Source organism: Micromys minutus, assembly GCF_963924665.1.
Source record: "Micromys minutus genome assembly, chromosome: 11".
NCBI lineage: Eukaryota > Metazoa > Chordata > Mammalia > Rodentia > Muridae > Micromys > Micromys minutus.
Window position 1 is genome coordinate 45,271,371 of NC_137980.1, and position 70,061 is coordinate 45,341,431.

Here is a 70,061-nt window from a genome sequence, read left to right on the forward strand (position 1 = left end):
GGACTAGGAAATCCTCAGCCTGGTCTGGGACGGCTGCATCATTCAGGCCAGGTGTGGCCGCGGAATGTGCTGTGTCGCCAGCCCAAGCAGCTGGAGCGGAAAAGCCCAGGCGTCAGCGCCCCCTGCCTGGTCACCCAGCCGCACATTCCTGCAAGGTCCTCAGCCACCGCCCAGCTGGACCCTAATAATTCATCAGGGCGGCGTGTGAGGGGAGGTGGGGGGCAGAAGCCGTGGGACCCTCCTGGCACAGCTGAGCCACAGACCATCTGTTAAATGGGGCGATTACACTGCGTTCTCTATCTTGCCAGTGCCTCTAAAACATCCCCCAAAGACCACCATTATTTCGGAGGTGACCATTTATTGTACCCCTGCTAGATGCTTGGCACTGAACAAAGTAAGATTTCACATACTTATCCAAGTGACACAGTAGACAAGATGATTCTGGCGTTTCAGCAAGGAAATAGAGTAACCTGTCAGAGGTAGGACAGGTGATGTACGTAAGCTAGACTTGAACTCCCAGTCTGTGTTCTGACCCGGTTCAACGTATGATGTCCACACACTGTGAGCTGTCACTTTGGTAAACTTTGCATGTGGGACATACAGGTCTTACTTTGAATCCCAGCTCTGCTAGCTGGCTGTGTGACTTTGACTATGTTTCTTAGCCTGTCTGTGCCTCCATGTTTGCCTTTGTAAAAAAGAACATAACAGTACCTACCCGGGAGAAGGGGCATCCTTATGGGAAAGAGAACAATCTAGAACGGCTTAACACCAAGCATTGCATTCTACCTAGAGATTCTTATGTCGTTATGGTCGGTTATTGATTGCTTATGCATGTGTTTTAACGGAGACTGGTGAAACACAATAGTATATAAGACTTCTGAGGTATCAGCGTGGAGTTTACTGTAGCTGTCTTCAGATGAGGGCGTCAGATCCCATTACAGATGGTTGTGAGCCACCATGTGGTTGCCGGGATTTGAACTCAGGACCTCTGGAAGAGCAGTCAGTGCTCTTAACCACTGAGCCATCTCTCCAGCTTGAGTAATTTTTCAAATACATCTATGTGACACCTCCACTCCAACCCACTCCAGGTGAAGAAACAATGTCTAAACCTCCAACCCTTCTGTAACCCCGATGCCTCCTCTTCTCATTCCTGGCTCGGTGCCCATCTTTTCCTCATCTTAACAACCTCTTCCAGGTCAGGCCAGCTCCTTCCTCCTAGGCCCTGGCCCTTGTCTGACTGAATGACTGTCCGAGGTCTGTAGGAGACATCTCCATAGGAGGAAGCTATGGGTTTGGGAAGTAGTCCACAAAGCTGCTTGGGGGTAGTGAGGTCCCAGGCGATACTCCCCCACTTCTCCCTGCAGCCTGCTGATGAGCCAGCCCTGTTGCCCCTCTGCCTAAGTTTGTGTGTGTTGGAGGCGCAGACAGAAAGTGAGGCGTTCCAGCTAGGAAGGCAGGAGATGTGCCCTCTGGCAGACACCAGCTTTTCTCAGCTGCTGCGCTCGCTCCAGGCAGCGGCTGGCTGTTCCCTGTGTCAGAGAGAGCCGTGGCCAGAGGTGACTAATTGGGGAGATTTTGCAGAAGTTCAGAAGACAGGAATTGGTGCTAGGAGTGAGTGCTCAGGTAGCCAGGAGCTGTGAACAAAGAGAGCCCCCTACTGGGAGAGTATACTTGGCTGTCTCTGTCTCTCTGTCTCTCTGTCTCGGTCTTTCTCTGTCTCTGTCTTCTTCTATCTCTCCCTCCTTTCCTTCCTCCCCCACCTCCCCCAATCTGAATGAAGTATTTCATAGGCACCAGCCAACAAAAGGGCACACACAGCTGGGAATGACTGTCTCCCACTATTCCTCTGGCTGACCGCTGGCCATGCCCTTCCCTCTCTTCCAGGGCCTAAGGTGACTTCGCCAAACCCAACGTTTCATCTCAGCATCTTCCACACTCTAGGGACCACAGAGCAGCTTCCACAGCCATTCCTAATGGTGGGAACTCCTCGGGACGAAAGACATAATTATTCCATAGCTGTTATTTGGGGTTATTTATTTTCTATCCATAAAGAATCTATTTAAGGTTCAAAAATAATTACCCATTGCTCATTGCATTAGTAATGATTCTTTATGAAGATCTATCGATCTATCTATTGCGGTATTTTGTCTGAATGTATCCCTTTATACCATTTGTGTGTGTGGTGCCCATAAAGACAGAAGAGGGCATTGGATCCCCCTGGGCTGTAGTTACAGAAAGTTCTATCTGCCATGTAGCTGTAGAGAATTGATCACAGGATCAATTCCTCTGAAGGAGCAGCCGGTTCTCCAAACTGCTGAGCAAGTCTTTCTAGCTCTAGTAATGGTTCTATACGTTGGATACAGCTCAGGGAAGAGTATTTACTTAGCATGAACAGACCCCATACCAACAGTAATAATTCATTGATTGTAACATGGTTTTTTGACTGCTTTGTAAACTCCAGGTACCATTATAGACACTGGGTTACATCAGTGAATGTAACAGAGTACTCTCTGGATCTAGCATCTAAGTAGAGGCGACAGAAATAAGTATAGGAGTAATTAAATTATAAATTATAGCTTAAGAGCCAAGTATTGTCCTACTGACCTATAATCCCAGTACCCAGGAAGCAGAGACAGGGGAACTGGAGTTCAAACTTATTCTCAGATATATGAATGAGTTCAAAACATTTAAAGCTACATGAGATCTTGTCTAAGAAAAAAAAAGTAAAGTTTAAATTATCATTTAGACAAGTAACGTAGGCTGATTTACTTTAAGACAGATCAAGGGGTTGGGATGGTGTGAGCAGAAGGAGGTTTATTTGCTTGAACCAGGTTTAAAGATTGCTTTTATTTGGTTAGTTGGGTTTGAGACAAGGTCTCACTTAATGGAGCTCTCTGGTTTGGAAATGTATGTAACCCAGGATGGCCGTGAACTTTGGGCAATCCTCCCGCTTCTGCTCTGAGGTCTGGGATTATAGTTATTTGCGGCAAGCTCTGTTCAAGGCACGTGTGCCTTGAATCAGCAATGTCCCTAGGTGGCCTCCTTGCTGAAGGCACGGGTTCCAGAAGCTGGCTTTTGGGAAATGTGTGTAAACTGAAAGCTGTGACCTCAATGGGGTAATCCAGAATATATCATCATTCATAAACCGTGTTGTCAAGGGGAAGGCCGGATTGGAGGGTGTAGGTCTGGGCTCCTCTATTCTCCACCCCTTCTCCTCTCCCTCACCTTGGTGAGGTGAACAGTTAGATCTGACCTTTCCTTCAAGGCTCCTTCTGCCTCCTCACAGGCCTGAAGGCTATAGATGATCTCCACCTGTGAACCAAACCTCTGAAACTGGGAACCTAAACAAGAGTTTGCTCCTTTATTCCCTCCTTAGTTTATATAGCATTTTATCAATTGATTTGGTGGTCTTGAGACAGGGTCTCACATAGTCTAGGGTGGTCAGGTGACCTTGAACTCCTAATCCATCTGTCTCCACCCCCTCCCAATGCTGGCTTTACAAGTATGCACCACCATGCCAAGCTTCCCTGTGATTCTTTAATAACAGAACTCACAGAGATCCGCCTGCCTTTGCCTCCAAGTGCTGGGAGTAAAGGTGTGTGCCACCACACCCACCTCTTGGTACAGTTTTTGATGAATAACCAGTACCATACCCGTGAATTCACTCCTGGGCTTTATTTTCCCTTTTCAAAATAATGACATTTTAATTAATTCTTTCATACAATGTATTTTTAACCTCTTTACCCTTTATTTCCCTGACTCCTTCCTGGTGTATCGTCCACCTCCCCTCTTCCCAGTCTCATATCCCCATTTTAAACTAAATAACCTGTCAGGTTAATTTTGTTCTTCTCACAGGCTCAGGAGGGTAGGACCAGAGTGTGGTTGACCACCAGGAGCCACACCTTAAAGAAAGGACTCCTCCTCCTCTAGAAACCATCAATTGTCAATAGCTTCAGTTAGGAGTGGGGGCTTGTGAACTCCTCTCTACTCATTGCTAAAGTGTTATCTGACTTGTTTTTTTAAGTTAATGGTCTTTCTATTGGGGAAAAAAAGACTAGCATTTACAACTTGGAATGGACGTAAATGATAGTTTCCTGAACAGCATGTGAGCTCAAGTCCACAGACACAGCCTACTCTGCTGGCTCCGAGTCATGGTTCACAAGGTTTTAAAACAGAGAGTCCAAAGATGCTCCCTTAGTAAATGTTTATTACTAAAACGTGTGTGATTTGGTGACAGCCTTTGTTCACTTCACTCCAATGTGCGCAGCAGTGAACCATCACACTTCAGCTCACCACCAGGGTGTCACTGTCACCACGGGATTGAGACACTTGAAGAGGACTGTCCTACTTCTAGGGCTGTGTGTCAAAGTTTAGCCCTCACCCATTTCCTGCACATCATCCCGAGGTAAACCAAATTTAAATGTCTGTTCGAAGTAAACTGGCTGCTGACAATTTATGTGTCAACAGATTGAACTAGAAGCCATCCGAGATTTTGAGTTTGGTTTTTCCATTTTCCATTTTTCATACAAATGCCTGACTTCTCAATCACCAAGCTGCTTGCATGAGAAGCTGGGCAGCCCAAACAGTGTATTAATCAGTAGCAAATGGAACTTTAAGGAGTCTACTAAATGCTTCTTTATGAGGTAGTTCGAGTATTTACTGTAAAACTGATGTAGGGCCTTGATTTTTAGGGGGCAGGACCACCAACCAATACACGAAGATTTGTGTGTAGACAGAGGTACTTTTGACATTCAGTTTTGCCAGATACAAACTGGATGAAGAAATGAACATTTTTTCTTTCCTTTCCTTTTTTTTTTTTTTTTTTTTTTTTTTTTTTGGTAAGAGGTAAGTAAAAGATTTCAATTTGGTTTTTCTAGAGGGGGAAAAGTACTTGAAAGTAGGTCTTCATTTTGCAGTAATCATCTATATGAATTCTTCATAGTTGACCTGTCTGTCTCCATCAATATCTGCTTCTCTGGTCATTTCATCTACTTCTTCATCTGTTAGCTTTTCTCCTAAGTGTGTCATGACGTGACGTGGTGCAGTTCGGCTGCACTGATGTCTGAGGCCTGCTCGGATAACCAACAGGTTCCCCCAGAGCTGGAGCAAGGATTGAAAGAAAAAAGGAGACATGGTTAGTTAAAGCTGCAACATGACTTCGGCCTGACTTGAGGCCTAAGCCTCATGTCGAGCTTCGGCCTTGTTTATTAGTCCTCTTATATACCACTTTAATTACATGCAGAAAGATAACATCAGTTCTGAGATAAGGAACTAGCAAGCTAACAATCAAAGATCCTGTAACTGTCTTTTTGGAGACCAGATGCAAACGTGCTTAATTCTGGCCCTTACAGGGCGCAGCACAGAAGCCACTTTCCTGCTTATGATCAGCTTCAAGTGTCCTGAAAAATTAATATTTCTCTGCCACCAACTGACCAGAGGTGCCAAAAATGCTCTCCACACACTGATGTAACCATTTCCATCCTTGTCAAAGACTCTGAATGCCGCACGGATTTCTTCTTCTCTATCTGTGTCTTTCATTTTTCTAGCCCTCATAGTCAAGAACTCTGGGAAGCCAATGGTGCCATTCCCATCGGCATCTACTTCGTTGATCATAACCACTGAAGCTTCTGTTGGGTTCTGACCCAGTGACTGCATGACGGTCCCTAGCTCCTTTGTTGTGATGGTGCTGTCACCATCTTTATCAAATAGGGAGAAGGCTTCCTTGAATTCAGCAATCTGTTCTTCAGTCAGCTGATTAGTCATGGTGCGAGCAGAGGAAAGAAGAGTGGAGCGGGTAAGGGTGACTACACCAGCTCAGGGGTTGTGATCACCGAGGTGTGTTGCTGCTGCTGCTAACAGATACCTGCATTGTGGGGTTCTCAGCCACCGCCCGACTGCACCATAGACAGGAGACTCCCAGCACCATCAAGGTCCTAGCTTGTCTTTTGTTTGTTTGGTCTTTAGTTTTCAAACCAGGGGTTTCTCTGTGTAGCTCCGATTGTCCTGAAACTCTGTAGACCAGGATAGCCTTGAACTCTGGGATCCTCTTTTGTCAGTTTTTTTCTTTGTCAGAAGCCATTAGGAAAGGCTATGGCAAGCAAGTGAGTTTTCTGGAGATGACCCACCATTTTGAATGGCTGTGGTGGTGGGGTTCTGAGATGCAGGGTCTTTAAAAACTTCATCCCAAGATTGCTTCTTGCTGTTGATATCCCCTTTCTTTCAATATTATGTAGCTTAATGGTCCCCAGGCATTAGCCCACCCTATTGGGAAAATTTCCTGCAGAATCAATATGAAGATGTACTTTCCTGTAGTAATGCTGGGTAGACAAATAGATGATTTCGTAATTCCTGATAATGATTTTATAAAACTCCTAAACTGATACAAGTAATCTCAAGCTGTCTATAGAATAAAAGTTGCAAACAGAGCTCTGTAAACCTTCATGTGTCACAGGCTAATTGCACTAGGAAAAGAAAGCAGGCTTGAGACAAATTTATAATCAAGGAAAACACTCCTAGGTAGGGAGCAAGGCTACTATCTGGTAACTAAAGGTCATAAACTGGGAATGGGCAATTTATTATGGGTGGAAAGACAGAATAAATGATGGACTAGTGTATCTATACAAGACTTCAAAATAAAGAGGCCCAAGGCATATGATTTGTCTCCTGACAAAACCGTGCTAACTTATGACATGAAAATTACTGCTTTAAACTTATAATGAACTTACGAAGCCAGTAACAGATAATGAATGTTTACTCAGGAACCAGTCTTAATGGAAAGGCATATAAACAATTCTGCTGTAATTCCTTAAGTCTTACCGATATATGACATGAACTATTTATTGCTTTAAACTTACTATAAAAATGCTTAGAAACCATGTGTTCAGTCATTGTGAGAAAGTATAAAAACTAAGAACCACAATAAATTGACAGTGCAGCCTTCTTCAGCTTCATCCAGTATGTCAGTCTGTCTGTCTTCCTTCCTTCCTTCCTTCCTTCCATCCTTCCTTCCTTCTATTTTTCTTTTCTCTCTGGTTTACAAAAAGGTAGCCTCTTGAGCCAGAGAGAAAAGAGCCACAGTAATTAAGCTTTTTCTTAACCCCTTTCTGCTATCAGCAGGAGTTAACCACCAGAAATCAGCAGCTTTGGGCCACAGAATAGCCAAGAGTTCAAGAGAGAGTTAACATCCAAAAGTCATCAGCTTTTGGCCGCAGTTGCTACCCTTTGCTGCCTTCCCTGGGTACCTGAATTGGTTGCTAGGCTGCATCCTGGCCTGCCTGTCTGCCTTCTTCCCTCCTTCCTTCCCTCATTTCTGTTTTGAAGGTCAAGGTATATATATATTTTATGGCAGTGCCATGCTTTTTTAATTACTACTGCTTTAGAATGTAGTTTGAAATCGGGTGATCTAATAAACTTCCCTCTATTGCCTCATGCCTGCCTTGGTTGTTTTTTTGTTGTTATTATTCCATAAAAATTTTAGGATTCAGGGGATAGAGCAATGGCTTGGCCACTAGGAGCACTTATTTGTCTTCCAGAGGCCATGGGTTTGATCCCCAGCACCCACATACCATGTGTAACTCCAAGGGATGTGATGACCTCTTCTGGCGACTGGTGGTACCAGGCATACCCGGGACGTGCAGATGTTCACAGTGGCAACGCATACACTGGAAATTTTAGGACTATGCTTTATACTTCTCAGAAATAGGACGTTAAAGTTCCGATAGGAATGTTTCGCATCCGTTGGTTGCTTTAAATAGTGGGCACATTTCAACAGCGTCAATTCTTCCCATATGTGAAGAGGGGGGTCTCCCCCCACTTATTTGTACACACACAATGCTTCTAAACGAGTATTTATATAAAAGACAAACAGAGGTTGAAAATCAACTGTAGGATGGTACTACTGAGGTCCCTGGTGGAACTTGGTACTCATTCTCTCTCCTCCCCCCCCTTCCCCCCCTCCTTCCCTCCTCCTTCCCCCCTCCTTCCCCCCTCCTCCTCTCCCCTCCTCCTCTCCCCTCCTCCTCCCCCCTCCTCCTCCTCCTCTCCCTCTTTCTCTCCCCTTCCCCTTATGTGTACATGTGAGTCCATGCAGAGGTCAGTGAGCTAATGTTAGAGGTCTTCCTCAGCTGCTCTCTGCCTTACTTTTTGAGGCAGGGTGTCTTGCTGATCCTGGACTTCACTGATTCTGCTAGGATCGCTGCTAACAAACCCCAGGGATCCTGGGGCCAGAATTCCATAGGCACACCACTGTACCTGACTGTTTCTGTGGGTGCTGGAGGTCTACTCGTGAGCACTTTACCTCCTGAGCCTTCTCTCCATCACCTGCTTGTAGTCTTCTATCCCCCTCTGGTGGGAAAGCTGAGGGCACTGCATGTCAATGTCTTAACATTTCAAATTCATTGCTTCTCATATACTATTGCAAAATAAACAGTAAGTCACGAGAAGCTTTTGTTTACTTGTTTGTTTGTGGGAGGTTTTTTTTGTACTAGTTAATGAACATAGGACCTTGTAGCCCTGGAATTCTTTATATAGACCAGACTGCCCTCGAATTTGCAAGGTTCCCCATGTTGTATTTTATAAAAATATAAAGATAGAAGAAATATGTTTGGTGGATGTGAGGTAAGGTGTAGAGGAAGGGAGTTCCTCTGCAGGCCCAAGCTGAGTCCAATATAGTATAGAATAGAGTTTATTCAGGGTATGGGGAGGGGAGTTGAGGAAGTAGAGACAGAGAAAGGCAGAGAGAGAGAGAGAGAGAGAGAGAGAGAGAGAGAGAGAGAGAGAGAGAGAGAAGAGAAGAGGCCGGTCATGAGCATGTGGGGGCGGGAAGAGCAGGAGTAAGGAGACAGAGCAAGAGCCAGAGAGCAAGAGAGGGCAAGCAGCCCCCCTTGTACAAAAAGATTTATTTATTTATTACATATAGGTGCATTGTACCTGTCATCAGACACACCAGAAGAGGGCATCAGATCTCATTACAGATGGTTGTGAGCCACCATGTGGTTGCTGGGGTTTGAACTCAGGACCTCTGGAGATGTTTCAGTGGCTAAGAGGAGACATCTCTCCAGCCCAAGCAGCCCCTTTTATAGTGAATCAGCCATACCTGGCTGTTGCCAGCTAACTGTGTGACAGAGCCTAGATTAAATGTCAACACCCCCTACCTCCTTCTAAGTACTGAGATTATAGGTGAGGCACTCCAGGATGTTTTAAAAATTAAATTGAGTTGTCTGATTGAATATAAAAAAAAAATCATAGCCTCTCACACATGGTAGAAGCATGTTCCCTCATGAACTGTCATAAAGTTGTACCTAAAACTATACATTAGCATAAAAGCTGCATGTGTTTCTGTGTGTCCTACATATGTTTGTAAACAATGGTTTGCTGATAAACATTTAATATAATGAGCTCTCCTGAAGAAAAAAATACAAGTATATACATATATAGATTTATTGTGAACTTTCTAAAAATAAAAACCACTCAGTATAAAAAGTGGTGTACATGACTTACAGACAATGAAATACATAATACCTTTTTTTTTTTTAAAGAAGAGTGGTCTCATGTATCTCAGGCTTGCCCTGAACTCACTATGTGGCTGAGCCTTTTATGTCTGATGTGCTGAGATAACAGTCATGTACAACTACCCACAGTTTATGCAGTGCTAGCATTGAACCCAGGACTTAATGCATGCTAGTCGAGCATTCCACTAACTGAGCTACAGCCTCAGTTCCCACTGTGATCTTCACTGTAAACAGAACTCGCCGATGCTTAAGGTGTTATTGATTTTACTGGACATTTGTTTCCACAGCCCACCTATGATCTCAGTTCTACCACACATTGACATACCACACATTGACAAATGGAGTCACGGCCCAGTGAGGACAGACAACGACAGCATGCAGACCTGAGTTGTAGCACTCGCCAATATTCTTAGTGTAATTACTTCTGTTGTGGCTGGTTGCAAGCTTCCTGTGTAAGATCACAGGAGGGGGAAGAGAGCACAGAGGTGCACCAGGGAGAGACAACAGATGCCGGTAGGCTCAAGAGCATACATAAGCCAGCCAGACAGCACTTGCCTGTAATCCCAGGAGGCAGAGAGAGGAAGACAGCCACACGTTCAAAACCAGCCCTCTCTGTATAGTTCCAGGCCAGCTAGGGCCATATGAAGAGACCCTGTTTCAAAATAAACAAACAAGAACATTAATAATAAAACATAGTAAAATAATTAGAAAGAGATGGGTTTGGTTTTTTTTTTTTAACCTTGATTTTATGGAAGAACTCATGGTTGGGAAGCCCTGATTTTGACACTTAGCTTCATTGAGCTTAGCTAAGGGACAAAACACCAGCCCTTCATATGAGCTCTCCTGACCCCGGGCATCCAAGACTTTTAATCAACAACATAGTTGCTTTAGTTCTTACATTTATTTATTTATTTATTTATTTAGTGTGTGAACAACTTGTCAGAGTTGGTTCTTGCCTTCCACTGTGTGGTTCCCAAGGATTGAACCCAGGTTATTTGGCTTGGCAACAAGTCCCCCTACCTGTCTCAAAAACCGAAGTAGTGCTGAGCATGGTGGCACATGACTTTAATCTCAGTACTCAGGAGGCAAAGCGTAGGGGATCTCTGAGTTGGGGTCACCCTGGTTATACAGAGTGAGTTTTCCAAGTCAGCCAGGTCTAAGAGAAACCCTGTCTCAAAACAAGTAAATAAGATTTAAATTTAGTAATTACTTTCCAATGACATTTCATCTAAAAACCCTGTACCTGAACGAATATAAGGAACTCCCAAACTAGCTCTTAAGAAAGGTGGGTCTCTTGTTTGTATTTTGCTGATAAAGAAAGCAAGAATTCCACAAACCGGAGGGAGCAGGTTGCCCTGGCAACGTGCAGCCTGCAGTGCTGTCAGCAAGTAGCTTGGGGGCGATGAGGGGAAGAGGCGCAGGTAAGATGCAGACCTGCACTTTGCAGAGACCCTTCTTGGCCACTAGATGGAGACGTGTCCCCTTAAGGGGCGGAGCTTGCGGGAAGCGCGCATGCGCCTAGAGGGATGGAGAGGTACCAGCTCGGGCCGAAGGGCAAGACGGTGGCCGAGAAGGCTCTGGGCGGCGGACGGTGGCCGAGAAGGACCGGCATGGAGCACCTGGAGCGCTGTGCGTGGTTTCTCCGCGGGACGCTGGTGAGGGCAGCGGTGCGGCGCCACCTGCCCTGGGCGCTGGTGGCCGTCATGCTGGTGGGCTCGGTACTCAAGGAGCTGTCTCCATTACCCGAGAGCTACCTCAGCAACAAGCGCAACGTCCTCAACGTGTGAGTTCATCAGGCTCTGGGCCCCCGCGCCCCAAGAAGCCAGTTGGATGGATGTTGGGATGGTCGAGTCATCCTGAGGTAGCCCTGTCTTGACAGCCGCGTCCGCGCGCGTGTCTTGACGCTGGGACCCTGGAAAAGCGAGTGACACTCGCGCCTGGTATTTGAGCATTCTGATAGGAGGATGGAGTTGCCGGGCGAGTCGGTGATGGGTGGGTTATAAATGACAGTGGGTACATTGGAGCGGCCATTCCCCCACCCCCAGAGTTAGGCACTCGCCCCTGTCCTATTCGGGGAGATGTCACCTTTCTCCTGTCAGACACCCCTCTCCTAGCCACTGTGGCAAAAATCCCACCATTGTTTTAAAGACCACCTCTAGACCCACCCACTACCCTGAGAACTTTTGCCCTCCTGGCCCTATGTTGGTAGAAGCGTGAAACCTTTCACGCTGGTGACCTTTCTCCTGGATCTCCTTGGACTTTCTCAGTACTCAAAAGTGCATGGCAGCTACCCAGGAAAACAACCCCAAACGACCTCTTTGGGAAGTCTCTCTAACTTCACTTACTTCTTTCCTGGTCTTAAAAAAACAAAACAAAACAAAACTTATATCAAAAGTGTATTGTACAACACTCCATTGAAGCAATACAGGGAGTTTTGGAAGATGAAATTGCTCCTTCCATGTGAGCTTAATGCTTCAGACTAGTGTCTCCAGCATAGGGAGAATTTGCCTCTTGTTAATCTGCTTCAAACCAGGTTTATTTCTTTTGGGCAGCTGGGGCAGGTTCCTGGCAGACCTTAGCTTTAACAAGGCTTTCCTTGTCAATCCTGTGAAGGTTTTAGTGATGGGCTCTTTGGTGGTGTCTGAGAAACTACTGGAACCTAGGGAAGAAGCATTCTGTTCTTGGCCACCTTCATCCTGGTCTAAGAATAGAGAGGGTGGTAGTTGTTCCAGATCTCCAGATCAGCCACCTTCCATGAGCACAGAGGAGGCAGACATGGCAGATGTTGCTTTATCTGGCCTAATGAACCAGGAGCCCAGCAGCCTGGCACGTCAATCTCTGTTGTTTAGAGGTAGCCATGGATTCTGTTTTGTTCCAAGACATGGTGCTGATTAATAGGAGGGAACTGGCAGTGGCTCATTAAATCTGGAAGATTTTTTTTTAAGAACGGCTTGGTGCCTTCAGCTTTCCTAGCTGAGGGAACTGGGGCCTGAAGATACTGTAATAAATAAGAGTCAGAGTCGGGATTCAAACCCTGGTCTTGTAGCTTGAAGGAGAGCTCTTTCTTATAAGACTTACCAGCTTTGTGGAAAGAACACTGGTGTGGTAGAAAAGACATGGACTTTGAGGCCCTGTAAAGTGTGGCTCAATCTGTCTGCCGTCGTGGGTGTGGCCTTGGGAAAAAGTTCAGTTTTCTGAGCACCCAGAGCTATCTACAGCATCAGTCAAATGAAGGCCGGCCATACAACTTAGTTGATAGAGTGCTTGCCTAGCATGCATAAGGTTTGAACCCCAACACCACATAGAACCTATAAAGGCCCCACTTGAGAGGTGGAGGTAGGAGGGTCCAGAGTTCAAGACTGTCCTCAGCTACTTTGGCAGGCAGTTTGAGGCAGCCTGGGTTATGCTTAGAAAAAAAAAAAAAAAAAAAAAAAAAAAAAAAAGACCCCTTCCTCCTCAGCTAACCGTGAATGTGTGTGAATGCATCTGACATTTGGTAGATGTTCAGTTATTACTTTCCTAAGAAACTAGCCCAACAGGAAAATTTCTGGCCCTGGATTTGAACCCCAGTTTACCACTGTGACCTCTACTTTGGCATGACACATCTATATGGCTCTGTGTCACCTGACAGAGTTATGGCTTAACTAGTTTCAGTACTCAGGGAATAAAGCATGGGTAAGCAGGTATTAAGGAATAAACGAGGGTATAACTGCTTGGATGGATAGCTTTGATGCGTTTTAAATAACTTCCCCTGGGAGCTTAGATACCAAAGCATGAGGTCACCGTTTCCTTTCTGCCAAGTCTGTTCTTCACCGGTGCTTTTCTCCTCTGTCAGGTATTTTGTTAAACTGGCCTGGGCCTGGACAGTCTGTCTCCTCCTGCCTTTCATTGCCCTCACCAACTACCACCTGACAGGCAAGACCAGCCTGGTCCTGCGGCGATTGAGCACCCTCCTTGTGGGCACAGCCATCTGGTATATCTGCACAGCCCTGTTCTCCAACATTGAGCACTACACAGGCAACTGCTACCAGTCTCCAGCCCTGGAGGGCATCAGACAGGAGCATCGTAGCAAGCAGCAGTGCCACCGGGAAGGGGGCTTCTGGCATGGCTTTGACATCTCAGGCCACTCCTTCCTACTGACCTTCTGTGCACTCATGATCGTGGAGGAGATGGCCGTGCTGCACGAGGTGAAGACAGATCGCAGCCACCACCTCCACGCTGCCATCACCACCCTGGTTGTGGCCCTGGGCTTCCTGACCTTCATCTGGGTGTGGATGTTTCTGTGCACGGCCGTTTATTTCCACGACTTGACCCAGAAAGTGTTCGGCACCATGTTTGGTTTGCTGGGCTGGTATGGAACATATGGGTGTTGGTATCTGAAGCCTTTCTCTCCAGGACTTCCTCCCCAGAGCTCTTGCTTGACTTTGAAGCAAGATACTTACAAGAAATGAAAGAGAAGGAGATGGGGCAGGAGGACAATGGCTAATAGAATCCCCACCTACTTTGTCCAGTGACTGGCCGAATTATCTGTCCCATTTCAGAGGGATCCCTTACTAGGTACCTTTGGAGTGGGGGACGTCTGGGGAACAAATTTAGTCCTCAGACTCTGCTGGCGGTGCCACCATGCTGCCAGCAGCGCTATTCCTGTCAGATTCTTCTCATCTCTGGCAAGATGTGACCTTAATCTGTCCCCAGAGGGAGAGCTGAGGCTCAGCAGAAGGATAGCAGACAGCCTCATTGTGTGGGTCAAGGGAAAACCAGGGCTTCAAGACCCTCTCTGCTATGACCTCCCTGGCTCTGCTTCTATTTAGAGTTTAGTGGCCACAGTGATGCTGTTCATTTAACAGCATTTCCCCATGGCCAACTCTGAGATAAGCATTTGCCTCTGGCAAGTTCTTTATTAGATACCCCAATGCCTAAAGGATGCTCTAGCTATACCTTCTGTGTCCTCTGCGGAATGTTGACCTTGATCCTGGCCGTGATTCCCAGCAGGGGCCCACGATCCTGCAGTGCCTGGATGATTGGTTGTGGTGGTTCTGTTTCTCTGTGTAACCCTGCGTGTCCTGGAACTCACTCTGTAGATCAGGCTGGCCTCAAACTCAGAGATCTGCCTGCCTCTGCCTCCTGAGTGCTGGAGTAAAGGCGCGCTCCAGCACGGCCCAACACGTGTATGTTTGTTTCTGTCCACACCGTATCGTTATATATTGGGGAGCAGTACCAGAAACCCCATTTTCTCTCTTCTCTCCTGAGTGACTGCTCTCTGGGTTTGTTGTTGTTGTTTAGATTATTTGAAATACAACTTTATTCAGATTCTAAAGGAAAAGAACGGGAATGACAGTAACAAACAAGGTTTCACCACTGAGTATTGTGCTGGGACTGCAGCAGCCTTATCTTTGAGATCCAGGAAGGAAACAACCGTTCCAAACAGCCAAATATACAAGTCCAAAAAAAAAAAAAAAAAAAAAAAAAAATGAAGGTATGTTTAACTGCCACATTCACTCAAAGCCCATTCATCTCTCCCTCAGCATCCCAATGAAGCGCACGATCTGCTTAGCACAGGCAATTCTCGTAAGTAACTCCTGATGTTACGTCAAACATTCTAATGGCACACTGGGCTTGGATGTAGCAGCCATTGCGCAGGCCCCTGAACTTCTCCTGGCCGGCCGTGTCCCACACGTTGAACTTGATGGTCCTCTGTTGGTATAGAAGATGAGCAGGTGCACCGCCACGCCCGGGTGGCTACATACTTCTTCTCAAACTCGCCCGTCAAGTGGCGCTTTGTGAACGTCGTCGTCTTCCCGCTGCCGCCAGCGCCCACCAAGACAAGCTTGAACTGGACCTGCGGCTCTCGGCACTCTGGTTTTAGCCATTACTATAGCATTTGTTCTTTGTTGGCGAAGTTCCAGCACCACACCTCAGTGCGTGAAAATTGGAGGGGTTTTTGGGGTTTTTTTTAGAATACTAACGTTTTATAAAGCAAATTCTTGGCTCGTTGTATTAAATTTCACCTCGTAGGATTGTTGTCTCTCTTAGGAATATAACCAGAGCCGGGAGCATGGTGTTGCATGCCTTTATCTCAGCACCAGGAAGGCAGAGGCAGGCAGATCTCTGAGAGTTTGAGGTTACCCTGCCAGGGCTGCGTTGTGTGATCCTGACTCAAACAAACAAACGAAAGAAGACTGAAAAGCAGACTTTTATTATTTGATCCACTTTAAGCTGAGGGAGTAATTCAAAGGCTCATTTGTACTAAGACTTTCCCATCCACTGACTCGTGATAGAGACAGAATAGGGTTTGGGGACCTCAGAGGACCATAGGACAAGTGCCACAGCCTAAAGGATTTTTACCTTTGGAGACTATGATAATTTAAAAGTGAGATAAAATGTTTCCCTGAGGCAGGAAGCCAGCAGGCACACAAAGCCCCCATCTTACACATCGCCCTGACTTTGGTCCTGCCTCTTCTTCCTCATCTCACCAACAGAACAGCCCTAGGAGGCAGTGTTAAATGGCTCTGGGAGTCTTTCTTTGTAGCACTTCCTGGCTTCCAGCCATGCCATGACTGTTAGGGTAAGAAGTCTTGTCACCCACGTCCCACATGGCAGGCTTCCAGTCTGATGAGAAAGACCTTCTCTCCCCGGTGATCGTCTTCAGCCTGTCACAGCTGAGCCCCTGGCTTCTGGATGATCCTCAGGGCTGCTTTGATGTGTCCTCCCTGGCAGAGCTGGCTAATGACATTAACTGACCAGCTTCCGCCTGGCTGTCCTGACTGAAGCCCGGTTGCTAGGTGCTTGGTAAATTAGGAGACATCTCTCTCTCTCTTTTTAATTTTAGCAATTTAAAAAAAAAGTTTAATTATTTAAGTTTTTGAGGCAGGGTCTTACTATGCAGCCTTGGCTGGTCTGGCACTCACTATATAGACGAGGCTGATCCCAGACTCACAGAGATCTACTGTGGGCCTCTCTTTCCTGTGTGCTGGGATTAAAGGTATACTAAGATTAAAGCCACTACATCTGGCTACTAAGTAATTTTTAAAAATCCAATAATCTATTTAAGCTATGTATTTTATATCCTGTTGAGCTACGGGTCAACTTGACCGATTACTATTTAAGATGTGAGATGTTGTCACCAAAGGGGAAGAAAGGCAGACAGTAAGGAGTCACTTTGATGCTTTGCTGAGTTGATGGTGGTCTGAAAGGATGTTTGACCTTCTGGGAGTTTCCCTCATCTCTGCAGGGTAGGAATGGGCCTGGGGATGATGGTAGGGCTGGTCCACAGGTAAAGTCTCTCAAGCTTCATGTTTACAACAGAGGGAGCAGACACAGGATGCGGCATGAGATCATTGTCAATCTGAGGCTCCAGGCAGTTTTCTCATGCGGTCTGACCAGGTTTAACAGCAAATTCACAACACATGGGAACTCTCAGTTCTGCGTTTTCTCTCTCTATGCTTATACCTGATACCCCCCCCCCCCCCCGTTTCTGTTCTTGGTGCTGGAGTGGGGTGGAGCCAAGGGTTCTATGCATGCTGGATACCCCTCTATCCCTGAGCTACACCAGAGTTCCTCAGAGCCCTTGCCTTCTCAGGAGCATGCCTTCCCTCCTGTGTGAGGAAGCATGGCATGGGTGAGTGTTTGGGCTTGGGCAGCCATGAGCTGTAGGTGTGAATGTTAGCATCCGGCTGGAGTCAAGCCATGCATCTTGCTTCCCTGTGTGAAGGCTTGTTCCCTAGCTTCCATGTGCATCCGTTACCGTCTGGGTACCAGCTTGTATTTAGGGAATGGCTCATGCCACTGTTACCTATGCACAGTCCAAGTGTGAACAAGCAAATTAAAGGGCACTTGAGATAATGGAGTCCACATTCCGGAGTTTGGCGTGTTCCTTTCTGTGTGTTCTTAATTTAAATTTTTAACTCAGTTTTTAAATGAATGTATGTGTGTGTGTGTGTGTGTGTGTGTGTTAGTGAGTGGCATACATGTGAAGATCAGAGGACAGCTTGCACAAGTCAGTTCTCTTCTACCATATAGGACTTCAGGTCAAACTCAGGTAGTCTGGCTTGGCAGCAAGGGCCTTTGCCATGGAGCTATCTTGTTGGCCTTCGTTTAAAATTTTCATTTATTGTGATTGTGTCTATAATGCATGTGTTTATGTGTTTATACACATGTGCCATAATCTACATGTGGAAGTCAGGACAACTTTGTAGACTTGGTTCCCTCTTATCATGTGATCTTGGGGATCAAGCCTGTCCTTTAGGCTTGCTAGCTCGTGCTTTTAACCACTGAGCCATCTGACCGGCCCTGTCATAGCCCAGTGTCTCATCCTTTCCTAAGTTGCTCTCTCAGAAAGAACTTCAAAGCTGGAGTTTCTCATGATGATTCACCTAAGTCCTTTGTCCTAAGTACAGATATAATTCAGCCTGCTTTACTCTGCCATTGGATCCTGAGGTCTGGGTCAGCCAGGCCTGGGAATTGTCCCCTTGGCAAAAGGAGAGGTAGGTCTCATAGGCAGGCTGCTGAAGAGCAGCGACAGCCTACTGGGATAAGGTCACTTTGTAGCCCTAGAGCTCTCTGTGCACTAAATAGCCCACTCACTGTCAGTCTGACCTGCTTGGCATCTCTAGGCTGTGTGTGTTGAAAGCCTATTGGATCTGAGATTAGAATCTTCTCACGCTGTTTGGCCCTGCAGCAGCAGCCAACTCTAAATTCTGCTGCAAGCTAGGTACAGGCTGGACGTCTTCCACCTAGGAGTTTGGATTCAGAGCACTCCCTTTGCTCAAAGCTTTGTGCTGCGTTATAAAGATGAATGTGAAGCAGGCCTGGATTTCAGGGGAAAGAGCCTGTGCCACCATCAAGTGTCCCAAGTATTGGGACAAGGTTAGGACCCAAGAATACTCAACAGAAAACCTGCTACCCTGGGGATCCAGAAACATTCATAGAAGGTAATGTTCCTTTTGGATGGCCTGGCTTCCCTCGTTTGCAAAAGTCCTGGAGACTGGAGAAAGACTTAGGAGGCGTTTGTTGGTGTCTGTAGGCATACCTTGGTTTGCTGCAAATGGCTCTGGGCTGCTGTTAGAAAGTCTAGCCTGGGCACGTCCCACCACTGCTTTTCTCCGCTGTTCTGTGACGCCTCTGGGCCTCAGTCTCCTCATCTGATAAGCCATAAGTCGACTGGATGGGTAGAAGTTACCCAGGTAACTCCCAAAACCCTGGGATTCCCTCTACTCTCCATTTTTCTGTTTTGCTTGGTGAAAAGTTCCTCCCAAGCTTCTTCTGACTTATTTTAGGAAAGGACATGAAAAAATCTTTGCGCTTAGGTCCAGTGGCAGCTGGCTTTCCAGTGAGTGACAGGGAGCAAACTCTGGGCTGTAGCCGATCACCGCCCACCCTCTTTTTCTCTGTGGACATCCGGATGAGTTCTGACCTGTGCACTTGTGCCCGAGTGGGCTTTCTCAGCACAGGGAAGCAAACCTAATTCCCAGCTTAGGCACCACTGGGAAGTGTCCTAGTAACCACTAGGGAATGTCTGGGGAGTCTTCCAGCTGAACACACAGTGTGGAGCACAGACACTGTCCTGCCTTAGGGAAAGGGTGGCAAATTGGTGTCACCTGTACAGATGATGACCTGGTAGTAGTCACACTGAATGCAGATCTCAGGTAGGGGTTATGCTGTGAAATACAGGAAGACAACTGCTTGCAAAAATGCCAAGAACTGAGATGCTGATGAGTCACATAAATGATTGTCGTTCCTCACTAATAATTGAACACAGTCACTATAAAGAATGAATGATGTATGTAGTGTCAACTGTGAAGGCAGAAAACTGGGCTGTGCCCTTGGCCAGGTTAACCTCTAAGCCTGATTCTGAAGTTCAAGCTGCGCAAACAGAGCTGGGTTTCACTCAGCAGGCACAGGCTGGGAGGGGAGGAGCCCAGGAGTGATGAAATCTGCTGGGCACAGGGGGCACAGCATTAAATCAAGAACATGCACTTGCTTTCTGTGAGTGCCACCAGCCAGGCAGACTGTAGAATGACTGGCCCCTCAAAGGGGCATGGACTGTCCTGAGTGTTTCTCAAGTCAGAGACAAGTAACCGAGAAGAACCGTTTATATGGGGGGGAAAGATGCTTAGTTTTGTTTATTTATGTATGTGAGTACACTGTAGCCGTCTTCAGACACACCAGAAGAAGGCATCAGAACCCATTACAGATGGTTGTGAGCCACCACATGGTTGCTGGGAATTGAACTCAGGACCTCTGGAAGGGAAGTCAGTGCTCTTAACCGCTGAGCCATTTCTCCATCCCTAGTTTTTGTTTTTTGAGGCAGGCTCTCACGTTGTATCCATTCATGGCTGGCCTGGAACTCATGGAGGTCTGTCTGCATCTGCCTCCTGAGTGCTGGGATTAAAGGTGTGCACCACCACAGCCTGAATCAAAAGGTCTATTTTAGCTCACAGTTTCAAAAGATTTCTGTTCATGGCACGGCTGGCTCCATTAGCAGAGCACCACAGCGGAAGGAGCATGCAGGAAAGACTGCTCACCTCCGGCAGCCAGTACCACCCACAGCTCGTGCGCTTGGACGCACACTTATAACCCAAGCACTTAGTAGTCAGGAAGATCAGGAGTTCAAAATCATCCTCAGATACATGACAAGTATGTGGCCAGCCTGAGCTTCATAAAACCCTGTTTCAAAACACAGGCTTATCCTCCGGGACCCAGTTGGAGGGTCCTCCCTGCCTCACCTTCTACAGTTCCACTATCTCCCTTTGGTCTGTTTAGATTTGGAGTCTATCAACAGATTGAACCATGGTAGGTGTGATGGTTTGCATAAGCTTGGCCCAGGGAGTGGCACTATTAGAAGGTGTGGCCTTGTTGGAGGAAGTGTGTCACTCTGGGGTTAGGCTTGGAGACCCTCCTCCTAGCTGCCTGAGGATGCCCAGTCTGTTCCTGGCTTCCTTCAGATGAAGATGTAGAACTCTCAGCTCCTCCTGCACCATGCCTGCCTGGATGCTGCCATGTTCCTGCCTTGATGATAATGGACCGAATCTCTGAACCTGTAAGCCAGCCCCAGTTAAATGTTGTCCTTTATAAAACTTGCATTGGTCATGGTGTCTGTTCACAGCAGTAAAACCCTAACTAAGACAGTAGGTCAGAGTGTAACTTCTCTGCTGTCTTTCTGATACGCCCAGGGACACTGCTTCCGTAATCTTCCAGGCATCTCCTGGTCTGACAGGTTGACAGTCAGGGTTAACCATCACACTGTCTGATGCTGTCATGGCTCAGGTAGATACAATCTGCCTGAAGCATTTACACAGTAGGAGTAAGGAGTTTAGCCATAGTGCCTAGGTTCTTACCCCAGCTCCACACACATGCTGGTGAGCAAGTTTCTTAACCTCTCTGTGGCCTAGTTTCCATAGTGTTATGGGGATGAATTAACACTGGAGAAATCCTTAGCCCTAAGTATGGCACAGCACTTGGGAGGCACTATATGAGTGGCTTCCTGATGCATGCAGAGGCCTAAGCTTGCCTTAGCTGTCACTTCTTCTCCACAGGGATGGCTTCAATTCTGATGGACTTTCTGGAAGGTTAGCTGTGCTGATTCGATGTGGAAGGTCATGTCCCCAAGGTCGAGCTCTAGTCTGGAGTCTCGGTTAACTAAGGGTCACAGAAAGCTGGGGAACTGACTTCTGTGACAGCTAACAGGGGAGGACATTAGATCTCTGGTGCCCACCTAGCTGTGGTGAAGTAGGGCCATGTTGAAGGTTCTGACCTTCAGGGAAGCTACAGGGAACTGAGGGCTACCTGATGCCAACTCCCAGCAGCTTGCTTTGGGCATGGGATCAGGATTCTTTTCTCTGAATGCTGCCCCTCTTTGCCAGGTTTGACCACCCAGTGTACATACTCCCAAGAGTCTGAATAACTAGGACGTGGGGGGTGGGGCACCAGGGAACTGCCTGGGTTCGACCTTAGTGTCTAAGAGCAAAGATATTCAGGTCCTGTCCCAACAGGCTGCAGTAACCAGTATCTCCATCCATGCCCATCTCTGACTTCTGCCTGCACTCTCAGGGAACACCTCAACCATCGAGTACCCCAGTGCACCCCTCAGTTACCCCTGTGCTACAGGAGCAAGGTGGGGGAAGCAGGTGGGTCAGACACTGATTTTCAGCTTGATTGGAAAGCGCTGGGCCTGAAGACAAGCAGACAGCATTCAGATCCTATCAGCCCCTCAACTGTGTGATCCTGGGCAGAACACTGAGATGAGAGTAATGCTTTCTGTTGCATTAGTCTTTGCCTGGTTTAATTAAACCATAGATGGGTAAACATAAGCTTGAAAATGTTGGGTGCAGGGGCCGGAGAGATGGCTTTGCAGTTAAGATCACTGGCTGCTCTTCCAAAGGTCCTGAGTTGAAATTCCAGCAACCACATGGTGGCTCACAACCATGGAATCTGATGCCCTGGTCTGGTGTGTCTGAAGACAGCTACAGTGTACTTATATATAATAAATAAATACATATTTTAAAATATTGGGTACAAATGTGAACCGCTATTTTTAGTTGGTGGTTGTTGGGTTTGTTTGTTTGTTTTTGTTTGTTTTGGCTTTGGTTTTGTTGTTTTGGTTTTTGAGACAGGGTTTCTCTGTGTAGACCAGGCTGGCTTTGAACTCAGAGATTTGCCTGCTTCTGCATCCCAGGTGCTGGATTTAAAGATGTTCACCACCCCCACCTGACTGAGAACCACTTTTTATTAAAGAAAATTATCTTTGCTTAATGAATATATCTCTTGGAAGTTAAGGGACTGTAATACCCAAATGCCCTAATAGCCCTGAAATCACTTAGTGTCATCCATATAATAATACATCACACTGAATAAGGCAAGTGACTGGTATTTGTCATGTGCCTATGAGTTCAAGGCCAGCCTCATCTACAAGAGTTCCAGGCCACCCACCTTTGGGATTAAAGGTGTACATCATAACACCTGGCTGTTCTTGACTGTTTAGTCCAGTGCCCAGCAATTCTTTTTCTTTACCTGACATTTAAATATATTTTAGTTTTAATTATGTATATGTGTGTGTTTAAATGCATGTGGGTGCCATGTCTGCAGAAACCAGGACTGGGCATCAGATTCCCTGGAGCTAGAGTTTCATAGGTTTGGGTCCTATGAACTGAACTTGGGTCTTCTGTAGGAGTAATGCACTCACTTAGCTGCAAGCCATCTCCAGTCCCAGTACCTAACATTTATTATCATCTCACCTCTGGTTTCTGGACTAAGAGAAAAGTAACAAGGCTTTATCTCCTAACACACACACTCACACACACACACACACACACACACACACACACACAGAGAGAGAGAGAGAGAGAGAGAGAGAGAGAGAGAGAGAGAGAGAGAGAGAGAGAGAGCTTCATAGCTCAGCACTGCCTCTGTATATAAGTCAGCTATTGCTGCACCGATGCTTGGTAACAACTATCCCCACCCCCAACAAACTCCTTGACTGACAGCAAATTCAGCCAACTGTAGTTCTGCTGCTGGACTGTCACCACCTGCTGAGTCCTACCACTGAAGCTCAGTAAGTTATGCTTCTCTTCCAGTTTAAGGATTAAAAGGCAAGAAAACTCTCGAGCAGGGCAGGTATTTGAACAGCAAGCAGAGCAAACAGAATCAGCTGTTGAAGAATGGCATCTAATTGGGAGTAAGGAAACACTCAAGCCCCCAGACACACAGAAAAATACCTTCTTCAAAGCAGGGACTCTGGAAGCCAAATATCCAGTCTCTTCTTGAGGGCTGGGTTTTTTTTTTTTTTTTTTTTTTTTTGTAAGTTTCTGAAGCGTCTCCATCTCCTAATTTAGATGTATGAAGAAAGGGTGACTGATTGGCCCACTACTGCTGTGTCCCATGTCCTGATCTAGCCTTGAACTTGTGGAGCCACCCATCAACAGGGCCCTGCTGGCAGGAACAAAGGGCCACAGCTATGTCTTTGGTTGTCAGGCTTTTGTTCCCAAGGGGGATAAGGAAAAAGCAAGCCACCTTGGACATTCTTTATTATCTAGCCTTGACCCCTTTCTCTATCAGTCTGACTGGTGGAGAATCTAACTCTGGCTCCTCATCATGACTGAGTTTGGGGGGTTGCAGGGTGGTGCTGAGGGCCACGCCTGGCTAAGCCTCCAGCCACTGAGGTTGTTTTGGCCATTCAGTTGAAGGTTGTGCAAAGATGGCAGAGCAACAGCCTGCACTGAATGAGGAGGTGGAGGAGGGACCTCACAAGTGTCCCCCACTCTTCTTGCTAGTGGGGAGTCTTTAACTTGCCTGGTGTGTCTTTCCTATTAAGACACCTCAGAATTTGCCCCCCTCGGCTCAATGTTCTCCACCTCCTCTACCCCACTCCTCCCAGCACCCACATGGTGCCTTACAGTCTGTGATCCCAGTTCCAGACAATGTGATGTCCTCTTCTGGCCTCGACCAGCACCAGGCATGTACGTTGTACTCAGGTACACATGCAGGCAAAACACCTGTACACAGAAGAATAAAAAAAAAAAAAAAAAGACAGTCCCCCACAGACATGTCACAACCTGACAGCCCTTCATTGAGACTCTCTTCCCCCATGATTCTAGGTTGTGTCAAGTTGATAATTAGAACTAATACCCAGTTCCTCCCACCCCTGCCAATGAGTCAGCAACTTCCCCAATCCCCAGCAAGCAAAATCTTCACCTAGCATTGGCCACAGCGGCTCCTGCTACTGCCCCAGAGTCCTACATAGTGTGTTCTGCTGCTCCCATGCTGGAGGCTCCCCAGGGTGAGGACTGGGTCTTATTTGTAGAGCCTGGCCTGGGGTGTGCCCTGGGCATGTTTGTAACAATTCCTCTCTCCTCCTGCCAGAGGTCCTGAGCCCACAGCCACGCTGTGCTTCTGCCCATCTTCCTGCAGGCTTACCCACACTGTCTCCCCACCCCCCAGTTTAAGTCCTCGGACTCCCCAAGCAGTCACCTTTGCCTTCTCTCTGGAAGTGAAATGGTTAAGAGTGTCCTTTTCAGAGCCCCTCCAAGGGAAAGGCCAGTTCCCACTCCTGCTGCTAAGAATAAGAGAGTGTTGTGCCTGGCTCTTGACCTGAGAGGCCGCACACACCCGTTTATGTGCACTGCCAATGCTTACTGAGTAGCCCCAGCACTGCCAGTCTTGGGCCCCAAAGCAGATTCAGGTTGCAGTTCAAGATGCTCTGCCATCGAAGCCTCACCCCATGACCCTGCAGATCCAATGGTGCACACATTCTTAGAGGTACGCATGTGCTACGTACGGCTTTCCCAGAAGACCTGAGTAGGAAAATGGCCTGTGTCCTACTATCATTTGGCACAAGTCACATTTGCCTCTGCAGATGAGAACTATGCCTTTGAGGAGCAGCTTCTGGCAGTCCACTGGGCCCTGGAAGGAATGCCACACCTGACCACACCACGGAACTATACAACCTAAGCTCTCCTTCATGAACTGGCATCAGCCACCCTCAGTCTGCCCTTCCAGAACGAGGACAGCAGCATGTTTTCCTCAAGAGAAGGTGAGATAAAATGGTGAATACCATCTGTTCTGCAGCCTTGTCCCCTTTCTTACTGTGATGGTTTGCATATGCTTTGCCCAGGGAGTGGCACTATTAGAAGGTGTGACCTTGTTGGAAGAAGTGTGTCACTCTGGGGCTGTGCTTGGAGACCCTTCTCCTAGCTGCCTGAGGATGCCCAGTCTGTTCCTGGCTTCCTTCAGATGAAGATGTAGAACTCTCAGCTCCTCCTGCACCATGTCTACCTGGATGCTGCCATGTTCCTGCCTTGATGATAATGGACTGAGCCTGTAAGCCAGCCTCAATTAAATGTTGTCATTTATAAGACTTTGCATTGGTCATGGTGTCTGTTCACAGTTCTCACTGTGGACTGGTTCCTGGTGGTCACTTGGTAGAGGCAGAAGGAACTCTGGCCTGATGCCAAGTAGAAGTAGATGGTTGAAGCCCAGCAGGGCAGGCATTACAGGAGATAGATACTTCTAGAAAAAGGAATTCTAAGCAATACCTCTCAGAAGGTGGTCACGTTCAACAAGAGGGCCATAGAGGTCCAGAAACATGGCCACATACCCACACAAGCATACCATGCTTGGTGTTTCGACTGGCTGTCCAGGAGAACGGTAAGAGCTGGAATATTGGAAGCAAGTAGACACCTGTGGGAACCATTGGATAAGATGCTCTGTTTTGGGGATGACAGACATTCTCTCTGCCTAACCATTCTTGTGCTCAATCAATCGCTCACATACAGACTGGCCATGGTACTGAACTCCAGTAAATGGACATAGCCTTCCTTTTACCTAAAGCTGACTTAGAGTTACTAACATGGCCCCATTCACCACAGAAACCTGCCAACTAGATGGCAGACAGGCTAAATTGGATGTCGACATTGTGGAGGGAACAGTGCTTTTAGTACTTATTCTAGAAGTGGGGGTTGCCTTCCCTGATCCACAATGCCATTTCCAATCTTGCTTCTCACTAAAGATTTGATGATTCGGCAAGAGAAATGTGGCTGGCTAGACCCACACAGTGTGCTGCTATGCCAATGTGTTCTCTTACCAATAGCTGGACACTGAAGTGGACCAGGGAAGGCTGTGTTCCAGGGTAGCTGGGGGACACCACAGGGCTGCTATAGTTCTGAACTACAGGATGCAGCCAATCCTGAGTGTGTGCCCTGCAGTAGAACAGTGGGAAACCCCATGTCCAGAAGTGCAGAGGTGGGAGAGTGAGCATCTACTCCTGTGATTGCTTGTTCCCGGGGCACAAAACTTGCTTCCTGAGATGGGTTATCTTCACTGTCTATTTGATTGGATTTAGAATCACCTAGGAGGCACACCTCTTGGTCTGTGGTGGTTTATCTTCCTCAGGTGTAAATGAGGAGAGAAGACCCACCCTGAGTGTGGGTGAGACCAGGCTTAGGATATAAACTGAATTAAAAAGGGAAAGAGGAAGCCAACTGAGTGTGAGTATCTCTCTCTGTCACTGTCTCTCTATCTCTCTACCTCTGTGCATGTGTGTCTCTCTCCTCACAGCATGAACAGCTGCCCCATGTTCCTGCTGCCATGCCTTCCTGCCCCAAGGGATCTCAAAACACAAGCCAAACAAACCCTTCCTTCTGTTGATTTCTGGGTATTTGTTATGGCAATAATAAAAGTAGCTCACGGCACTTCCTCTTCCTGTAAGCTGCCAGAAGTGACCTATGAAGATGGTTCGATACTCTCTTGACTCAAAAAAAAAAAAAAAAAAAAAAAAAAAAAAACCCGCAAAATCATGCAAATCCAGAGGTTCAAACTTTAAGAACACTTGGGAAACTGCCAAGGCCAGCAAGGGTAGGCATATCTGCAAAGCCACCAAGTATCTGAAGGATGTCACTTTAAAGAAGCAATGTGTGCCATTCTGGCGGTATAATGGTGGAGTTGATAGGTGTGCCCAGGCCAAACAGTGGGGCTGGACACAGGGATGGGTGGCCAAGAAAGAGTGCTAAATTTTTGCTACACATGCTTAAAAATGCAGAAAGTAATGCTGAACTTAAGGGTTTAGATGTAGACTCTCTAGTCATTGAACACATCCAGGTGAACAAGGCACCTAAGATGCGCCGGCGAACCTACAGAGCTCATGGCCAGATTAACCATACATGAGCTCCCCCTGCCACATTGAGATGATCCTCACTGAGAAGGAACAGATTGTTCCAAGGTCAAAAGAGGACATTGCACAAAAGAAAAAGATATTCCAGAAGAAACTGAAGAAGCAAAAACTCATGGCACAGGAATAAATTCAGCATAAAATAAATGCAGATAAAGTTAAAAAAAAAAAAAAAAAAAAAAAAAAAAAAAAAAAAGGAAGAAAGAAAAAGAAAAGAAAGAAAAGAAAAGTAGCTCACTTCCCAGCCTGAAATTTTGGGCATTGACTATTACTATTATTTTAACATTTTGTCTCAAGAAGGTCAGAAGAAGACATTCCAGATCCCCTGAAACTAGAGTTAGATGGTTGTGAGCAGACATGGGGGTGCTGGGAATAGAACCCAGGTCCTCTAGAAGACTAGCAGGTGCTCTTAACTGCTGAGCCATCTCTCCATCCATGGACTTGGATGGTTTAGAGATTATTGGGAGGAAGTCAATGATGCCATTGAGTTAGACATTCATTTTGGGCTTATACTACCTGCACTGTATGCAAAAGCACGGTTTGTCTCCTGGCTACATAGATTGGTACTTACTGTTCAAGTCACACTGGGTTTCTGTTCTACCATGATGGCCCAAAAGATAACTGTATGGAAAAGAGACTTCTACCTCCAACCATAAAAGATCAACAGAAAGCCACAGTCACCCAAGGACTACTGGGGTATAAGTTGTTTTCCCAGTAAACTGTCCCTGCTGGCTGAGGCACTGTTAAAACAGACTTGTAGGGAGTGGGCTTGTGTATATAGCTTGCCCAGTATGAGCAAGGGCGGTGTGAACCTTGGAGAGTAGGAAGGGGTTTTTCAGGTGAATCTAACTGGGTGAGGCTTAAGGTACTGGGAATGCCTCATTAGCATATGGAGGCATTTTAGGTGCTTGCTGGGCAGGTTTTGATTGGGAGAAAGGGGGTTGAACCTGTAATTTTACCAAGGACTATGTGCCACTCCTCAGGTAGAGAATATAGGGGTCAGGCTCCCCAGATAAAGTCAGGCAGAGAAGAGGAAGCCCCACTAGAAAAGGGAGTCCTCCATTTTGTTCTGAGCTCAGGGAGCTGTCTGGTCATGGTAGACTACCAAACTCAGTATCAGGGTTTCCCAACAATAAAGATCAGTGATGGCCTAGGGGTCAGTTTCAAAACTGGTAGGGCTTTCTCCTGAGTGCATGCGTGTGTGAGTGAAGGAGGATTGGGAAAAAGGAAACTCCAGTAGAATCCAGCCTGAGAAGGGCTCTGAGTCTCATTTTGGGGAGAGGACCATGTCCTTTCATGGTTGTTTACCCCACTGGCACCCATATGTATTGTTCATGTAAAGAATATTTATTAAGACAGAGAAGGCTCTTCGTGGATGCCCAGTAGGGTAGACAGTGCCAGGCAGTTTCTGGGTCTGCAAATCCAACCCTTGCCATGTCTTGGCCATGGTTATTTTCATGTGTATGAATGTTTTGCCTGCGCAGGACCTGCAGAGGTCAGAAGAGGGTATCCAGTCCCCTGCTGGCGGAGTCATAGACTTGTTCTGAGCCACCCTGTGGGTGCTGGCAACTGAATCTGGATTCCCTTAAAACAAAACAAAACACCAGATACTCTAAATGTCAAGCCATTTCTCCATCCCAGTCTTTGTTTGTTTGTTTGTTTGTTTGTTGAGAGAAGGTCTCACTTAGTCCAGGCTAGCTCAGACTCACTTCTTGAACTTGATCCTCCTGCCTCCACCTCCCAAGTGCTGGGATTACAGGTGTGCACTGCCCACTTTATGCAATGCCGGAGGAATCAAACCCAGGACGTCATGCATGCTAGGCAAACACTGCCAACTGAGCCATATCTCCAGCCCGATTTGTTTTCTTGTAACCTTGCTGAAAATGCACACGTTTCATAGTTTATTATTATTTTTTTTGTAAAATAATAAAACTATGCTTTTTCTGGAACAAGCTATACTCTCTTGTCCTTGAGCATTTTAACATGTTTCGCAAGTGGATGGGAACACAGTCAGGAAACAGAAATTAGGTGCCCAAATGAAGTGGACTTATGAAAGTGTCAGATTTTGGCTGTAAGTGAGGCTGTCTCCATCCTTTTGTTCTTTCTTAGCCTCCCAATTGCTGGGAAAATAGCCAATGGCTGTCTTGCCAGGTGAGCTTGCTCTCCGGAAGAGCTGGACCTTAAAGCCCGAACCTCCAGCCCCCTGTTCCGACTTTGGAAATGAGAGTTGAGTAGGACCACAGTTTAGAAATAAAAAGCAATTGCTCCTCCTGGATGCTTTATTGGGGACTCTAAACATGAGCAGCAGTGACACCCAGACCCTTTCCCAACATGCAGAAGGCACAGGAAAGTAAGACCAGGGGTGGGGGGGGGAAGGGGGAAGGGCAGCGTGGAGGAGAGACCCCAGTGCATGCAGTATGAGGAGTTTCTGGAAAAAGGGAAGGTGGAGGCCATGAGGGATGCACCCCTGCTTATGATCTGAGAAGGATCTTCAGAGGTGGAGGTCATGGGGGATGCACCCCTGTTCTTGAGCTGAGAGTGACCTTAGGAAGGAAGGTCAACATGGCTTTTGCTGAAAGGCTCACCGTGAAGGGAGGGAACTCAACTCCAGGTAGGAGTGGCTGCTGGCTGCTGCCTCAGGGGATCTCTAGGTAAGTGCCAGACCTCACCAGCTGGCCAATGAGGAGGAAAGAGGTGAAGGGTGTGCCCATGGAGATAGTAGATCCCAGCCATAGATGGGGTCTGGGGTGCCACTGCTTGGCTCGAGCCACTGCTGTCTCAGTCCATGTCCAGGAGAAGAATGAGACCCCTTTTGATCTTCAGAGGCTTTGCACAGGGACTCTGGCTCTCCAGTCCCAGACAGAGGTACTGGTTAGATGAGTTGAGTCTCCGTGTTGGCTTTGTCCTATAGAAGAGGTCCCTGCCAAGAGGGAAGGGGAAGCTGGGGTCAGGCCCTCTGAGTCCCCAGCACCTCCCAGAACCTGGGCCCTGCTAGGTGGAAGGAACATCCTGGGACTCACCTCAGATCCTAACCAGTCCCCACAGTAACGTCTTGAGTCCTTGAATCAGAAGAAAAGACATTCGGGTTTCCTTTCTCTCACTTTCTCTTTCTGTCCTCTGGTAGAGCCGCGGCCTCAAATCACGGCGTTGACAATGTCTATTTCTAAACTATGGAATGTTGTCACACTGACAATAGAATTACTAGGAAGAAGGGGCAGGAAGTTCTGTCCAGTGCTCATGGGACAGTGAGTAACTGAGAGGGATTTGGGAAGCACACAGCACAGAGACACTGCCAGTCACACACCAGGCCCCAGCCCGGCTCTAAATGTATTTTTTCTTGAGGTACCAGTAGGCAAAGTAGCCCATTCCGCCCAAGGAGCCCATGAGAAAGGATGCCCCAAAGAAAGATGGCGGTTTCCGCTTCACCAGTCGGAACGCGTTGGGGATAACAGCCGACAGCAGGGTTGTGTGGATGTCGCCCAGCACTTTCCGGAAGGCAAAGCGTCTCTGGACCCTCTCAAAAAAGGACTGCAGGTTGGGCCGGCTGCCGTCTTCCCAGTATTTCTTGGACAGTCCGAGGAACTTGAGGCGGTGCAGGGTGGCTCCCAGGAGGACATCAGCCAGGGTGAAGACACAGCCACAGAGCCAAAGCTCGCACGTCTGCCCTGAAAAGGGAGAGGATACCCGGTGCTCACTTCCTGGAAGGCCTGGCTCTGGCCCGCCTGCCAGTGTTCCCGAGGCCATTCCCTCCTGAACCTCTTTGGAAGTTTCTGCCCTATCCTCACACCTGCAGCCGTCACTCCTCTTTCAAGTCGACTGACTTGTAAATTGCAAAAGCTCTGCCTTATATTTTTCCTGGCTTCGGTTGGTTTGCTTTGCTTTTCTCTCTCTCTCTCTCTCTCTCTCTCTCTCTCTCTCTCTCTCTCTCTCTCTCTCTCTCTCTCTCTCTCTCTCTCTCTCTCTCTTTCTTTTTTTTTGAGAAAAGGTCTTGTGTAGCTCAGGCTGGCCCCCTCTCCTCCCACCCCTTTTCTCTCCCTCCCTCCCCCCTCTCTTTCTCTCCCTCCCTCCTCTTTATCTCTTTTTCTGTCTCTCTGTCTCAGTCTGCCCCCCTCCCGCCCCACTTAATTTTGGAAACAGACTCAAAAGCCAAAACTGGTCTCAAACTTGTGATCCTCCTGCCTCAACCTCCAGAGTGCTGGAATTACAGGCTGCATTACCCAAAATTGTAGACTTGCATACCCAGCTGTCTGGCTGATAGCGCCACCTAGCGTCACTCCGCATTCCAAACAAAGCATGTTCAGCGGGGAATTCTGGATTGCTGCTCTCAAGCTCCCCACACCCATTGCAGTAGTGTCTCCACCAGAGAGACAGGTTCAATACCAGAGCCCAGGTGCCACCATGAACAACTCCTTCCATTGCACACAACGTCTACCAGTACGTCTGGTTAGTTTTCTCTTCAAAACACATGCAGACTCTGGTGTCTCTTCTTGCACCGCCCCAGCCTGAACAACCACTCTCTCCTACCCACGTGGTCACAGTGTTTCTCAAATGGGCCCCCTGCCTCAGCTTCTGCCTCCTTAAGTCTGCTCTCAGTACAGCACACACACGGCACACAGATCTTGTTAAGGGCTAAGTGGGACCTGTCAAACCCATGCCTCCCTGTCAAAGCAAAGCCCTGGGGTCTTACCTGTGTGCTCTGCCCCCATTTCCTCCCAGGCCTCAGATTCTGCTTCCCTCTTGAGTCTTATCCACCATTCTGATCTCCTTGCAGAGCCTCATGCCAAGCCCGATCTCACCTCAGCGCTCAATCTACCTCCTCTGTGGGTGTTTTCTGTCTTTTTCAAGGGGCTTCCTAGTCTAAAACTGGAGGGGCTGAGCATAGCTCAGTTGGTAGCATGCACTAGGCCCTGGCTTTGAACCCTTGCCCCGAATAAATTGGGCATGGTAGAACGAACATGCCTTGTAATCCCAACATTTGAGAGACGGAAGCGGTCACTTCCAGAAGTTTACAGTCACTCTTCACTACAAGGTGAGCTCAGGATAACCGTGGGCTACCAGCTGATGGGGGCAGAGTGACACAGAGGGGACACCAGGCTAGAGTTGCTGCAAAGGTGTGGGGTGGGAGAGAAGCCGGTGTGTCAGGGTCTGAGTGAGACCTGCTCTGCAGCAGTAAGAGCCCAAAGATGTCCCCTCGAAGGGTCCAGTGAGACCGTGAGTGCTAATAGTCATCACACTGTCCTCTTCACCCACGGGAGCAAACACATGTCACCTGATGCTACCCCAAGTCTTCAGTGATTCTGTCATACCCACTATCTGTGGATGGGAGACCGAGGTCCCAGTACAGGGCGGGACTTGTCAAGGCCACTGCAGCCCTGGAACCTAGGCGTACCTGACTCCCCAGCTGCTGATCTTAGCCTGCTGGCGGGGACCTGGGACCTATCGCCGGGAGAAAGAGGCTGGGGGATCGACAGAGTGGGTAAGGCAAGCGGGTGGGCTGACCCCTTCACCGCCTGTATGGCACCCACCCTCATTCTCCAGTTTCCTCTTCTCCAGCTCCGCCTCAATCTGGTCCAGCACCATAGCCAGCTCCCCGAGGATCTTCTTCAGGTAGTTCACGTCATCATGCTCCAGGATCTTGGCCTACGGGCAGGACGGGCGGGAGAGGTGTTCCAGCATACGCTGGTCTCATGGGAACCGTGATATCCAGAGAAGGAGGAGCTCTGTCTAACACCCCTGCCTTCAAACACCCACTCCCGTACGTGGCATGGCTCACCATTGAATGTACCCCTCACCCAGGATTGAGCCAGTCCAGTGAACTCGGCCACCTTGCCCACATCCCCTAGCACGGGACTGGAGCAACGGTACCACTGCTGTGTGCTAGGTGCACCGACATTCTTTGCCCTGAGAATGGCTCTCTGCTGATGAGGAGGTATCTTTCTCAGAAGCACATGGAAGATGATCCCAACCCCAACAGACAGTCTGTAGCCCATAGCTGACTGATACAGGGCATTGAAACATGGCCAGCTCTACAGTGCCTTTTATATCCCAGAGCTTTCTGTGGGGTCAGAGGAGGCTGAGCCACATCCTCTTCCTGACTTCTTCCATATCCTTGGAACAATTTCTCCATACTGTCTGATGCAAAAAACTGTATTCAGGGCTGTGTTTCCAGGGACAACATAAGAAACCGGAGGTTGTGGTAGCAGTGACTTTCCATAGCCAAACAGGCAGGATATGGTAAAGGAGGCGTGATTGGAGGAGCCAGTCAGTACTTTTTCCAGGTCAAAGCATCTGCTGATCCTCCATTTAGAATAGGCAGGATACTTACTATAGTTGGCCTTGTCTGTGGGAGGGATGGAAGGAGGGGACATGGGCAGGGCACTCAGCATAGTTGTCCCTGTCTGTGGGAGGAGGAAACAGAGGCAGGGCACTCACCATAAGCTTCTTCTGTTTAGAAAGGTAGGGCTCAGAGAGCTGTGGTTCCTCTTCATGGTCCAGTTTCATGAGGTCTGTGGTGGCGTTGGCTAAATGTCCTGGAACAGAGTAGGAAAAGTCCTACCCCCTGCTCTCTAGGGCCTCTCCTTCCCATATGACTAGGAGAAAGCCACCTGCCTGGGACACAGTGGGCCAGTAAGCCTTGCAGAAGGGGAGAGTGTAACCTTGAGGAGGAGGAGGAAGAAGAGGAGGAGGGAGAGGAGGAGGGAGAGGAGGAGGAAGAGGAGGAGGGGGAGATGATGCTGGAAATGTATAGAATCTGAAACCCAGTGCTCTTCTTCACCTTTCCAGAATCTCTTCTGCCAAATGAAGCCAGCCCAGCCTGGGGTATCCCCAGAGCCCCTCACCTTAAACCAGGCCCTATAGGTTCTTCTTCCAGTAACCCCTACACGACACTCCCCATCGAGACATCATAGCTCAGTGCCCGCCTGTGATTGCTTACCTGGATGAGTTTCACAGGGTTTGCTATGCAGCCCTGACTGGCCTAGAACTTGCTGTATAGAGCAGGCTGGCTCAAACTTGTGGTTATCCTCCTGTCTATAAATGTTGCATTACCTCCCTTCCAAAGATCTTCAGTGTACAGCTCTTGGCTTCTCTCTCTCTCTCTCTCTCTCTCTCTCTCTCTCTCTCTCTATATATATATATATATATATATATATATATATATATATATATATATATATATATATATTGTCTCTGATTGAGCTGTCCCAAACTCTGTCCCCCCTGGATACAGCTCAGGCATTCAAATAAATTCCCATGTACTAGACCACTCCGAACCGTCTAGCCCACATCTCCTTTCCTGGAATAACCATGTCCTCTACTCTTTTTTTTCCTTATGATTTATTTATTTTTGCCAAGTAGTGGTAGCACACACCTTTGATCCCAGCATTTGGGAAGCAGAGGCAGGTGGATTTCTGTGAGTTTGAGTCCATTCTGGTCTACAGGGAAAGTTCCAGGACAGCCAAGGCTACACAGAGAAACCCTGGCTGGAAAAATAAAAATAAAAACAACACAAAAAAGATTTATTTATTTTTAATGTTTATAGATTTGGGTGTTTTGCCTGCGTGCCTGTACACATGGATAATACTCTAAGAATCCAGAAGAGGGTGTCAGGGTCTTCAGAACTGGCGTTAACAGTTTTAGCTGCCCGGTGGGCGCTAGGAACAGAACCTAGCTTCTCGGCAAGAGCAACAAGTGCTCTTACCTGCCAAGCCCCCGTGTCCACTATTTTTGTAAGCCTCCTTCTGGATCTAGCTGTTCTCTCTCCTTTACAAAGCCTCCCCTTACCTTCCAGGTCCCACCTCAGAGCCTTTGTTCCCAGTATACACTCTGCAGACCTCTTCCAGGAGATGCGAAGCGACCAGCCAGGGTCGCAGCAACGTGGCTCATCTGTGGCCCCCGTCAGACTGTTCCTTGCACAGTGCAGTGTACAGCCTATATTGTTGTCCAGATGTGCTGAGCTGGATGTTTGTGTGTATACTTATCTCTTCTCACAACCTCTGAGCTCCTGCTGAGCTGCAGCTGTCTGAGACTCACCTCTGTCTCCTAAAAGCCCAGCAGAGGCCTGGACCAGAAGGGGATGGGCAAGAATGTGAGAGGCTGCGGCCATCTGGTATCTTTCCTCTGAGGTATCCTCACCTCCCTCCACTAAGGCCTGGTACAGTCCCGGTAAACACCATCAGGCAGCTCCTCCTGCCCAGGCTGTATTAACTCTCACTGATATTTTATGAATGTGAAGGCCAAGCCAATCTCTCTTTCCCTTCATGGCTGCCCTTGAGCCCGCCTTTAGCCTATGAGGAAGACCTTAGACCACTTTCATAGTCATTGCAAGCTGGCTTGCTCTTCTGCATCATGTGAGGTCTCCTGTTCCCCCATCCTTGTGGGATCCTGAAATTATCTCTGCTTCCTCAAAGGGGTGAAAATTGGACCCACTCTGAACCCCACTGTTTTTCAGATCCCATGAGATGCCTCAGGTGCCCACAGCCCCACCAGGCCACAGCACCACTCACTTAAATGACAGCCAAGGTGTCACACTTCCTCTCTTAGGGAACTTCTCTTCGGGAAATGTAGAGCTGCCCATGTCAAAGCCCACTGTTTCTCTGTAAAGCTCCCCCTCCTCCAAATCTTCCCCTCAGATTCACAAGAGATGCTGCCACTGCCCCATGCTCCACTCTGCCTCCACTAGACTTTCTTTGGCTCTCCATGATCTGCACCTGTTCTGCACCTGTTCTGCACCTGTCCTACACCTGTCCTACATCTGTCCTGCCCCAAAACTGATGTGATCTTCTTCTCCTTGCACAAATGTTCCTATTTGTTCTTGGATGTCGCTATAATCTCAGGTCCTAGGATTCTGTGACCCCGGGACCTACCTCTGTGTTGTCCTGACCCTGATATTGGAACTAGATTTTAAAATGTTTTAACTAGATGATTTGCATACAGGTTATACAGGCATTAAAACATTCATAATTCAAAACACAAGTAAAAGCAAAAGACATGAAATAAAAATAAATCTTTTTGGTCAGGTTGGGGTGACAAACACGTCTGTAATCCCAGCACTTGGAGGCAGAAGAATCTGGGGTTCAATGTCATCCTCTGCCTCATAGTGAGTTCAAGACCAGACTGGGCTACATGAGATGGTCTTACCCCCCCCCCAAATAAAACCAAATCAAAATTACGTCTCTATCTTCAGACACTAAGCTCTGTTCCCTGGAGACCAACACTGCTGCAGTTTCTTGTATACCTTTCCTGAAACATCCCTTGCACAGAGAGCCGGGGGCATTCATCAGGACTTGCTAGAGCAGATGGCACACTATGTGCTTGGGTCTCTCTTCTTTTTGCACCTGTTAGTGTGTCTTGAGGACATTCCATGTGACTATTATTTTTCAGTATAACAGTGCCATAATGAATTTACTCAGTCTCTAACTTGTAGACACCAGAGTGATATTTCTCACCATGTTGGAGTGAATATCCTTCCCCAATATCCAAGACAGGGTTTCTCTGCACAACAGCCTTGGCTGGCCTGGAACTCACAGATCTGCCTACCTCTGACTCCTGAGTTCTAGGATTAAAGATGTGTGCCTGGCTGATATCTGTGCTCGAGCACGTGTGTGTGTGTGTGTGTGTGTGTGTGTGTGTGTGTGTGTGTGTGCGCGCGCGCTCAAGTGCGAGTGCATGCTTATTGGTGCACAAGCTCAAGTACACAGAGTGACTCGGGGCTAATCTTCAGGGCATGACCCTTTTTGGTCTGGAGACCTCCCCCCTGGCTGTCCAAGTTTCCTTACCTTGCATAGTCATCACCCGACCTTCACTTTACACCCAGGAGTGGTGACATTGGGATGGAAGAAGCTGTGGAATCTTTGCCTGTTGGCAGCTTCATCCAGGTTGTGGCTGACTGGATGGGACCAGCACAGACAGCTCCTGAGTCTTCCTCACTGGATTCTTTGAGTGAGGGCTGAGTCCCACAACCTGACCCCTCCTCATCTTTGCACAACAGTGGGACAGAGGAGGGTGGGAGAGGCGGTGGCTACTTACTGAGTATCTAAGACCATGGTCATGGCTTTTCTGCCTATAGGACCACCAAATACCGTGACAGAATTTAGACCCAAATTCACCACAAATGAATAAACTATTGTTAGGCCATCTGACTGGGTCTAATTTTCGTCCACTGACTCTAGGCAGCCTGGTAGTGAGGAGAATATATGGGTGACTTTGGATCAGAAAACAAATACCTACTGGGTGTCTTGCCATGACTGGGCAGCTTTCTGTAGAAACCTCAACTCTGATGTCACTCGGTGTCCTTGGCTACCTATGCAGGACCCTTTCCTATCTTTGACATCAGGTATCTGCAGCTGGGCCTCCCCGGGGTGTCTCACGGACTGGAGAGAAGAGATACTAGTGGACAGACCTGTGGCAGGAGCAGGGGCTGGGGAGAAAAGAGCGGGAGGGAGAGGAGGATGACCAGACTCAGGAGAGGAAGCATGGGATGAGGAGGAAGGACCTTCCACAAGGAAAGAGGGTTGTGGGGGGCTCCGTAGGGCAGCACTCACTGCGGATCTCAGCCGTGGCATACTTGGGGATCATGGAATCTGTGGTGAGCTCAGGATGCAGAATGCAGCCGTGTGTGTAGGCATCCATGGGCAGCGCATCCAGCAGCTCTCGGTACTGCAGCACTCGGGCGTGTTGTGGGCTGCCCGCCTCGGGCATCAAGGCCACCACGTGCTCTGTGGATACCAGCAGGGGCTGGAGCAAAGTTCACGTCTGGTTCCACCTAGATACTCACCTCCAGAAACCTGGAGCCCCAAAGTCATACTCAGAAGTTCAAGACCAATCCTTCTAGGATTCAGCCATTGGTGAATTCAGCCTGGTGACTCAGTGGCTACTCTGGGCTTCACGAAGCTGATCTCATGGGGCCAGCACCTCTCAGGATCAGATAGTAACCAGGTGGAGGTATATGCCCAATGTTGCCTGCTTTCCATAGGCTGAAATGCTGGATGCTGAGAACTTAAGCCTCCTTGACTTGGCAAATAATTATTCATATTTCTGCTTCTTTGTTTGGAGATAGTATCTCACTCAGGATGTTGCATAGCCTGTTCTCAAATTGGAGATTCTCCTGCCCCAGCCTCCAAAGTACTGGAACTATAGGGCGCAAACATGTGCCACCATGCCCAGAAAATTTATATTCTTTAAAAAAAAATGTTTTGAGGTTGAGTGAGGTGGCACATGCCTTTAATCCTAGCACCTGGGAAGCAGAGGCAGGGGGTGATCTCTGTTAGTTCTAGGCCAGCCTAGTTTGCCTAGTGAGAGTTCTAGGCCAAATTCTCTTGAGTTGAGATGGGGTCTCACACAGATAGTCCAGCAGGACTTACTTCAAACTCAGCTGTGTAACCTATCTGGCCTTGAACTCCTGATCCTTCAGCCTCCACCTCCTAAGTGCTTAAATTACAAGCATGTGCTACCATGTCCTACTTGCAAATTCTTGTTCTTTAAATAGTACAAGCCTGGGCCCTGGGCCCACTGTCTTGGCTGCCTGAACTTCTGCTACAGGCATCAAGCACCTGAGCCCGCAGAAGGGTGGCAGGGAGGGAGCAGAGAAGTCCCAGGGTGTCTTGTGTGTGTCTTCAGGGTTTCACATTGCCTGAGAACATGCCACTGGGGTTCCTGGGTTTCTGGTTAGAGGGTTGTAGGGTTTTAGGCCCTGAGAAAATTTGATCCTGCTTATGAAAGCCTAAGGGAAACCTGAGGGCCAGGGCTGAACCTTAAAGGGGTCCTGGAGAAAGAAGAGAACTGTACTCCAGTTGATCTGTGTTACCTGGGTCATCCCTTCCCTAGGGTGCCAGGAGAGGTATGTGGCTCTGGAGGCGTCTGAGCCCTGACAGTAGCCTCTGGTTTCTTTGGGGGGGGGGGACACTGAGTCCTGCCCATGGCTCAGTGACTTGCTTAGGTTCAAAGATGCTATCTGAGCGCATGGGATCCCTGCCCACCCCACGAGGGCATAGCATTCGTCCTGTGAGGGTGCAAGCCTACCTCCTGTGAAGGTGCGTTCCACGTAGTCAATGATCTGGTCGTAGTCACTGATAATGTTGTCTCTGTGGATAATGACTGGCACCTCCTCACCCAGGTTGAGCCGCATGAACCAGGGTTCCTTGTGCTCACTTTGAGGCAGGCTCACATCTCTCTCTTCACAGACCAGGCCCTTCTCAGCGATCACCAGCCGCACCTGCAGGTGCCAGGGTCAGAGCGGGGGGGAAGGCGGGTGGACACAGGGGACACTCTGCCCGGGGTGGGGGAGGCATGCAGGAAGGGAGGTCAGAGGTCACACACAAGAGGGGACACTTGCTTGGAGCCCATTCTTGGGCACTCGAGTGGGGGCTATGGCTCAGGGGCATGTGCTTGTGGATTCAAGAGGAGTGTCGTCAGAGGCTAAGACACAGGGTAGTTAGTGCTAAGGTTGCTAACATGTTGGGCTGGAGTTCCATCTGGGCAGATGTGGGCAAATTGCTTAAACCCTTAGGGCCAAATGAAAGTATTAATAGTTCCGAGTCTGTGTCTAGAACACAGATAGGCTCAGTTTACGCTTAGTGTTACCATGATGCAGACACTCAGCCCAGACTCCCAGGGGTGGATCTGGCCGGGAAATGCACAGAAATTCCAAGTATCATCATAACCAAGAGCTAAATGGTTCAAATGATTTGGGGGACTAATCGAGGTAGAAGACAATGTGTCCGTATCCACATAGTCCCGAGTTGTTCCAAACACCTTCCCATCTTGATCGCCTGGATGGATTTTGGCAAGAGCAACCAGAGGTAGACAGATGGAGGGGAACAGCTAAAGCTAAGAGAGGGTAGGCATGCATCCCACACCACACAGCAGCTTAGCAGCCAGCTTGTAACAGTGGTTCCAGACCAGGGCCCTTTTTCTTGAGGGTTTCCTCTAGGGAATTCCTGGGGCTAGACTCTCCTGAGTCTTCCCTTATGCCTCCAGGGGCCCAATGAGGGGGTATGCTCTCCTGACCCAGGCTGTGTTTGGGAGCTGGAAGATGCCCAAAGCTCTTGTATCCCAGTTTCCCTCACATATAAAGTGAGACTCAAAACGAGGATGGCCTTGTCCTAGACCCTGGAAAGGGGGTAGTGGTAATCCACTCCTACACTACCCTCCCATCTTTTGGCTCCAATCCAGTGTCAGGAAGCCACCCTCAAAAGAGGTAGAGGCCAATTCTTGAGTATTTATGTCTACCCACACCATAGATGGCAAACCCGGGCCAAGCATCCTAACCCTTTCCGAGATCAAAGGTTTAGTATCAGAAGTGGAGGCCTGGTGTCAGAATCACTGGCTTGCTGTGCCTGTTCCAGCCCAGAAGACTTTAAAAGTCTTATTCTAGGCTGGAGAGATGGCTAAGTGGTTAAGAGCACTGACTGCTCTTCCAAAGGTCCTGAGTTCAAATCCCAGCAACCACATGGTGGCTCACAACCATCTGTAATGGGATCTGATGCCCTCTTCTAGTGTGTCTGAAGACAGCTACAGTGTACTTATATATAATAAATAAATACATCTTTAAAAAGAATTCTTATTCTGGGAGCCTCCTGTTATAGGGTGTCCTACTATGTTCCCCTCAGAGGGCTGTGGGAGGAGTAAAAGCTCCTGTATGATGTTCCAGCACACAGTAGGGTAATAGGTATTAACTACTTAGATTAGACCTGGAATTCTGGCTAGCATTTGTCCCCTTGACACAAATCAGGGTCATTTGGGAAGAGGGATGCTTAACTGGGAGTATGAGAAGATGCCTCTGAGATCCAGCAGCAGGTTTTTGTTCTCTCTTGCTCTCTTAATCTCTTCCCCTCTTCCCCCTTTGTTTCTTCTCTCCTCATTCCCCTCCCCCATTTCTCATGGCCAGTCTCCACTTCTTCTTCTTCTTCTTCTTCTTCTTCTTCTTCTTCTTCTTCTTCTTCTTCTTCTTCTTCTTCTTCTTCTCTCTCTCTCTCTCTCTCTATCTCTCCCTCTCCCCCTCTGCTTTTCTCTGCCCCACTGCCCTCTTAACTCTCTCTCTCTCTCTCTCTCTCTCTCTCTCTCTCTATATATATATATATATATATATATATATATCCAGCAGTAGGTAAGTCTATAGAATATTTGCTTGATTAATGATCAATGTGGGAGGGCCCAGATCACTGGGGACAGTGATACCCCTGGGCAGATGGTCCTGGGTATATTAGAAAGCAAGCTGAGCGAACCATGGGGAGCAAGCCAGTACGCTGCACACTCCTCCACCGCCTCTGTTTCAGTTCTTGCCTCCAGGTTCCTGCCTTGCTTTCCTTCCTGCCCTGACTTTACTCAGCGACAGGCTGAGAGATTCTCTGAGAGTTGATTAGCTGAGATAAACCCTTTCCCCCACAAGGTGCTTTGGGTCAGTTTTGTTTTTCTTACAGCAGTAGAAAACTAAGACACCAGGTTGGATAGATAGATGGAAACCTGGCTCTCCTGGATGTGTGCTGCTCTGATTGTGGTGTTTTCTATGTGGTCTGAAAAACCACTTGATTGCTTTGACCTCTGAAGGGGTCTAGTTTATTTCTGGGAGGTTGGGATGGGGTACTGTGGACAGAGTCCCAACACAGAGAGTTAATCCATGGTCCTAACATGGACACACACACACACACACACACACACACACACACACACACACCACAATGCACTCCATTTACAGCCTTGGAGCTCTTCATGGCCCATACTCACAGCTAATGCAAACACCCTTCCTTCTGTTTGGTGGCTGTGCAAAGGGAGAGCTAATTCACCCTTGAACTTCCAACACTAACTTATAGCTTCATTTGGTCCAAAGCTAGTTCTATAAGGGGTGGCCATGATCTAGACAGAAACCCCAGGTTACACGCAGGGACCTATCTTATCTTTCTGGCTCTCCTGTGAGGTGTCAGCTGTCACAGATCCTTTCTGGGCCCACTTTTCCAGTTTCTTCCTCCCCTCCCTGCATCCCTCCCACCATCTCTCTCTAGGGCAGGTTTCTGTTCCATCAGGAGGAACCACTGCAGAGTGAGCAGCCTGGGGCAGCATCTGTTTGCTCTAGGTGCATGAGTGGGCAGGTACGAGTGGGCAACTGTGTGGGCATGCGTACAGTGTGCCCGTGGTAGTGTAAAGAAAGCATGTGTACTCAGTTTGGTAGAGGGTGTGATCGTGGGCAGGGTGTGTGTAGATGTGAACCTATGGCAGTAGCAGTTATGTGTATGTGTGGGGGGGTGCCTTGGAGAAGCCCCTAAGGTTTGAGGTGAAGATGAGCAAGAACACAACCAGGTCCCTTCTTCCTGTGTATCCCAGTGGTCTTTGGCTCTGCCTAGCTGGGAGAAAAGTCTCCTGGTCAACTTGGCTAGAAAGAAGACCAAACCAGACCTTTGCCCTTGCCCTTCTATCCTGTCAGGGCACCTCTCCCAAGAAGCCACACTCTGGGCTGTGCCCTGAGGCTCCCTTGAGGGAATCAGGTATGGGCTTCTGCCTGGGAAGGGACTATCTTTAGAGACACAGTAGCCCTGCTGGGAGCTGCCTCAGGTCACCCTGGCAGATGGCCGAGAAGGTTTTCACCTTTAGTGGAGCTGAAGGCCAGAGCCATGTGCCATTCTGCAGGGGGAGGGAACCCAGAGAGGAAGCCAGGCCCAAGGGAAGGGCACACAGCTACTGCAGCCATCTGCCACTCAGTCTCCTGGGGACTGTCACCACTCCGTGTCATCATCTCAGGGAAATCTACTTCCTCTGTGGGTGCCTGGGATCGACACACAGTAGGGTCGTTGTGACAGCCTGGCTTGGCTTTTCTACCCAGTAACTTAGTTGCTGAGTGACTTTGTCAAAGGCACTCAAAATCTCTGGGCCTTACTTATTTTCCAGTGCCCCCTCCCGATTTAAGACTATGAACAGCTACTGGTTTGTTGAAGCAGATACTTCTTGAGACAGGGTTTCTAGCCCACACTGACCTCCCGCTCCGTATATAGCCAAGAGTGACCTTGAAATCAGACTCAGCCTCTGTCTCCCCAGTGCTGGGGTTACAGGTGTGTGCCACTACACCTGGTTTAGCAAACACTGGTGGCTTATGAACACATGACTCTTTAGTACCTGTTCATTGTGAACCTACAAGCCAGGCCTTGCTCTAGGTGCTGGAGGCTCTGCGGTGAACATAGCAGACCCTGTTCTGCTATTGCTGACGCTATAACAGGACAGATAAAGGTAAAAGACAACAGGACCACGGTGTCATGGAGACAGGGACATCTTCAAACAAGATGGTACATCAGTCAGGCCTATGAGGATGTAACATCTCAACACAACTCTAAGGAGGGGGTGGAGATACCCACGTAAGAACCTAGACAGGGAGTTTCAGGGGAAGAGCATCTACTGCAGAGGCACAAGGCAGGGCCATAGGGAGATGTCGGAAGCATCAGGAAGCCAGGGTGGGTGAGGACCAGAAATGGAGTCTAGGACTGTGCACTGCAGCTTTAAGGAAGATTCCCAGGCAGGAAGGCCATGTGCAAAGAAATACAGGGAGTTCATGAGTGAGGCCATGTCTCTTTAATGACAGAAGCTACCTGGCTGTTATCTCTTCTTTAAGGACGTGGGTAATCAAGTCTGGTGTAGGTGTGGCTTGACAGTTGTTGCAGCTACTCCAAGTATGTGTAGACTCATTGGGACTTGAACAGGACCTGCCTCCAGACTGTGTTACATAGTGGGCTGGTGCAGAAAGACACGTCATTACTTGGAGTGCTGGTATTTAAAATATTTCCATAGATGACCTTGGAAATGGCTGGGTCCTTTTCTGCTCTAATAACTCTACCATGGGACGTTATTTAGCTGAAAACAGTGTGCTGAGGAGGGTCACCACTATCTGTGACTGCATCCTGACTCCAAATTAAGTTAAGGGTCTTCGGGCCATTTCGAGGACTCTGGATCTCTCCTAGAGAGAACTACTGTGAATGCCTGAGCGGGAGTGTGCTGAACACACAGTAGGTCAGGCTGGTAGGAAGTGCTGGTCAGGAGTTTGAAAGGCAAGATATACCCTTCCAGCTCTTACACGGTATCAGGAAGACTGGTCCCTGGCAGGACCCAGGCCTAAGGCTTTAACTTTGGGGACTGAAGCCTGGTATAGGGCCCCTCTCAGGCACTGCTGGGACAGTGCCAGGGCCCAAGAGGATGGGGTGGAGGAACCTTGACTCACGTATGTTTCAGGGGGCCAGGATGGCCTGAGATTCACTCTCATAGAAATAGCAGGATACCAGACCTCTTATGTCTGTCTGCTCTCCTGGGTGATGTATGGACAGCCTTATGTGAACTAAAGCACACACTCCTTACAGATGCTCAGGGATGTGGTACCTATGAATACCCCAGCACTGTCACTATCCAAACCTTACAACAGGAAACAAGCCCAGAGACTATACATGACCTGCCAAAGCCTCTCAGTAGCAAGTAGATTAGCTCTGACCACAAACAAACACAACCTAGCAGATGTTTGGGGGTTGGGGGAGTGGTGTGTGTGTGTGTGTGTGTGTGTGTGTGTGTGTGTGCGCCCGCATGCACCCATGTGTCTGTGTATATATAAGGCAGAGGCCGCTGGGGTAGGAAAGGCTATTCTTTCTGTATGGGGAAAAAAGGATCCCCACAGGTTGTAGCTGATATATTTACCTATTGAGGAAACTGAGGTCCAGAGAGGGCCAGAGACATATCCAGTCAGTGGAACTGTGGTCCTCTGACTTTTGCCTCTTTCGGGCTGAGGAGACTGGAGAAGGAGCATCCTTGGGAGCCAGGCTCATATTCTCAGTGTGCAGTCCCAGCCTCCTCCCAACCCCATGGCCTCCGACCGTTGCCCAGGATGGTGCCTGAGCACTCCCTGTCAGTGTGCAGCTGTGTAATTAGAGCTCCATCTACGACCCTGCGTGCCGTCACTCAGTCCTCACACCCTCAGACACACGTATTATTGTTGTCCACAAAAGACCAAACGAAGTGAAGCCTAAAGAGGCTATGATATCCACAGGGCCACATGGCTGAGAGGGTCGGAGACCGAATGTGTCTCACGTCACAACTGGTGTCTTCATGGCAGCCACAGATCACATGCCACGTACTTTCTGGGTGATGCTCACAAGTCCACAGACTGCATTTACCCCCAGTTTACCAAATGCATAGCTGGGACTTGAGAGTCAGAGTAATGTGTGCATGTTGTTCTGCTAGTCATGGGCAACCCAGCTGTCTGGGCCCAGAGTCTAAGCTGTAGACTACTATATGGTCCTGCTGCTCTTGGGGTCTACTACAGTCCCCAGTGCCCACAAGGACTGTCATCACTCTCCGAGGTAGGACATTTCTGCAAGTAACATCTCAGGTACAATCAAGGAAGGGCTTCCTAGAGGTGCCTGTGAGGAAGGTCCGCTGCAAGCATGGCCTGAGGGCCAAAGGGGAAGATGGAATGCACCTGCTGAGTTCCCACTGCACACCAGGCTCTTAACACACACATGTCCTGGAAGTCCCCTCAGGCCAATCTGCCGGGCTCAGAGAGAAGGCCCTGTTTGCAGGTGAGGATATTGAGTCACAGCCAGGTGAAGTGACTTGCCCAAAGTCACTCAGAGTGTAAGCAGCCACAGGGAGATGAGCCCAGCCACATGATTGCCCGACCCATCCTCTTCCTGTGTTCTGCTTTCAGGTTGCTGTGTCTGTACCCTGGCGGAAGAGGCAGGAGGATGCCTAGCTAGCCTGAGAGACACTTAGCCTTAAGAAGTTCTGCTGTTCCCTAACTCCAGCCCACCTATGCTCTGTGCTCAGACCGAATAGCGAATCTTCCCTGAAGAAAGAGCCAGAGAACCTCTTGAGGGACTGCAGGGGGATGCATCCCCCTCCCCCACATTGTGTGCCAGTCACTGAGGCCTGCTTTCTGAAAGTTGGAATTGGGAAGGTTCTGGGATCTGGAGGTCAGTCTGACCCATCTCCAAATCCCCAGTGCTTTGTCCAACCCAGGACACACTCAGCAAGCAAGTAGGTGCTTGGTAAGCACATGCAAAATGCATGGACAGGTCCCAGAGTGACCTTGGCTAACTTTGACTCTTCTTTACCTAGCAGTTTTTATTTTGATGCTGAGATGAGTCCAGAGCCTCGTTCATGTTAAGCAGAAGCTCTGCTACTGAGCAGATCTCTGTCCCATTCCCTAACACTTTAACACATCCTCACACCCTTATCAGCAGACCCTCCATCCCTTACCAGACATCAGCAGCAACGCTCTGTACACAATTCACTTCATCCTCACAGTAGCTCCCTGCAGAAGTGACAATGTTTATTCCTTTCCACAGATCAGAACACTAGGCCTTTGGAGAGGCAAACAGGGGACTCTAAGGCCTCATGGTGGGTCAGTGAAGAAGATGGTTCTCCCATTGGGCTCTGCCTGGCCTCAGATTCAAGGACTTTAAATTGGGTGACCAAAGAGTGATAGGTAACCCAACTCTCTCAGTGTCTCCTAGGTGGGCCTCTAGACTAAGCCATCTGGGGCAGAATCTGGCAGGCTGTGTCTTAGCCAGGATCATGAAGTGGTTTCAACGCACAGTGGGGTGTGATCAGAGCCAGCCTGGGGTACTGTTGTGTCACTCCTTAAACAACCCCTCCAGTAACTCTACTGAGGGGCTAAAGTTCCTGATGGCTATTATTACCTCTATCACTAGCCCAGTAAGGTTATAAGACTTACTCTGGACCAAACCACAAATCCAAGTCTTTGGTTTCCAAAGCATTTATCTTCAGCAACATTCGCCCGCCCCCATGGGTAGAACTAGTACTGGGCTCTGGCCATGGTGCTGAACCCACAGGCTTCCCAGACAGGACGGCTGGTGGGAGGCTAAGTAGATGTACTAGGTATTGGGGCTCAGTGTCTGGTCTCACTTCCGCAAAGCGGGAATCCCGTGGCTGCCCTTACCCCAGAAAGAAGGGGAGTGTTCTGAGTGGTCTAAGGAGCCAAATCCGGTCTGTGCCTTTAAGAGCAAAACATAGATCTGATGGGCAAGGCAGCTGTTTTGAGGGGATGGGTTAACTCCTTCCTTCTCAGCTCTAGAGAAAAGGTGACAGTCTGGGGACAGACTTTCCAAGACCCTGACTAAAGAAGACCCCAGCCAGAACAAGGGCCTGGAAGCTGTGCCCCGAGAGCTCAGGGTGTCTGGAACAGCAAATGGGGTGAAAGCTGGCCTATAGTGAGGCTTCCTCTGCTCAGCCCCATCAGGCCGCTTGCAGGCAGGGCCGGTTTGTCCCCGGCCTTTGTCTCTCTGTTCAGGTGTACCCCAGAGGGAACAAGGCCTAAGGAGATGCTCCGGCATTGGGGCTGGGTTCTGCGGCCATTCGGGACAGTTCCCTCCGGGAAACCCCGGTACTACCTGCCCCCCTCTCCGGTCCATTCCCAGCCTCCTGTCCGCACCCCGCGCCCACTCTACCTTCTGCGAGCTGAAGGACTGGGTCCAGTGGTACAGAACCAGGCTCTCCTTGGGCCAATGGGCGGGGCTGGCTGCCTCGGGCGCGTCGGGGGCTTCCACCGGCTTGGCTGCATCGCTCTCCAGCGCCGAGATGGGCCACCAGCTGCAGTTGGTGGGGGTCAGGTTGTTGGGGGTCGCCATGACAGCCCGCGATCCGAGGAGGAAGGAGGCGGCTCGGCAGCGGCTCGCTGGCGCCCAGCATCACATGGCCTCGCCGAGCCTGCCCCTCTTCCTCCTTCCCCCTCCCCGCGATGTCATTACTCACTGGCTGCAGGGGGAGGGGCAAGGGGATCCCGGGGCTCTTTCCTCCTCCTCCCAGCTGTGGGTCCTTCCTGAGGGCCCTAGGGAGGGAAGGATGCAGAAACCGGGGCCGCGCCCCCCAGAGCGCTCACAGCTGGCCAGTCACCTGCCAAAGACTTCACCATCATTACGCATTTGTGCCTCTTAATCTTACGAAAAGCCTCTTAGTTTAGATAAATGGAAGCATAGAGGTCTATTTAACCCGTTTCACAAGTAGTGTCTGGAGATAGCTTTATTTGGAACCCCATTTTCTGACGTTCTTCTTCCTAAAGGGCTTCCAGTAACAGAAGGGAACGCAGTGCAATTTGTTAACCACATTGCCACTTGCTCTCTGCAGGGCATGGCACCAAGGGCTTTACAGCCATCTACTCCTTTGGCCTGACTACAGAGGAAAAAAGGGAAGCCCAGAGGACAAGTGACTTTGCTCAAGGTCATCGAACTGCTAACTGGTAGAGCTGAGATTCAAACTCAAGGCTGGCTTCATGCAGGGCAGGACCAGATGGTGATTCAGCAGTCCTGCGGGCAGCAAACCAAGCCTTTTAAAGGAATCGTGTGTCTTAGCTATGTAGACATGACTTTCCTAGGTGAGGAGGGGCGCCATTGGTGGGATCCTAGGTCACACCATTACCCCAGGATATGTAGGCAGGTAAGAGTCAGAAGACAGCCCTTGTACCTCTACTGTGGGGGATCTTAAACGTTCTTTAGGACTTATGTAAAGTTACTTAGCATACCCATGCTTCTCTTGGAAAAGATTTTATTTGAGATTTGTTATTTTTTATTTATTTTTATGTGTATGGGTGGCTTTCTCTGCGTGTATGTCTGTGTGCTAGATGCTCAATACCCTCAGAGGCCAGAAGAGGGCGTCAGATCCCCTGGAAGTGGTGTTATAGTTGTGGGCCACCATGTAGATTTGAACACCGTCCTCTGGAAGAGCAGCCAGTGCTCTTAACAACTGAACCACCTCTTCAGTCCAAAATAGGAATGTTAATAATGCTTAATTTACCTTTGAGAAGTGGACCTGAAATAGTAGTTGAAAATACAGTTACTGGCTCCTAAAGAGGGGGAGAAGTTATAAGAAATATAACCTTGGGCAATGTCTGCAAATGTAGCAGAATAAACTTACATAAACCAGTTTTGCTGAGAACCTGTCTCATGAGCTCATTTGTCAAACTCTGCTCTTAAGAGTTAATGTAACTGGGATAGCGGGCCTCACAACTGTGTTGAAGAAATGGGTATTTGTTTGGGCATTTGTCTGTCTGTTTGTTTTCTTCTACTAAGTAAGCGAACTTCTGTGAAGCCCGTTCTTTTCTTTATGGTATGGCTGCCAGGAGCTTGGAGCTGTGTTTTCTAAGTCTCATTGGGTTTTTTTTTTTTTTTTTTTTTTTTTTTTGTTTTAAGATTTATTCATTTCATGTATATGAGCACACTGTGCTGTCTTCAAACACACCAGAAGAGGGCATCAGATCCCATTACAGATGGTTGTGAGCCACCATGTGGTTGCTGGGATTTGAACTCAGGACCTCTGGTAAAGCAGTCAGTGCTCTTAACCACTGAGCCATCTCTCTAGCTCCCACCCTTCTCCTTCTTCTTCTTCTTCTTCTTCTTCTTCTTCTTCTTCTTCTTCTTCTTCTTCTTCTTCTTCTTCTTCTTCTTCTTCTTTTAAAATTAGATTGCTTTCCATGAGACACACTGAGGAGTCCAGTAGCAGCTGACTGCTTGCTGGAGAGCCTGCTTAGTCTATAGGGATGATGTGTCAACACTTCTACCTTGACCCTGCAGGCCTAGGGAGCCTCTGATCCTCGTGTTGGAAGGTCAAAGAAGCTGGGTTCTGGTGGTGGCAGAAGCAGCAGCAAAGTAGATGCACTCTCCAGTAGGGCACGAAGGCAGGCAGGCAAAAAGCAGCCCTTCTTTTCCTTTAAGATCTTTTTATACTGGGCCACCAAAAAAGGGTGCCCATGGTAGGCGAGAGGGTGGTCTTTCTCCTACAGTTAATCATTCTAGGAAATACCACTTGATTTGGTCAGGGTCACTATTGGTGTAGTGAAACACTGAAACTAAAAGTAACTTGGAGAAGAAAAGGTTTATTAGGATTATATATCCCCCAGCCAGGCAGTGATGGTACACGCCTTTAATCTCAACACTTGGGAGGCAGAGGCATGTGCATCTCTGAGTTTGAGGCCAGCATGGTCCATAGAGTGAGTTTCAGGACAGTCAGGGCTACACAGCAAAACCCTGTCTTGAAAAAAAAAATTACATATCATGAATTGAAGTTCGCTGAGGGCAGTTAAGGCAGAACTTCAAACCAGGCAGGACTATGGAGGCAGGAACTGGTGCAAACAGAATCCATGGAAGAATGATGCTTAGTGGCTTTCTCCCCATGGCTTCTCTGCTTCTCCACCTGATTCCTTATAGAACACAGGAAGGCCAGTCCATGGGTGCACCTCCCCCACACACAGTGGGAAAAGGAAGAAAAAAGGTTCAGTGGAATTTATATATCCATCACTAGACACAACTGTCATTAAAACATTGTCCCTCTTCCATTCTTAACTGAAGACTGGAGAACTTGGAGTAAATTACAGGTATTGTATTTCTCAAATGAAATACTTCAGTGTGAGAGAGACTTTGTTTTTTTCTTTGCTATTGTTGAAGGTTGATTTTATGTGTCTAAGGGCCAGAAGAGGGTGTCAGACCCTCTGGGGACCAGAGTTACAAATGACTGTGAACCAGGAACTGCCTTGCTGGGAATTGAACCCAGGTCCTTGCAAGAGCAGCAAATGTTCTTAACCACTGAGGTATCCCAGTGAACCACCCTGACCATCTCAGATACTTTATAAAGCAACAGGCACTTCATCTCTAAGACAGGCTGTTGCATGTGTGCTCATGTTTGTATGTGCGTTCACACGTGAGTCCGTGACTGCAGGTAGAGGCCGGAGGTCGATGACAGGCGTCTCCCTCAATTTTTCTTCACTCTATTTTTTAGATGAGGTTTCTCACTGGACCTGGAACTTGCTGATTCACGAGTCTGGCTGGCTTGTGAGCTGCAGGAATCCTCTGATCTACATTTCCCCAGCTCTAGCCCTGGGCTTTTACATGTGTACAGAGTTCCAAATTCAAGTCAGCAAGCAATTTGTCCTGAGCCATTGCCTCAGGCTCCTCCTCTTCCTCTTCTCACAACTCTCCAGTTTCTTATCTCTCTCTCTCTCTCTCTCTCTCTCTCAACAGGGCTACCTTGCTTTAGTCTTTCTAACTCCTAATAATTACTCCCTATTCAGATTTCTTCAGTGTTGCCAGAAATGTTGTTATTATAGCTAGTTTAGTTTAATGAGGATCCAATCAAGGACTACCCAACAGACTTTATCTCTCCAAATGTCTTTTACATCTAGACTGGTTCTTGTTCTCTTTTCCCAGGATGTCCAAGACATCACTCTGGTGTTTGTCAGACTGATGAACAGTGGTGCCCTTTGGCTTCTTGGAGAGTCTTCTCTGTCTGTCTGTCTGCCTGTCTGTCTGTCTCTCCCTCCTTCCCTCTCTCTCCCCCCATCCCTTCCTCCCTCCCTCCCCTCCCTCTCTCTCTCTCTCTCTCTCTCTCTCTCTCTCTCTCTCTCTCTCTCTCTCTCTCTCACACACACACACATCATGCACCTTTTATCCTTTCTTTGAAGTGCAAGGAATTGAAGAACTTGGGATTGTATGTATGCCAGGCAAATGTTCCAGTCCAGGCCCTGTATTTCTTTTTCCATTTATTTTTCAGGTGGGATCTCACTGTTTAGTTCTGGCTGGCCTGGAATTCACTATGCAGACCAAGCTAGTCTCAAACTCACAGGTATCTGACTGCTTTTGTTTCCTAGGTGCTGGGATTTAATTCATGGGCCACCATGCCTTGCTAGCCTCTGTATTTTAACAACTAGTTAGGCTAGACAACTAGAATTTAATTTGTATTCCTGGGTGATACTATGTGTTGAGGGTTGGTTTGGCATTGCTCTGTATTCAGATGCTAAATACTGGCCCCCAAAATCTTGTTGCCCCCATGAACAGATCCTCACTTATACCGAGTGATGCTATGTAAACCTTGCTCCCCAATTTAAAACTATTGATTAAATAAAGATGGTTACAGTCAATTAGTAGGGAGAATAGAAGAAGTAGAGTTTCAGTTATGGGGTGGGGAATGGGAGTGGGTTAAAGGTTAGACCAAGGAGAAGAAGAAAGAAGAACCAAGGAGGAGGAAGATGGAGAGAACAGGAGGTCTCTATTAGATGCGCAAGTAAAACGTCCCACACCCACCCCCAGGTGGAGCAGGTGAGATTCAAGCTGCAAGTATTTGGGGAACACAGTTGGGAATGAACAGCGTAGCAAATAGAAATATAGATTAGGGGTAATTCCCCAGTAACTGTGCAAGAGCTGATTAAAAATCCAGAGGACTCTGCCTCGTTTATTGGGAGGCTGACTGGGTAGTAATTTTTTAAAAACCCATTGATAACTATGGGTTTCACTTTGTCTCCATCGCAGTCACAGGGTTTTACTGTCCCACTATTAACCAGGCCAGGGTTGTTCATGGCTGGCGCCGTCTTTGTGTGGTAAGTCCATCATGCCCTGTCCAGAACTCGATTTTCCTACTTTCCACTGTCTAAGAGCTCTTCAGTTTCTTTCTCAGTGAACTAACTGTTCTGTGAGAACCTTGACCATCACAGCACACCGTGGCAAGTGCTGTTACAAGGACAAACGAGGGGCTGAGGGGCACCAGGGAGGAGCAAACAGAGGAAGACCACAGGCTTATCCGGGGGGAGAACACATAAACTCCTTAAATCTTTTACTTGTTTTGGGGATAAGGTCTCAGCATGCGTCCCTAATTGTCCTGGAATTCGCTATACAGACCAAGCTGGCCTTGAACTTGAATCCATCCCTCATGGCATGGTGGGAGGCTAGCCTCCTAGGTGATTCCACATCCTCAGCAAACACAGACTTTGTTTACTCTACTTTCCATGGTGACAGCTGTCTGGTTGTGAGGTGCAGCCCATGGCCTGCCTGGAACCAGCAGGTCATACGCAGGAGGGTGCTGTGTCCCCTTCCTACAATCCCATGAAATCTGAATCCCAACCTCACCCAGATAAGAAACTGTGAATGAACCAAGTCTTCTAGGAAACACATTTGCGGGATCTCGAGAAAGCCTTTTGAAGATGTGAGCATCTGGACTCAACTTTGATCTCACTGGTTAGCTCAGGCTAAGGCTTATCTGAACCAGCTGGATCCAAACCAGAGGCCAGACACACTTAGGAGAGAGGTTCTGCTCTATGTAAGACCCAGGCAAACACGCTCTGACTGGAAAGACAGTATTAGGTCTCACAACTAGAGCTGTCCCCTCCTCCCCCAACACCTGTGGAAGCAACAGAGCCTTTTCCAGTGTCACCAGTGGCACAATCTGTCCTCAAAAGGTCTGGGCCTGGTTACCCCCATGCTGTGAGCCATCTGTTCTCTGATAGAAAGTCTGAGCTTGTGCTGGGCTTGATGAGTCAACAGGGAGCCTGCAGGCTCCTCTGTCAGGGAAGGACTTCACAGACTGGAAAAGTAGATCACAAGACAGGGAGCTTTGCCCAAAGATCTAAAGGCCAAAGAAAATGACAGACGTGCTTTGTGAGGTTCTCAGCCAGTCAGAAAAATAACAAAACCAATGAACCAACCAAGCAACCAAACAAACAAACACAACCCCCCCCCCCTCCAAGATAGAAATTGCAGCTGAATCAGGAAAAATCTCAAACTAGCAGGAAGGGGTGGAGCCAGGGGGTAGTGAGCTTCAGGGATGATCTGCACTATGGGGTGTTGGTGCTTAATGTCCACTTGAAGGAGGCTTCCACTAAGCCTGACACATGCAGTCGTCTCACAGGGTGGCTGAGTCCCAGGGCAAGAAGAAAGTCATCTTGTGCTTCCTCCTGTGGCTGCTTAGACAAAGCCTTTCTAAACAGAACAGGGTCTGGGTTCCTCCCTCTTTGTTCCTAAGTCCCAGGTCAGTGGCTGCTGTTGAGTCCCCAAGCATCTGTCACAGTGTCTGACAGAAAACAGTAGCTGCCCAGGAGATAACTGTTGACTTAAATATAACTGATTGAAAATGAATGTTAATGCCTTGAGGGTTTCTGATTGGTTATTCTTGCGCACAGCAAGATACTTTGGCATCCTTCTGCACCTTTTAAAAAAATCCTTTAGTTCGGTATTCGTCTTTCCAGTGGTTTTCTTCTTCTTTGCTCATATTCTTCATCTGGCTTCTCTCCGTACTACAAAAGCAACTAAAATATACTAAGCGGCCCACAGAAGGGGGTTGTTAAGTTAGCCTCAGGGAAGTACTGAGTGAACAAGCTTCTATGAATCACATTTGCTAACTGCAAGCAATTGCAGCTCAGTTAACAGAGCACCTTCCTAGCACGCACACAGCCCTGGCTTCCACCCTCAAGGCCTGTAAGCTGAGTAAGATAGCATGCGCTTGTTTCAAACACTGAGGAAGTTCAACATGATCCTCAGCCCCCAGGTGAATTTGACGCCAGCCAGGGCTATAATGAAACCCGGCTTCAGAAAGAAAAACAATATTAAAGAAACAAACTTTCATATTATGCAGGTGGCCTACTTTGGGTGCTGAACAAAATTCCTGGGAAAAGAAGTCAGAAGAAGAGTTTGCCTCTGCTCATAATTCCAGATGTGTCAGCCCATCCGGAGTCCGGTCTCTGGTGAGGTCAGGTCTCTGGTGAGGCAGACAGCATGACTGGAGGAGGAGCTCAGCAGAGCTGCTCACCCGGTGGCGGCTGAGAAGCAGAGAGACAGGAGGGGCTGGAGACCAGATGTGGATTTCAAGAGTATGCGCCTAGTGGCCCACTTCCTACATAATATAACCGTATTGTGACTCCATCATGAGATTAACCCACTGATTAGGTCAGAGTCTTCAGAACTAATCTCCTCCCCTAAACCTGTATTGGCAGCTACATCTTCAACACAAGAGCCTTTCAGATTCCAAGCCTAAGACTAAATGAAACAACAGGCTTCTAAAGAGCTTTGCGGTAGGTAAAGAGGTTTTTTTGTTTTTTTGTTTTTGTTTTTGTTTTTTGTACTTTTTTAAAGATTTGTTTATTATATGTGAGTATACTGTAGCTATCTTCAGACACACCAGAAGAGGGCATCAGATCCCATTACAGATGGTTGTGAGCCACTATGTGGTTGCTGGGATTTGAACTCAGGACCTCTGGAAGAGCAGTCAGTGCTCTTAACCACTGAGCCATCTCTCCAGCTTGGTTTTTATTTATTTTTTAAATTTTTAAAAAATTTTTTGAGACAGTATTTTTATTCAGACTAGACCATCCTGGAACTTGGGCATCTGCAAGTTCTGGGATTAAAGACATGGTGGCCTGGCTCATAAAATCTATTTTTTAAAATGTGCCTAGAATATAGTTAAGACAACAGGTTTTGTTTAGGAGAACTTGAAAATTCTGAAATCCGAGTGGAAGAATTTTGGGCAGAAACCTCAAGCCCACAATTTTGGTGGAATCAGGGGCTCCCTAAATCTGTCCTACAATCTAGGTTAAGAACCAGCTTTCTGGGGCTGGAGAGATGGCTCAGAGGTTAAGAGCACTGGCTGCTTTTCTATAGGTCCTGAGTTCAATTCCCAGAAACCATATGATGGCTCACAACCATCTGTAATGGGGTCTGATGCCTCTTCTGGTGTGCAAGTGTACCTGCAGGGTGAACTCTATTCATAATAAATAAATAATTCTTAAAAAAAAAAAAGAACCATATATCAAATCACCTATCTAGAAGGACCCACCAAGATGCCAGTGGCACAGCGTTTGTAAGAACTTATTGCAGGATCTTTCTGGAACAAGTACTCCAACAACAGAGTGGAATCGAGGAGAGGTATTGCAGTAGACTTGAGCCAGGAGAGCTCCTTCAAAGGCCTCTGTCCCGGGTCCTGTTTGCATTTCTGAGGTATAGTAAGGTGCAAGAGACAAATTCTTAAGACACTGATACACTGGTCTCTTTAGTAATTTACCTAAAGCACTGTTTATCCTGCTCTATTTGCTGAGCGGGGATTTCACTTGCTGCCTGGAACAGACCTGGAGGGACAGATAAAACAGTGGGCATTGCCCTTAGCAACCTGCTGACTGAAAAGTCCTGCTTGCTTGCCGGCACTGAGGTCTGTAAGGGGCTATCCGACCACGGTGATGTCTACTCTCTTCCCTTCTCATTGGTGCCAGACTGCTAATTCCAGAAAGATTCCTGCCGACACTCTCATTTTATGCCCTAAAACCGGAAGGTGGGGCAGACAAACAAGTGAGATTTTATGGGACTGTTCACAGCAACCGAATGTTGAAGTTGGCAGGTGTGAACTTCTGTGGTCAGGTTGTTAAGGCAATGGCCCATTGTTTCTGCTGTCCTCCCAGGTCACAATGTTCCAGGTGACGTCGTGCTTAGAAGTGAGCAGTGCTTGAAGTCAATCACTAAATAAATCAATAATGCAGTACCTAATAATTGGCCTTTCCTACCGCATTCTTCTTCAAACTGTTTTCTGCTTAGCAACGCCTTCTCTCCCACTTTTTCTCCCTCTATTGTTCTGAACTTGCTGCTTAACAAAGAAGTAAAACAAATAAATAGGACCTGGAATTATCTCAAATCCTTAACGCAGCTCAACCATCTTGATATTACTAACCATGCTTCTGAGAAAAACAGGATAGAAAAAGTGATTGTTTCCAGTTACTAGTAAGCAGGAGAGCCAAGGCCCAAGGAGGTCCAGGGATTTATCGGGTGTGGGGCAGGAAGGACAAGCCCTTTCCTACTTTACAACCTCCTTTTCCTTCCTACCATGAACCTCTTGCCACTCTCCTGTCTCTAAGTCAGCAAGATGGAGACCTGTGCCCTTGCATCTTAAACACTGCCTTCCATTGGCTTGGTCTCTGTATGATTTGAGAAGTGAAGAAGAAGACAGCATCTCCATCCCTTTACCGTACTGGAAACGTGCACTGGGCTGTGTCTTAAACATACAGAACAGTTGTCTCTGGCATCAGGGTCTGGAGCATCTATCTCGTGCACTGTGAAAGTCTACTGTTGAGTAGTTCCTTTCCTTCCTCCTTCACAAAGGTTGCCCGAAAGTCTACAACATTTTTGCTGCATGGGATATTTTCTTGGGACTGTCTAGGTCAGATGACAAAGTCCTTCAAGGATGCTTCCTCCAGGCTGGCTCTGGTTTGTTCTTAAGTGGGTGGGAGGATGGGCAGGCAGGAGTGCGGATCCAGATCAACTCTGTCTACGTGCTAATGAGACCTGGCAGAAGGGGGTGTGTGAACCTGTTGATGCTTCAGCTAAGCCTCTACCGGCAGCTCAGATGCAACATGTGCATTCTCTGTCAGTCTGTCTCTGTCTTTCTGTGTGTGTGTGTGTGTGTGTGTGTGTGAGAGAGAGAGAGAGAGAGAGAGAGAGAGAGAGAGAGAGAGAGAGAGAGAGACAGAGACAGAGACAGAGAGACAGAGAGACAGACAGAGAGACAGAGATAGATAGATAAAGCGATAGAGATAGGAGAGATAGATAAAGATAGAGATAGAGAGATATATAGAGATAGAGATAGATAGATAGATAGAGAGAGAGAGAGAGAGAGAGAGAGAGAGAGAGAGAGAGAGAGAGAGAGAGCACTCTGAAGGCCCTGGGAATTCACTAAATAAATAAATGATCCTGAGAAATCAGAGTGAGGTTATCTCCTGGTGTCTAGGTAGGTTAGTCCTTGGTGGATATTCTTTCTAGTCTGGAACCCTGCTCTGTGATGAGGCCAACTGGTTGTGAGGGGATGGCTCCTGGTTCTGGATGTGCACTAAGAGCTGGGGCTTAGGAAGGGCAATAGAGAGAACCTGAAAGTCAGAGGACAGGAGATTGTAACTTAAAATCCACATGGGCTTCTCCAGGCCCACACCATGGCCTTCTATATCGGCCCTGCAGAGAAAGCAGTGACTTCCATGGGGTAGGGCTCTCCTTTTCACATCTTTCAATCATGGCCTTCCCTTCACACCAAACAGAGACACATGCACTACCAATTTCACTTCGAAGTAACCTTAGAAGCCAAGAAACATTTTAATGCACCATTTGTAATATTATTTAAAATGTAATGGCATTGAAAGGTAGTTGGCTAAATATACCTGTAAAATGCCCAGAATTCGAATTAGCTAGCTTGCAGAGAAAGGTTGGCAGTATACAACAACAAAAGGAAATGTGAGGTTCAAAAAGGGGTGGTGGTGACATTTTATAATGTTTAAGAGCAAAGTCATAGGTACAGGTGTATCCCTGTCTACGTATTTAAATTGTATATACACAGAAATGTGATTAGGGCTTTGAGTTTTTGTTTTAGTTATTTATTTATTTAGCTAGTTAGTTAGTTTGAGACAGGGTTTTACTATAGCCCATGCTGGCCTTGAACTTGGGATCTTCCCACCTCAGCCTCTCAGCTGCTGAGATTACAGATATACACTTTTTTAAAAGGATTTACTTATTTATCATATGTGAGTACACTGTAGTTGTCTTCAGACACATCAGAAGAGGGCGTCAGATCTCATTACACATGGTTGTGAGCCACCGTGTGGTTGCCAGGATTTGAACTCAGGACCCCTGGAAGAGCAGTCAGTGCTCTTAACCACTGAGCCATCTCTCCAGCATGCAGGTTTTTCTTTCTGGAGGCACCCCAGAACCCCACCATCTTCCAAGAACACTGTAAAATAACCAGTAGAAAAGAAAGTAAGAAAGTGCAGAAACCTCGCTCAAGTCCAGCCCACCCTCCCACCCTTAGCAGATCCAGCCTGAGGTCTTCCTGGAGTGGCTACCTTTCAAGTTCCCAAGCCAACAAGTATCACGCAAAACCCAGTGCCAGGTCCTCAAGGCATTTCTCCTAAGCTGGCAGGTAGGACAGGTGTTCCACTTTGCAAGGGTCTGAGCAGACTCCAGACAGGACAGTAGCTTGCTCAAGGTCTCACAGGAAGTGCTAACTGTGAAGAGATTGGGAGGAATCCAGCTCTTCCAAGTCCCCACTGCCAGGTCATTGTGCTGTCTCCCTGAAGTGGTTAAAGCACTGGCCCAGCACCCACATAGTTGTGGGATTCATCAAGGCCTCCTCCAAGCATCTCTTCTGCCACTCATCTTCTTTGAAGGAGACAGGCTTGAGAGTAGGGGATTGTCAGGGGACAGAGTCACTCCCAGCTCCACAGGCACCGCTCTTCCTTGGGTCTCATCTGCGAGTCCCAGATAAACATATGTAACTTCTTGAAGTTATGGTGAGTGCGTGTGTGTGTGTGTGTGTGTGTGTGTGTGTGTGTCTGTGTGTGCAGTGTAATACAAAGCACTGCTTCTCTTCCTGGGAAATGAGAGTAAAACCATCACAGTACCCACACAGGAGATGGTATCGCTCGAGTTTTCCAGCAGACACTAGGAAGGTTACTGAGTGGGAATGGTTTCATGGAATTCAGACCACGTGTCTAGAAACTTAGCCATTTCCTCTAGATTTCCCAGTTTTTATAATATACATTTTTGAAGTAGAATGCCCCCCACCAAAGATCTCTATATCTCATTGAAATCTGTAATGTCCCTACTTTTCATCTCCCATTTGGAAGATTTATTTATTTGTGTCTGTGTAGAACTTGTTTGGTGTCCAGAGGCCAGAAGAGACTGTGGATCCTCTGGGACTAGAGTTACAGGCTACCGTGACATGACTAACAGGGGTGCCAAGAACTGAACTGGAGCCCTCTGAAAGAACAGGAAGTGCTCTTGACTCCGGAACCATTCCCCCAGCCCCTCGTCTCAAACTGTATTTTGCTTCTTCTCTTTTGATTGGTTGGCTAAAGATTAGTTGTTATTTGTCTTTTCAAAAGATCAATTCAATGCTTCATTTGTTGTGCCCAGTGTCAGACAATGCCCAGACTTCAATCATGGCTACTGAACTCAGCAACACAGGGAGGTTATTCAGGAAGAGATGATAGGTAAGTAGGTAGGTAGGCAGGCAGGCAGGCAGACAGACAGACAGACAGAGTGCAAGTAAAGATGCTAAGCTCTGAAGGGACAAAGGACAGTTGCTTTAGAAGGAACCTGGATAGAAGGGACTTTGTGAGTTTTGGTCTTGATCTTCCTCTGTTTTGTTTTGGAGTTTGAAAAGGGGAGAGAAATTCTCTGTCTGTAAATATGACCAGCCCGTGTGATGGAGTGGGGTGTTCTGAACCCCTTTTGGTCTGGACTGCTGCCTGGTTTTAGAATTGCAAATAAAGCCAATTAAGACTAAAACTGAAAAAGTGTTGGCAAGTCAAAACCAAAAGATGAGAGCAGACATGACAGAAAACAGTGTCTTCTGAGAAGGTGTGAAATACAGCTCTTCAGAGGCTACTGGAGCAGGGCTGGTGTCAGACAGGACTGGAGGCAGACACAGAGCACGGGCCTCCGCTTACCCACTCTGAATAGACAGGCAACCCTTTTATGTGTTACCTTTCCCCCCACCAACCAGAATTATTAGATATTGTGTAGATAGCTAGACTTTTAGTTTTGGTTTTACCAAATCAACAGGGTTGTTCACTTCAGAGTTTGACCAGCAATGCATGAATGGACCTGATATCTCTGTGCACCCACTCCTCCATCTCCACCTGATAGGATGGAGCCCATCAAACTGTGAGACTTCTGTCCATCTAATGGGCTGAAAACGGTCCTCAGCACACTGGTAATAAACATTCATCTCTGAAAGCCTGAAGCCTGAGGAAGAACCTACAGCCACCACTTTGCTAGCCCAGCACATTCCTTCACTACATGTTAAATGTTTGTCCTTATACTCAAAAGTAAGTGCAGTCTTCACTCCTCATCAAGAAATCTTGAGGATTTTGCTCAGTGGTAGAGCGCTTACCTAGCAAGTGCAAGGCCCTGGGTTCTGTTCTCAGCTCTGGAAAAAAAAAGGGGGGGGGGAACGTCTCATTGCAAAGCACCAACACTGTCATAGTTTGAATATGCTTGGCCCAGGGAGTGGTACTATTAGAAGGTGTGGCCTTGTTGGACGAAGTGTGTCACTCTGGGGATGGGCTTGGAGACACTCCTCCTAGTTGCCTGAGGTTGCTTGGTCTTTTCCTGGCTTCCTTTGGATGAAGATGTAGAGCTCTCAGCTCCTCCTGCACCATGCCTGCCTGGATGCTGCCATGCTTCTGCCTTGATACTGGACTGAACCTCTGAACCTGTAAGCCAGCCTCAATTAAATGTTTTTAATTTATAAGACTTGCTTTGGTCATGGTGTCTGTTCACAGCAATAAAACCCTAACTAATACAATGTACATATAATATAAATAAATAATGCAGAAACATTCAGATATTATATTTTTTATGTTCACACATATAATCAACAAGAGAGCAAGGAAGGTGTGATGAGTTGTATATCCTGGGCCCAGGGAGTTGCACTTTTAGAAAGTGTGGCCCTGTTGGAGTAGGCGTGTCTCTGTGGCTGTGGGCTATAAGACCTTCTCTTACATGCCTGGAAGCCAGGATTCTTCTAGCAGCCTTCAGATAATGACTGTTTAGAACTCTCGTCTCTTCCTGCTCAACACCTGCTTGGATGTCGCCATGTTCCCGCCTTGATGATAATGAACTGAATCTCTGAACCAATATGCCAGCCTCTATTAAATGTTGCCTTTATAGCAGTTGTCTTGGTCATGGTGTCTGTTCACAGTAGTAAAACCCTAAGACAGAAGAGTATATGGGAAAGTTTGGAGGGAGGAGAGGGAAGTGAGAAGTGATACAATACTATTATAATTTCAAAAAAAGAGATGGAAATTGAGCATCTTCTCATCTGGGGTGAACGTCTTTTTATGTGCTTCAGGGCTGTCTGTAGCCTTTTCTGTGCTCTATTGTCTCTTACTCGTGGTCTCTGTTGCTGCAGAAGCTCTCAGCTGTGCTTTGTGGTTACCTCAAGGGTCTTATGACCCTGTCAACGTTAAGAACGATAGTGATACAAGATGTCCCACCCTATCCTCAAACTCACGTTACCACACTGCATCATTGCATAGAGGTTTATTTTATTACACTGTGTGTGTGTGTGTGTGTGTGTGTGTGTAAAAATGTATGCTGTGGTATACACTGGAGATCAGAACACAACTTACAGGAGTCTGTTCTCTCCCACTATATGGGTTCCAGGGTTGTCAGGCTTGGTAGCCAGCGCCTTTACCCACTGAGCTGTCTTTGCTGGCCTTGAGGTGTGTGGATGTTGTGTCTTATTTTGTAATTTTTAGATTCGGAGACTAAATTGGGTTTAAATAATGCAGAAATGTTCAGATATATATTTTCATGTATCTTTACAGGTTGAACACATTCCTATAATCAATATCAGATCAAGAAATAGATGTTTGGGGGAACTTCAGAAGTCCTTCTCAGTCCCATGGCCTCACCATCAACTTTTCCCAGTAGCTTTACTTCTTGAGTCCATTTTCCACCTAAGCCTCCCTGATGTCATCACACAATTTAAGCTGTAAAATTCAAATCACAGAGGCCAGCTAGTCACTCATCTGGGGTCTTTCGACCGTTGAAAAGCTTTAAAGAGAAGCTGCGGTCCCTCATCCTCTGCTGGCCAGAAGCAGCTACTAGGAAACAATCTCACTCCTGGTGAGGATTAAACAGAATCCAGCTCGGGCTGTGGCCAGTTTTACCAGGAACCAGGAGAGGTGAGCTGGTGTATTCATCATACACCAGAGTAGCAGCCCTTTCCCTCCCTATTCTGTTCCCCAGCGTTTGAGGAAAGAAACGGCCTAATAAGAGTACAACAGCCTTGGGACCTAGAGAGAGGGCAGAAAGAACAGCCAATCCCTACATACCCTGTCTTTGCCTATTCTCCCAAAAAGCCTGTGGTGAAAAGCCACAGATCAAAAGCTGATGAGATCCACTGTCATTAGCTATGCCTCTAAGTTACCAGTAAGCAACTGGAAGTCTTCGCTGAGATGACTGACCGAGGGGAGAGGCGCCGTAAGCTTGCACATTCATTCAGTACCGTGTCAAGGCTGTGCAGGACATGGGTGGGGGTGGAGAATGGGGACAGGGACAGCACAAGACGTGAGTCCTGCTGGGAAGAAGTAAGCATGAAGTGCCATGGGAGTGCCAGTATGAGGGCATGTAAAACCACACAGGTAGGAACAGATGGCAGGGCTGCAGGGAGGGAGAAAATGTGGCAGGCGCTATCCAGACTCAGCATGCAGCCGAAGAAAGGTGTCTGGGTATCCTGCTTAGTGTTTTGCCTATGGGCAAACCTGGGGGCAATTTTCCTGATTGATGATTGGTGGGAGAGGGCTTAGGCCACTGTCTGAGCCATTTCTAGGCGTTTAAGAAGAAAGCAAACTACCCAAGCCAGAAGGATCAACCCTGTGAGCAGTCTTCCTCCATGGACTCCGGTTTTGGTTCCTGCATCCTGATCTGAGTTCCTGCCTCCCTCAGTGACAGTGACAGGATCCATAAGCCGGATAAACCACCTCTTGCCCAAGTTGGTCTTGTTCATGGTGCTTTTAATCGCAGAATAGAAACCCAACCAAGACACTATGTAAGAGGCCAGAAAGTAACCGAAAGGTTGGCCAGTGAGCCCGAGTGGAGGAGTGTCACTGGAGTACTGGAGCTGAGGGGCCTAGAGCTGGCAGGTGAGGGTAACACCCATTCAGGGCAAAGTATGAAGGTCATGGTCCAAAAGTCTTTGTCCGGATACCCAGATCAAAAGGACTGACTCCACAGATCTTTACTGGTGTTCTATATACTGGACACTAGCCGAGTAACAGAGTGGATCCTTTATTAGCCGAGTTTTGCTTTCACCTGAAGTTCCAATTCTTCATGACCCAAGTCGATGCCTCTCCTTAAGCCTAATCCTCCTGACTTCTCTCTCCTGGTGAATTAGATCTGTGTCCAGCACCCTGAATCTAGTCTTCCCAGAACCTTCTCTATCTTGTGGCCCTTCCTCAACATTTCTCCTAGACACACCATCTTCTCACCTGCATTCTCAGGTGATACAAAGTACTGGCTGGCATGCTGCCATCATGAAAATAATCCATGACATTCCAGACAAAGTCCAGGCTCTCTAACACAATCCTGACTTACACTGGGCTGCCCTCGCCCACAGCTGGTCTCATTCTGCTCTTCCCTTTGCCCAGGTAAGCTTGCCTTTTCAATCTATCTCCTAAGTACCACCAAAGCAGTCTGAGTACATATCTACTGGATACTGTGCTGTGCTTCTGGCTCAGTGGGTCTCTAAGGAGTCTTTCTTTAAAGGTTTATTTGTATTAATGTATGTGAGTACACTGTCCTCTCTTCAGACACACCAGAAGAGGGCTTCAGATCCCATTTGCACTCCCAGTCTTCCCAAATAATTATGATGCACCGCCCCCCGAACGGTGGCAGCAGGAAACAGTTTCAGATAATTGTGAAGATTAAAGATATTTAAATTGTCACAGGGAACTTTCAACACTTTCCTTTGAGGGATAATTACGGAGTGGGAGGTCTGTGTATCACAAGGCTTTAGAGCTGAAGATACACCGTATTTTCAGCTCTAAAATAGCTTTTCCCCCTTTTATTTTTGGCATCAGTTGAATCTGGGCATTGTCCATACTCCACCATTGAGCTATCTCCCCAGCCCAAGATGCCATTTTAAAGATCTGCCATTTATTGGAGGTGAAATTAAGAAAAGCAAGCAAGCAAGCAAACAAACAAAAATGTGGGGAAATGTGCACTTAATTAATAAGTAGTGATGAAGAGACCAAATCTGTCCTCAGGGTAGCTCCTGTCTATGTGAGCAATAGTAAATTTCTATAGTTACAGTATTTTGAAAGGTGACATGATTCTTAAGATTTCTCTCTCTTTCTCTCACAGTATCTGTCTTCAGACACATCAGAAGAGAGCATCAGATCTCTACAGACTGATTACAGATGTTTGTGATCCACCATGTGGTTGCTGTGATTTGAACTCAGGATCTCTGGAAGAGCTGTCAGTGCTCTTAACCACTGAGACATCTCTCTAGCCCTGAATGAGGACTTTTAAGGAAAAATGAAACAGTAAAAAAGGAATTGGGAGTGAAGGTGACTGGAATAATCCCAGAGACTCCCCTGGAAAAGGGTATGAGCAGAGACCTGAATGAAAAGCTGAGCTGTGTGGAAACAATGTTCTAGCAGAGGACAGCAAATCTGGGGAGATGAGAGGCAAATGACTGGTAGGTTCGAGGTCACACAAGGAGAGGACAGCTGAGACGGAGTTCCAGACTGAGGCAGGCAGATGTATGTCAGGTGTTAGAATGTGGATGTTAAGAACAGTAACATCAGGAGGGGAGGGTGTAGCCAGATTGTTCCATCCTTTCCAGGTACCCTTTGGAATGAAGTCAATTCCTCAGAAAGTGCCTAACTTTATGGAGATGTGCTGACACAAAAAGGTGCTTTTACTTTTTACTACTTAATGTCATCCTAGGCGGAAATAAGGTAAGCGAGGATGGCATTGTCAGGATGGTTTGAACATCCACTAACCCAAGGATTGTGCTCTGCGCTATAAGGATTCCTTAGTAACCTAGACATCTTTGGAGATCTGCAGAGATTTTTTTTTAACCAAGCAATGCTTTGAAATGGCAGCTCAAAAACACATATTTGGGGCTGGAGAGATGGCTCAGCACTTAAGGCTGCTCTTCCAGAGGTCCTGAGTTCAATTCCACACAGTGGCTCACAACCATCTGTAATGGGATCCAATGCCCTCTTCCGGTGTGTCTGAAGACAGCTACAGTATACTCACATACATAAAATAAGTAAATAAATCTTTAAAAAACAAACAAACAAAAACCAACAACATATTTGGTAAGTCAGCAGGCAAGGTCTGAGGGAGAAATTCTCATTTATTATTTCCCAGATGTTGAGAGCAGCTGTGAATGAACAGGCTTGTAAAGACCTTCTGAAATAATAAGGATCTTTCATTTATTGTCCGTACATGTTACTTTATGGAGTTGGTTCTCCCCTTTCATCTTTACATGGGTGCCAGGGACCAGGCTCAGGGATATGACCTTTACTCTCTGAGCTATCTTCCTAACCTAACTTATTAGCACTATATGACACAGAACAAATGAAGTTATCTCCTGAATCCCAGCCATCCCTATCTGTAGGATGTGTAAAATCACAGGAATATTATATTTGAAAAGACAGTAAAGAGTTATTACTGTTACCAGCATCTGTTACAACTGTTATTAGCCATCGGTGAGTTACAAGAGAATTTTTTTTTCATTGTGGGGTAGTTACTGTACAGAGAGAATTTAAATGTTTTATTCAGGAGCCATTACAAGCTTTATGCTGAACCCTGTACAGATGATCCTAAACTTATGAAAGGGTGGAATCCTACTTAACAGATCACAAGTGGAAACATCCTCGTCCAAAACACACTTACAAGTAATGCATTGAGCACCAGGGCTCAGCAATACAGAGCAACAGGAACATCAGTTTGCCCTTGTGATCCCGTGGCTGCAGTCTTCTGCGGGTCAGCAACCCCAAGCATATCACAGCATGTATCTTAGCTTGGAAAAATGCCAAACTTCAAAATCCCGTGATGTTCACATCTAATGCAAAAGGCTTTATATTATTTTTACATCATTTTAAAGCAGGATTAGCAAAAAACAAAACAAAACAAACAAACAAACAAACAAAAAAAAAAAAAACAGGTTCTGCCTGATAATGGAGGTAGGGGGAGGTCTTCCATAGCTCATCCTTGTCAGATGGGCAACTATCAGATCACTAAAAAGCAGAGACAGGTAAACTGCTTAATACCTTCTTGAAGAATATGTTACGTGCATTTCCCTCCTGATGCTCCCAAACTATCCTTGTAAAAACAAAATGCCTTCGCTGAAACCGTTTAATTTCCAGACGAAGTAACCAGAACCCAGAGTGGTAAACAGTTACTTCCAGTTATCAAGAGATACATCAAAAATGAAGGCACCGGAGCCTGAGGCAGGGGGATCAAGGCGAATTTCAGGCTGGCCTAACAAATGGGATCCTGGTTTTAAAAAAGGAAAACCACAAAACCTAAATAACTTCCATTCCAATTCCGGGCTAGCATCCTCTGCCTGGGCCTCGTCCAATTAATACCTTCTTGGCTTCTCTGCGGACCCAAAGAGACGACCCAAGGTGAGGTATGAGAACCGAGTGCAAGCGCCCTTGGATGAATATAGGAAACTCCGCCAGGACTCCCGGAGGCATGGTCTGGCGCAAACACTCCCGAAGCCCACCGGATCCCGTTGGCTTGGTGACTTCAGAGAAACAGAAGGATCCAGGACACACCGTGCGAACAGCGGTGGCTCTATAGCCCAAGGTAAGCCACCGACTCACGTGACAGAAAAAAGGAAGAGGAAGTAGGCACGCCCAAAAGCCTGCCGGGAGCGAACTCAGCCAGGGGGCGGAGGGAGCAAAAAGAATAACAGGAAATGACTTAAGACGCACGTGCTTCGGAGAGGGGTTGGAAAAGGATCTTCGAGAGGCGGGGCTGCCGCTGTACGCTTGCGCAGTGGCCGCGGGCCGTGCTGCCGAGTCACGGAGGTGGGAGGAGCGTAAGCGGTAGGCGGGGCGCGAGCCTAGATTGCGCAGGCGCAGTACGGCTCTAGAGGCGCGGGCCACCCTATCTGCGGGGTTTGGATCCGGGTCAGTCCGAAGCCGCGGACGCGGAGAGACGCTCGGAGCCGACGGGGCTGGGAGCGCCCCAGCTGCGAAGAGGTGAGCGGCCCGACGGGACGAGGAGGACCCGGGCGTCTAGTCCGCCAGGCTTCCCACCCGCGGGAGGCGGAGTCCCGCCCTCCCGTCCGGTCGCGGCGTCTCCCTACGCTGACTGCCTGGCCGGGCCTGGTCCTCGGCTACGGCGGCCTGGAGTGCGAAGCTGCGCGGCTTTCGCTTCCCGCCTTCCTGCGTTCCCGCGGTGCCGGGCCGCGCCGGCCGCAGCTTCCCCTTTCGCTCTCCTTGCCGCCCTTTGCCCCTTCCCGCCTTTTCCCGCCCTGCCTGCCGCACTCCTCTCCGCTTGCCTCCCGCGGCTTCACTCGTCTCCTCTGCGCCGCAGCTTCACTCCTGTCGCCTCTCGGGGTTCGTGGTTGGCTGGGTCGGGCCGAGTGAAAGCCGAGACAGCTCCCCGCTTGGGTGTCCCCGGGTTCTGACCTTTCCCCGCCGACTCCGCTTAACCGTGATAGAGAGGAATGGACGTGTTGCTGTGCCTGTAGTCCTGATTTGAGGGGTTGAGTGGGTGTGCCCAGAGGTGTGGGTATGTTTTTGTCCTAGAGACAGATTGATTCTATCGGGGCCTTTCTGGAGGGTTTTTTGGTTTTTTTGTTTCCCTCCTTTTCGGAACTCCCGAGAGGTCTGGGGGAAGTTTCTTCGCTTTAACTTTGTGAGGACGCTTGCAGATCTCATCTTCAGGCTCCTGAAAATGAGGGGTTCGACTTGAAACTTAGCGAGAGTTTTTTAGTTAAAACTTCAGAAGTGTAAACAAGACTGTGCACGCAGTATTTGTGGAAAGAAACTGGGATGTGATTTAACCCAAAACTACGCAAAGTAACTTCTTACAGGCTTTTTGCAAGTCTGAGCTCTTTGGGCTTTTTTTAAAAATTTTTTTGGAAGTGCGGTGAAGGGGTAGTAAGAAAATCTCCTGCTATGTAATGTAAATGAAGATAGGCATTCCAGTCTCCTGTTGTATGGAACTGTTGAGCTCTTGCTTTCAGAGTGGAAAGCCAGGAACTAGAGGAAGCATAGTTAAGCCTTTATTAGTTACTGGTTTGTTCTGATCGAGGCCCTGAGGTTAAGCCTAAGATACTCACCTTTTCTCTGGGTTGAGGTAACTGAAGAAAAACACGAGCAGTCACATGGAATTTTGAAAAAAAAAAAAAACAAGTTAGGTGATACTTCTCGAAGTTCTTGGTCTGCAGCCAGATTTTTATTTTCGGGTTTTTAATGATATATCTGTTAAGTGTCTCAACAAGAATGCTAAGTTCCTGTTAACATCTAGGGTGGTCATCTGCCATACTATTAAGTCAGCACGGTGTAATTAGAAGTTGTGAGGCTTAGTTGGGAAGCTTCTTGGCCAAGTGCGAATCTTGGAGGGTAGGAGTGAGATGCCATGTTCCCAGGACTCCTGTATTCAGTTCAGCCTCTATTGTGGCATCCCAAGTAGTGCTAGGAGTCCTAGAAGTTCTTGTGAAAGGAATGGATTTCTGCCTGTGGTGTTTACTAGTGTGCATATTTGGCAAGCTGTGTACTTAAATATTGACTGCCATATAAGTCAGATTGAGAGAACTGACTATATAAGCCACAGTATTTTTATTTAACTTGTATTATGTGTATACGAGTGTTTCATATGAAGGGCAGAGTGCAAGTTGGGGAGTTGTTTCTTCTGTTACTCAGGTTTTAGGAAACAGCTCAGGTGGTCAGGCTTAGCCAGGCCTCCTTACTCTTTGAGCCCTCTCATCAGTCCTTGCAAATCTAGCTTTCATGGAGTTGTGGTAGCAATAACATTGTTTACTACCTGTGATAGAGCTTTGTAGATGTGTGGAGCTCCAGACATTCCACAACTTAGCCCTCTGCTTAGTATAAGAATATTGTGTATTTGGAGGAATCCTACTTCTGTGAGGAATTAGAGACCAGTGAAACTTGGAGTCATGTGAATGAAGTTTCCTCAAGTTTATGACCTGGTTAAATAAACCATATATTTGGGAGAGTGGGTTTGTTGTCTTCTGATATTGAAGTGAAAACTAGGTAAGTTCTTTTGAGGCTGAACATACACACAAATGTCAAACATTGTGACATCTTGACCTTTGGAATATTAGAGGTCTCATAATAACATATAACTCTTCTGAGAAGTAACTGATCTAGAATCAGTACCTAAAGGTCCATAGAGAGGCACTGCTCTCTGAGAGTGCCTGGGGTGGGGGGGGGTGGGAGGTGGGATGGGGGCTAGGGGGTACCAGGTTAGATATAAAGGTACAGTAAATCCTTGGCTTAAAAATTTTTTTTTAGCTTTTTTTCTCCTCCATCTCTTTTTGGATACTGGCATGTTTATTCAAGATTTAGTACTTTGGTAATTTGAAGATTAGATTTGAGAATTTATTTGTGCTGTTTGAGTTGATAATCCTTT

At 47.6% G+C, this 70,061-nt stretch overlaps 4 protein-coding genes and 1 pseudogene across 8 annotated transcripts in view; 3 read left to right on the top strand and 2 right to left on the bottom strand.

Annotated features, from left to right (window-relative positions):
* Window positions 1–4,827: 4,827 nt before the first annotated feature.
* Window positions 4,828–5,812, bottom strand: LOC308427156 (calmodulin-alpha-like). Its single transcript, XM_080925188.1, has 2 exons — window positions 5,461–5,812; window positions 4,828–5,055 (listed from the first exon to the last, which is right to left on the bottom strand). Exons 1-2 carry the CDS (start codon window positions 5,761–5,763, stop codon window positions 4,924–4,926), a joined length of 435 nt encoding a protein of 144 aa, XP_080781314.1. The 5' UTR covers window positions 5,764–5,812; the 3' UTR covers window positions 4,828–4,923.
* Window positions 5,813–10,940: 5,128 nt separating this feature from the next.
* FITM2 (fat storage inducing transmembrane protein 2) lies at window positions 10,941–17,354 on the top strand. The gene is made up of 2 exons (XM_080925182.1): window positions 10,941–11,292; window positions 13,345–17,354. Exons 1-2 carry the CDS (start codon window positions 11,036–11,038, stop codon window positions 13,958–13,960), a joined length of 873 nt encoding a protein of 290 aa, XP_080781308.1. The 5' UTR covers window positions 10,941–11,035; the 3' UTR covers window positions 13,961–17,354.
* A 9,377-nt stretch (window positions 17,355–26,731) lies between these two features.
* LOC308427429 (large ribosomal subunit protein uL22-like) lies at window positions 26,732–27,298 on the top strand (annotated as a pseudogene). The gene has a single exon. The product of its transcript is annotated as a large ribosomal subunit protein uL22-like (transcript).
* Window positions 27,299–30,469: 3,171 nt separating this feature from the next.
* Window positions 30,470–47,777, bottom strand: GDAP1L1 (ganglioside induced differentiation associated protein 1 like 1; the record flags this gene model as incomplete). Of its 4 annotated transcripts, none has more annotated exons than XM_080925175.1 (6): window positions 30,470–30,833; window positions 32,694–32,808; window positions 33,601–33,698; window positions 37,710–37,883; window positions 39,187–39,379; window positions 47,598–47,777. In XM_080925175.1, 6 exons carry the CDS (start codon window positions 47,775–47,777, stop codon window positions 30,490–30,492), a joined length of 1,104 nt encoding a protein of 367 aa, XP_080781301.1. In that variant the 3' UTR covers window positions 30,470–30,489. The 4 variants fall into 4 exon arrangements, with proteins under 4 accessions (XP_080781301.1, XP_080781300.1, XP_080781302.1 ...); XM_080925174.1 differs by having other exon boundaries at window positions 37,710–37,902; window positions 39,149–39,379; XM_080925176.1 differs by lacking the exon at window positions 37,710–37,883.
* Window positions 47,778–67,569: 19,792 nt separating this feature from the next.
* OSER1 (oxidative stress responsive serine rich 1) overlaps window positions 67,570–70,061 on the top strand; it is a 14,240-nt gene continuing 11,748 nt past the window's right edge. Inside the window, exon 1 of the mRNA XM_080924993.1 lies at window positions 67,570–67,660. The gene's annotated coding sequence lies outside the window, so the exon portion shown is untranslated. The remainder of the gene's footprint in view (window positions 67,661–70,061) is intronic.

Excerpts from the sequence above, each read along its gene's own strand:
- LOC308427156 (XM_080925188.1), bottom strand. The coding sequence starts at position 5,763 with ATGACTAATCAGCTGACTGAAGAACAGATTGCTGAATTCAAGGAAGCC. Across the intron at positions 5,056-5,460 it reads ATGGAAATGGTTACATCAGT|TGCAGCCGAACTGCACCACG; the intron begins GTGTGGAGAGCA and ends CTCAGACATCAG.
- FITM2 (XM_080925182.1), top strand. The coding sequence starts at position 11,036 with ATGGAGAGGTACCAGCTCGGGCCGAAGGGCAAGACGGTGGCCGAGAAG. Across the intron at positions 11,293-13,344 it reads AAGCGCAACGTCCTCAACGT|GTATTTTGTTAAACTGGCCT; the intron begins GTGAGTTCATCA and ends CTCCTCTGTCAG.